Genomic DNA, 71039 nt, shown 5'->3' on the forward strand with positions numbered 1-71039 from the left:
GCGTGTGGAGTGTGCATGGTGTATCAGTGCTATATAAGAGGTTTATGTGTGTTCATGTGTGCTGTATGTATGGGATGTGAGTTGTGATGGTGGTGTATCTCTGGTGTGTTTATTCTCCATGTGCAGTGTGTGTTTATTTGGTGTTTGTGTGACATGCGTGCTGTGTGTGGTATTTGTGTGGTGTTTGTGTTGTGTATGTGTGCCATGCATATGTGGGGTGTGTGTGTGTGTTACGTATGGTGTATGGATATGTGTGGTGTTGATATTTGTTTTGCAGATTTGCTGGTTTGCATTTGTGTGTGTATTTGTTGTTTGTGAGTTATATATCATGTGAATGTTTGGCATATATGTGGTACATGTGTTATATATGTGCTATTTGCAATATTTGTGGTGTATATGTGTCATGATTGGTGAGGGTGTGCTAATGTATGTGGTATATATTGGTGTGTTTCTAGTATATGTATGGTATGCCTGTGTGTTCAGTATGTGTGGTGTGTATTAGCAAGAGTGTGTGTACTATATGTATGTGTATATGTGATGGAAGTTTGATATGCAGGGTATGTGTGCATGTGTGTGGTATATATGTGATGTATATGCGGTATGTGTCTGGTGTGGGTGTGGTGAACGTGTGTTTCTGTGTGACATGTATGAGCTGGGCAGTGCATGTGGTGTGTATGTATGTGTGTGTGTGTACGTGTGTGTGTGTGTGTGTGAGTGTGGTAAATAAGGAGTGTCTGTGGTGTGTGTGATGGGGGGGACTTGTGTGGTTATTTTGCTGTCTCTAAAGAATTTCTTCCGGTTTTCCTGAGGGCTCTGACTCTGAGTTTGATGGCCGGTGGATCCATGCCTAGATTCCAAATGGAGTAGCAAACTGTTGCAACTGGCAAAATCTTTTTCTTCCTCTTTTCAGTTTTCATTTGAGGAAAACCAGCATTCACCTGATTGGCTATTTCTAGTCTATTTACAGATATGTGAGTTGAGTCTGAACCTGCCCAGGGGGTGTTATGGGCTCCATGTTGAGGAGGGCCACAGTCACTTTCCCACACTGAAAAACTTGAAAATCATATCAATAATGGTCTATATCAGAGCCAAGTTACATTTGCTTTATACCAAACAAAACTGTGGAGAACTAAAAGTGCATTGTACAAAATGTATATGGTGTTCTTATATTTCACCTATTCTAGTATGCATGTGACTAGATCCATACTTTCTAGAAAATGCTTCTGTTAAATAATTTAGCGAGTCACTGTTAAATCTGCTATAGTAATAAATTGATGCCTCTTGGCTATTTTTGTCTAAATTAAGCCACCAAGGTAGCAACTACCTAGGACTCTTGTTCTGCAAAAGTACAATAAATATTAAACGTGTCAAAATAAAATAATAAAATTTAAAATAATAAAATGAAATAAAATAAAAAATAAAATAAAATAAAATAAAATAAAATAAAATAAAATAAAATAAATAAAATGGCTTCCCTTGTATATCAGGCCTTTAGAGAGTTTTTTTCTCAGCAGGGTCAACTAGCCTTTAAGTTTTTCTACCTGTTGCTGGCTCCAGCAGCGGCTTCTGAGCCTGGTATACTATGACTCTCTGTATTCACTCTTCTTTCCAGTTTTCAAAGCAGCAATTTGCCCTGTGAGTGATTTCAGTTTTCTCATGGATCTGAGAAGAGTTGTTAAATTTTAGTTTATTCAGCTTTTTTTCTTGTGAAGACAGGAGTGATGACTTCCAAACTCCATTGTATCTATTTTAACATGTAATATGTTAATATTAATACTATATTAATTATATATTTTTATTTATATATATTAATATTTAACATGTAATATTTTAAAGTAATATGATAATAGAAATAATTTCTCCCCCCAAAATGTGTGAATGAATAAACTAGTGTAGTGGTCTACTCCTGAAGGCAGGACCTGCACATAACCTCTGCAGGATTGACTAAGTGAACCAGAGAAAAGGAGGCGGAAAATTGAGGAAGGCATTTAGTGACTCATGTTTGTAGTTTTTGATGGGCATTGTGCACGTGTTGCGGGGGGGGGGGGGGGCGCTGAGTGAGGGGTTATTTTAAAGTTTTAAGTAACTTTCATAAAGGGTAGGGGGAACACCAACTTGCTCAGGTGAAAAAAAAACGGAACTCTAACCACTGGACCATTCGGCAAACAAAGCGGCCGCAAGACCAGAGAAAGTTAAATTGTCAGAGACTTTTTCCAACTGGCTCTCTCCAGTCCATTCATGCACTTCATCCTGTGCTCCTCCAGAGACTCAGCTCCAACCCTTGCAGCCCAGCTTCTGGACTGTCTCTGGAGCAGAGGCTGCAAGTGTCTTGATTCCACCCAGCCCCTCCTTCCTCCTGGAGGGTGTCCTTACCCAGAGGTGTGTGGGAGGGGCCAGACAGTAGTCACCCTCCACTGAGATTGACAATAAATTTTGAATATTTTAAATATTATTTAATATTTAAATATAATAGTATTCACTTCTATAATGTATATGGTATCTTCTATAATTAATAAGTTGCTGATAGAGAAAACAGTTACTGATATGGTGAAAATTGACACTTCGTTCAAAATACAGAAAGCTGGGGCCCAGAGCTCCCTGGGCCTCAATTTCTCCAGGTTTAAATAGAGAGAAATGCCCAATTCTATCTGAGGTGTTCCACTGGCAGAGGAAACAAAATTCCAGCCAATTGAAGAAACAAAACACCTCTGTTCCCATACCGGGAGTCGAACCCGGGCCGCCTGGGTGAAAACCAGGTATCCTAACCGCTAGACCATATGGGAGTCAGCACCAACCTGCCTCTCATCTTGTATACATCACTTCTATCAATTTGTCATGTGCACCCCCACACAATAGCGGCGCACTACCGGGCTCGCTCCGCCCATGAAGATTCGCTCTGACTGCAGCTCCACCAGCCCCAGTTTCAAGACCCCTTTCTCAAGACTCGGCCTGGGTGGGAACATCCGGGCCTCCTCAGGGGCGGGAACTCCTGGTCCCGGAAATCTAAAGGACTAGAGCCAGGGCAGATTGCCGGGCGTTTCGGTCTTCACAGTCCGCGTTTGCAGGCACACCTGAAGCCCAACTCCAAACAATAAACGGTCATTTACTGACATCTAAAATAAAGAACCCCTTCTAGGACCGGAGTTCCACGTTAATATCTTTTCCGTGAAAAGCAAAAACGGATTGTGGTATCTTATTTTAGCTTCTTCGTTGGTAGCAGCCGTATTTTGTTCTGAAATTTCTCTACTTTACTTTTGAGTGCTTCCAGTAGGCTTTTCACGGACAGCTTAAGCTCAAAGTGGCAAAAACAAAAACAAAACATTCTCCCCAATCCAATCACAAATCTGACCACTGCGATTAAAGTATATGTGAAAGGCTCAAGGATTATTAACTGACAGTAAGATCAATGAAACAATGGAAGTCCAAAATATGGTAGGGGTACACACTGGGATTAAGTGAAAGAATAAAAGGTGGCATCTCAAAGCGGTAGGGGTGGATTAATCAACATAATGTATATATGTATGTAGACCTATGGTAGAAAAGACAAATTGGTTGCAAGATTCACTCCGTGCCTCAACTGAAAGTTTTTGAGGAAAACACTGGAGAATTCCTTTATCACATCAATTACAACCCCAAGTCCAGAAATCATAAAACAGCTGATTGATCAATTCAACTCTATTAAGAAAACTGACTAAAAAGAAAAATACAAGAGCTGGGTGATGGTTACTACAGCTTTCACCTTAGTTATTCATTAAGCTAGTCAATTATTTTGTGCAGTTTAATTTGTTTTATTTTATAATAAAGGCTTTAAAAAAACACCATATGGAAAGTTAAAAGACAAATTGGGAAAAATATTTATATTTCGTATATGAACAAAGGATTAATTTTCCCCAAACATAAAGATTACCTCCTGGAAACTGCTAAAAATACCAACAACCCAGCAGGAAAATGAAGCATGGACACAGTTCCCATCACAGGAAATACAACTGGACCTTCAAAAATTAAAAGAGGGTTGGTCTCACTCCTGTAAAGATAGAGGAGGTTTTTAAAAATCTGAAAGGTCTTTTCCTGGAGTTCCCTTCCTAGAGTTCCCTTGAAAATCTAAGTCAAATCTTTTTTACTTTCTGGCTTAAAACCTGTCAAGGACTGCCTATCTACTCAGGTGTTTGTGTTTTTTATTGACATGGAATCATGCTGTCCTGATTTGTTATCCATGTTTGGTTTTTTTTCCTACATCAAAATCAGTTTTGAGAATCTAGTGAAACTGAAGCACCTATTTTTTGCCCTTCCTTGCCACTAGCTGGATAGTATTGCATCTTGTAAAGAAACTGCAGCTGATATATCCACGAGGATGTTCTGGTTATTTACTAATATGAACTAACCTAACAACTTTGCCCTCTGCCCCACATGACTGTGTCCTAGGAGAATACAAGCCTAGAAGTGGTTTCACAGTAGTGACTTTCAACATTACTCAGTTTGCCTCTTCAAACTTTCACATCTAACAAAGCTGAAAACATGCAAACCAGAGAAATTTTAAGTAGTAGGGATTAGCTGGGAATAGGGGCAGGGGCAATCTGTGAAGGAGGAAGGCCTGAGATAAGGTAGCCAGCCACATGAAGGAACCGCTGCGCTCACTCCTCTGTCTCTGGTCACAGGTCAAGCAGACTCAGGCTCCAGCTGCTTGAGTTTTTCCTGGAGCCCCCGGAGCTGGCTTCGACCCCAGTCAATGCGGATCTGAAGGGTGGCCATGTCTGCAGCCAGCTGCAGGCCTAAATGAAGAGATACGATTGTCACCATGGTATCTGTGATGTGACACATGACTCAGGGGACATCCCCAGGGACTGGAAAGGCTCCAGAACTCTGGCCTCCATGCTATTCCTAAAATATTCCAGGAAGAGCCTTGCATTGGCTACTTCAGAACTTCACTAGACACACAAAATTCTACCTCTTCAACAGACCTCCTTGACCCCCTTACTGTCACCCATCAAGAACTAAAAATCCACAGATCATAACACTGTTGCATGCCCTCATTTCCTTCCTTCTTTCCTTCATTATCACAGTACTTCACTGTTCTCTCCCTCTATCTGTATTCTCTGCCTCCAAGAGTGCTCCACGTCCTGGATCCACATCGAGGTGGCTTTTGCCTGACGCCTCTATTGAGTCATCTGGGTCCTCCATGCTGCCTAGTCCACTGGCCAGTTCAGTCTTCAGCCTACCTGCCTAACAGCAGAGCTGGCCATGCATCTGATCACCTCTCTCCAGGAAGCACTTTCTCTTCTTTTCTTCTGGGGTCCCTTACCCTCTGGGTGATGCTCCTGCCTCACCACTGCTTCTCAGTCTCCTCATCTGGTTTCTCCCCTATCTCTTCCCATCTCCTCTCCACACTCCAAGGCCCTCTGCTGATCTCAGCTTTAATGCCGTGTGTCAGCAGCTTGAGAATTTAAACACCAGTGTCATGCAGTGGGCTCCCAAATCGCTCTTTCAAGGCCAGGTCTCTTCCAGACTCCAGATTGCATGTGCCCAGACACCTGATCAAAGTCCCCACCACCCAGCACTGGGAACATACTCACACCCAACTCCTGACTCTACCCTTGGCTGCAACTCTGCAGCCCTCTCACAACAGGTGAGGGCAGCTTCAGTCCCCAGGTGGTCTGGCTCAGGTGGAATCCCCAGGTGGAATCTAGGGGCTCATTCTTCACTCCTTCCCTTACTCTCAAATTGATCTATCAGCAAATCCTATGGCTTTTACTCTCAAAACATACAGGTTCCCACCACTTACCCCCTCCTTCACAGCCTTCACCTGTATCTCAAGCATGGCTGCTCCCTGGCACCTGCTTCCTCCCTTTGCTCTTGTCTTTTCCCACCCAGTACCCACAACTTTCCTACCACTCTGTGGGTCCAGTGCACCTCCCTCTGTTCAGAGCCAAAGTCCTCATCAGGGTCTACACAGCCTCAAATCACCTGGCCCAGCCCCCCTCTGACCTCAGCTCCTGGCATTACCCCCTGCATTAATTCCACTCCAACCTATTGGCTTCCTCTCTGCCATCTCAAACACCATCTCATCTCAAAGCATTTGCCCTGGCTAATACTTCTGCCAATAACACCAATCCCCCAGATCACCCACAAAGTTCTCTCCATCTCTTCAGAGAAGCCTTTCCAGACCACCCTTCATAAAATAACTCCTCTAGCCCACTCCTGTCCAACTCCATCCACTGTACCCTATCTTATTTTTTCATAACAATCCCCTACCTGGTATTATGTATAGGGCTTACTTATTTACTTGCATGTTCTCTTTCTCCCCTCAACAGAATAAACATTCCATGAGGGGTGTTTATCCCTTTTGTTTCCTGCTGTATTCCCAGCACCTAGCATGGGCCTGGAACACTACCAACAGCCAGTAAATGCTTTCTGAAAAAACAGCAGGTGTACAACAAAAGTCTGCTGGAGAAAACCTGGAAAATCCTTTGCAGATTAAGCCCAGCTGTGGCATGGCATTAGTGCTCAAGTCCTTCCAGGAGACAGAGGATCCACTCACCCTCCCGGAAGCTGGCTTGGGCCTGCCGTAGACTGTGAGGAACCAGGATTCCAAACCAGTTCAGAGGGTCCCGGAGGGCTGGGAAGGACTCTGGCTCTGGGGTTCTGGTGAGACCCTTGCGTCTTCGCAAAGCTGGGTAAAGAAAGACTGGAGGTTGGGGGTTTCATTAAGTATTCCTTGTCTTCTCAGTGACAATGTTGAACTTGATCTGAGCTCATGATCCTGACAAACACCGATGGTTGGAAAATTCCCCCAACCATTTATGTTCCAGAAAGCAGCTTACCATAAAGAACAACCCTTCCCTTTGTGACTCAGATGAGAGGCCCTGACCACTCTTTCTCAAGACTCTCATAACATCAGCAAATGACTCCCTTGTTAACCTGTGACAGAACCACACACTGACTTTTCTCATTTGCCTGAACATGCTGAAAGGCCAGACAGAACCTCCAACTCCCCATTCCTCTCATAAGTGACTGCGATTAGAATTTTGTCCCTCTAAGGTAGTTAGACATATAAACATTTTCTGTCCAACTGACTGAAACCTACCCTGATTGCAAAACTATCACAACTGGACCTTATCTAAAACTTGTCTACCCTGCTGAGACATTCTGATCCTCCAATCTGGGGTGCTCTCTCCAACGCAACACCCTTAATAAAATCATCTCCTCAATTATCCTGTACATTTTGTTTTTGACATCGGGAGGGCGCCCAGGCGGGAAGAAGCGGGGGAGGGAGGGGGACCCACCTGCCTCTCGGGGCCCCACCTCCTCTGGAGTCTGGGCGCTGGCTCTCACCAGCCAGAACCTCTGGAGTCCGTCCTGGGCCTCGCTGAAGAACGAGAAGGTAGGATCGACATTTGGAGGCCCCAGCCTGGACCCCTGCCCGCCTACCCGCTCCAGCTCCTCACCTGGTGTAGACGCAGACCTGGGGCTCCATGAGGGAGGCATACTGCAGGGGACCTACCGATTTGGCACCCATAGAGTAGCGAGCTTTGGAAAGCGAGAGCCAGCCCTGAGATGAGAGGAGAGCGGTGAAACTCAGTTTACCTCCACATGCCCTCTCGCCCTCCCTCCCCAGCCTCCCACCTCCTCCACCCGAGCGTTCAGTGCCGCCCGCTTCGCCTCCAGTTCTTCCAGGTCCTGGAACAGCTGCAGAAGCAGCGAGTCCAATTCCGCTCGGAGGTCCGGCGCAGCCATGGGCCCAAGGAACTGAGGTCTGGAACCAGCCTCTTCCCAGGTCGTCCAATCGCCGTTCGCCATGCCGGCATGACAGCCAATAGGCCCCCGAGACCCACCTTCAAGGGGCGTTCCCAGACGTGGGCCTAGTCTCCGGATGTTTAGAGGTAGCCGGGTAGTCGCTTCTAAAGGCAAGCGCGCCTAGAGCAGCGGCACAGAACTGATTAGTCGGTTTCTCTGAAGTAGGCCAGCCTACCGAACAGTCGGCTAGAATTATGGGTAGTTCTGAGTTCCTTCTGGCGATGGCTGCATTTTAAAAGTAGGGCTATAGCTGTGGCGATGGACGAGGCAGCCATTTTAAGGGAGGAGGGCTTTCAATTCCCGGAACCCGGAGGCGAGCCTCTGGTCTACCGCTGTGCTGCTTTTACAGTTGCTGGGTCATTTAAGGCCGCCAGTTATGAATATTTTAGCAGTTCGTCATCTTAAAATTGGGCATCCTGCACAGCAGTGATAAGTAGCGAAGCCACACACTGACATCTTTATTAACTGCTATCCTATGGGACAACACCTTGACGCCAGCCTATTGGCTGCTCCAGTGAGCATGCGCTTCCAGACTGGCCAATCGCCTTGCGACTTCCACCCCACCCTTCACCATCTTAGCGTTGGGCGCTTCTAGCAGTAGCAGAGTCTAGTGAAGCTTCTGGCTACGTTCTTGGTTGAGGGCAGAATCGAGGGTGGAGCTGCGCGGGCTGAGCCGGCAGATTCTACGGGACCCACGTGGAAGCCGCGCTCAGAATGGTAGGAGGAATGTTTGAGCTCCTGCTTTTGATGTTGGGGGTTCGCGGAGGGCTGGGGATGGTTCCTGGACTTGGGGCGGGTGGCCCTCGGGGCCCGGGCGTGTGTGGCTAGAAAGAGGTCGACCGGACCCGCTGTTCCCTAGCTGCGTCGTGAGGCCCGCCTTCGCCGGGAGTACCTGTACCGCAAGGCACGCGAGGAGTCGCAGCGAGCCGCCCAGGAGAAGAAAGAGAAGGTTCGGCGCGCGCTCGAAGGTATGCCTGTCGCCGCCCCTAGGCAGCTCTAAATGTGTCATTATGAAGACCATTGGTTTGCATTTTAAAACCCAACGGAATAAAACCCTTTTATTAGCATTTCTTAGTGTGGCTAAGAACACTGGGCCGTTTTCCTTGCCTGTTGGGTCTCCTGTTGGTTTGCAGATGCCCCTTCCGTGATGGTATGAATTACTTACATTTGTGCTGCAGTATCCAGATTTTACAGTTTGCCTATTAATTTTGTTTACAGTGTGTTCTTACCAAATTTAAATTCTTTACGTTGTCCTATAGATATTTTACCTCCGCCCCCACCGCCCTTATTTTTCTTTTTGCTACCTTCAGTACAAGGTAGCAAGAATATCTCACTGTCTTAGCATTGTTATGATTCCCTTGCTTTTTAAAACTGTTAAATTGCAGAGAACTTAATTTTATTTGAGTTGTTAATTAGGATCTAACTTTGCAGTATTTTCTCCACTTTTTTAAAAAAAGTATTTTCTATGCTTTTTATTTGTCATACTAATGAAGAGTGTTACACATGCCTAATGGGAAGTCCCGTATCCATCCCTATTTTCTTGGTTCTTGTGTGGATGGAACTTTGTTTTCTATTCTGATAGTACTTTAGCTTAATACCTCTAATTACTTTAAATTCACTTTGATTTTCTTATGGTTTAGACAGAAAGTGCATATGTTTTGTATATATATGTTTGCATTAAGCATTGTGTTAAACACTTGTGACCTATCTGCCCACATTAGAAATTAAAAATGCTCAATATATTGAAATTCAAGAATATTTACCCCAACTCAGATAACCACAACATTGAATAGTGTTTGAAAATAAACCGTTTCCTTGTTCTTCTTTGTGCTTATGTCATGCTTGTTTGTATCCCTAAATCATATGGCTCGATTTTTAGTTTTAAATGTAATTTTTAGGTTGTATGTATTCTTTCACAGCTTTATATTTTCACTCAGCATTGTTTCTAAGATCAGTTGAGTGTAGTGGGAGCTCCCATTTCCCTGTGCTTGGTATTGAGCTTATTTTTAGTTTGGGGCAGTTAAGAACAGCACTGCTGCTATGAACCTTTTCTTCCATGTGCAAGTATTTCTCCAGGGCATATTGGAAAGAAATCTTGGGTCCAAGGGCATGTTCATATTCTGTACTTCAGCTCTGCCTACAGCCCAGCCCTTCTGCCAAATACAGCTTTAGTTCACAGAAGAAACCTCTGACCCAAAGCATCAAGATTAGCAGTTTGGGGGCACTTGGGTGGCTCAGTCGGATTTAAGCATCCGACTTCAGCTCAGTTCATGATCTCACAGTTTGTGAGTTCCAGTCCCACCTCAGGCTCTACACTGAGTATGCAGACCCTGCAAGATTAGCAGTTTTGTTATCAGAGGGTTTCAGGATTTCTGGTCCACCTTTGTACAGAGCACTCTGGATTTATTCTTTAAAAAAATTAGTTTGTTAATTTTTTTCTAATTACAAAAACAGTATATACTTGCGATTAAATATTTTTAGAAAGCCCTCAAACCATGAAACTCAGGAACAATAAACAACCTGTAACCATTGTTAACGGGTTGGCATGTAAGACAAATTGTTTTGTCTTTCCCTTCCTCCTGCCAAAAAATCATGAATCTTCTTTCTGCACAGAAAGGAGTAAAAAGGTACTTTTTCATCAAGTCTGTACAGTTTTTGTAAGCAACGGTGTTGTTCAAATGAAGAATCCATGCTTGTGTCTTACTCAGCCCCTCTGTCTTCCCCCTGCAGAGAACCGCCTGATTCCTACGGAGTTACGCAGGGAGGCTCTGGCCTTACAGGGATCCCTGGAGTTTGATGATGCCGGTGGTGAAGGTGAACTTTCCTGACACTGGGCCAGCTTTTCTCCCTGCACTTGAGCCTGCTGGCTTCCATGTCATTCCTCAGACACCTTGAAGGAAAGGCTCTGCAGCTCCTGCTCCCAAAACTCTCCCAAGTGCCCTCATGGCTCTGCACAGATGGCACCTCAGAACAGCTCTTCTTTACTGCTCCCCATTCCATTTATGTAACACATACAATATTATCCCACTTTCTGTTTTGTCTGTTGTTTCCCTTACTAGAATAGGAACTCTGCCAGGGCAAGACAGTGTCCATTTTGTTCACTGCCATGTCCCCAGCTCCTGGTACTTCCTTGGCATCCACATGTTTCATTCATTGCATTATTCAACAGATATTAAAGGTGCCAAAGACATTATAAATTTTTGTAATGAGGGAAAGGAGTCTGTTACCTTTGGCCTAACAATCTGGACTTGTGCGAGTAGGGTAGCAACTAACCCTGTGTGATAAATATAATTAAAATAAACTAAAATTAAATCATATTTAAAAACTTAGTGCCTCAGTCACACTTGTGTTTGTGATCAGTGTGGCTGGGGAGCCACCTTCCTGCCCAGTGCAGGTGTGGAGCATTTTCATTGTTGAAGGTGTTACCAGACAGTGTTGCTCTAGACAGATTCACGCTCCCTCAAGTTAGCGTTTTACTTCCCAAGACGATGTCCTGTTCTTGCCCCTCATGCTCCTGACAGGTGTGACCAACCACATGGATGATGAATATCGATGGGCAGGGGTTGAGGATCCTAAGGTCATGATCACTACCTCTCGAGATCCCAGTTCTCGCCTGAAGATGTTTGCAAAGGTACCAGTAGTGGGGAGCAAGTGGGAGATGCTAAGGCACTAGTGGCCCCAGTCCTAATTGGAGTGTGTTCGTGTGCAGGAGCTGAAGTTGGTGTTCCCGGGTGCCCAGCGCATGAACCGTGGCCGGCATGAGGTGGGGGCACTGGTGCGAGCCTGCAAAGCCAACGGGGTCACTGACCTGCTGGTTGTCCATGAGCATCGAGGCACACCTGGTAAGTCTGGTGGGCAGGCACCAAGGTGTCTGCTGGGGTTGCTGGGGTGACCGTCTGAGAGCAGAGCGGGTCTCTGACGGCCTGCCTGGCCCCGCCAGTGGGGTTCATTGTCAGCCACCTGCCCTTCGGCCCCACTGCTTACTTCACACTGTGCAATGTGGTCATGCGGCATGACATCCCTGACCTGGGAACCGTGTCAGAGGCCAAGCCTCACCTCATCATGCATGGCTTCTCCTCCCGCCTAGGCAAGCGGGTGAGTCTGGGTCCAAAGGGTGAGGGCTGGGGGCAGGGAGTTCCAGGCTGGGCATTTGCCGCTCTCCTTCCCTCTGACCCAGGTCTCTGACATACTCCGTTACCTGTTCCCTGTGCCCAAAGATGACAGCCACCGGGTCATCACCTTTGCGAACCAAGATGATTATATCTCCTTCCGGTGGGTCCATGGGCTGGCCTTAGAATGGTGTCCTGACTTTTGTGTCCCTCTGCTGTTTATTGTCGACCCACATCTGCTCCCTGTCTCCCCTCATCCCTGCCCTGCCTCCCCTCGCCCCAGGCACCACGTATATAGGAAGACCAACCACCGCAGTGTGGAGCTGACTGAGGTTGGGCCTCGCTTTGAACTGAAGTGTGAGTTTGGGGCTTTACTCTACTTCTGGTCAGGGATGGGGAGGGAGTCTGGCAGTATAGATGACAATGTGCCAATCTCCATCCCCCCAGTGTATATGATTCGCCTGGGCACGCTGGAGCAGGAGGCCACCGCAGATGTGGAGTGGCGCTGGCACCCGTATACCAACACCGCACGCAAGAGGGTCTTTCTGAGTGCTGAGTGAGCCCACTCACTGATCAGGACATAGACCTGGACCCAGGAAGAAGGGAGGGGTCAGAATAAAGTCTGTGTGCCACACTACCACATTTGTCTCTGTGTGGTCAGGACAAGCCCACTGTCAGGCTGAATGTGAGGGACAGTGTTCCTGGGGTCCCCTCGGGGGGAACCTGACAGCTCAAGGACATTTTGAGGCCTGATATTGATATTGTGTGTAGGACGAGGCAGGCCCAACCTGCTGGCTTGTAGCTTAGCCATAGGGAAGGTTTGGGAGATTTGATGCTGCTGTGACTGGAAAGTCAGAGGCCCTCTGAGAACTCATCTCAGACTGGGGATGGACAGTGGTACGGGTTTTACACAGAATGTTCGTGAAGACCCGACAGCATGCACCCAAGCAACAACCTTCGGAGAGAAATCCATCACACCACAATGGGGCAGCCTGAGAACAAGTCAGGCAGGGGCATGGAGAGTGGAGAGCTACAGGGTAGCGTGGCAGGGGCCATCTGGATGATCCATGTAAAGACCCTGAGCTGGACATACTCATGAGGGTCCCAGGAGCAGGAGTGGCCTAGTGGGGGGGGGGGCTTGAGGGGGACTGGCGATAGGACCTCACATGATGTCTGTGGCTTTTGGCTCCACTCGTGAATCCAGAGGCTTCTGGAGCCTCTCACCTTGCCATCGCCTCGGTTCATGAAGAATATGCCACTAAAATTTTCGTGTAAGTTACAGAAATCCCAAAATATATACAAAGCAGAGTAGTATAATATTTTATGTTAGTTTCCAGGGGCTGCTGTCACAAATTGCCATAAACTGGGTGGCTTAAAACAACAAATTCATTTAAATTCTGGAGACCAGAAGTCAGATTAAGGTGTTGGTTGTATTCTCAACCCCTCCTCCGTTACTTGCCTCTTCCAGCTTCTGGTGGCTGCCAACAATCCTAAGTGTTCTTTGGCATGTGATTGCAGCATTGTGGTTTCTGCCTTTGTCTTCACATGATCTCTACTGTCCGTGTCCTTTGTGTGTCTTTTATACGGACACTTGTCATTGGATTTATAGCCCATGAGAAAATCAAGGTTTTTTTTTAACATTTATTTTTGAGAGAGAAAGAGCGTGAGTTGGGGAAGGACAGAGAGAGAGAGACACATCCGGAGCAGCTCCAGGCTCAGCTGTCAGCACAGAGCCCGACGTGGGGCTCGAACCCACAAGCCATGAGATCATGACCTGAAGTCCAACGCTTAACCGACTGAGCCACCCAGGTGCTCCTTATTTTTTAATAGCACAGAAGTCTCACTTAGAACAGCTGCCTTTGTGCTGGGGGCCAATTTTCAGCCAGGGACAGGCAGAAAATAAGATGCGAAGTATTTAGTATTCCCTTCATTGTGAGTTCTTCTGTGCTAAAATTAGCCTTCAAGTGTAATTGTTTCAAGTTCCTGAGAAAATCCACACAGGCTCACTGGTAGTGGAGGGCTTTAGACCATTGGGTGTGTGTTTTGCTTATCAGCTGCATTCAGCCACTGGGATGAGTGGTATAAATGTTAACTTTTGTAATGTTAAGTATCCAAGTTAATGGAGGATACTCAGTAAGTAGGGAGGCATCCTCCTCCGGCCTGCCTTGTCTGCAAGAGGTACAGGGAGATACAGAAAACAGGAAGGGCAGGAGCCCCACACCTACTGAAGGTGAGGCATGAGGACACGCAGTTGTTTGAATGGCACCCCCTCCCTCTCCCCTCCCCGCCCCCCTCCCCCCCCCCTCCCCAGTATGGCCACAGCCTAATTCTTGGTGCCTGTGAATATGACCTTATTTGGGGAAAAAAAGGTCTTTGCAGATGGGGGGATAATCAAGTTAATGTTAAGTCCTGTTTTCCCTGGAAAAACATACTGTGCTGGTGGAAGAACCTGTGAGTAAAGTCTTTTCAGATGGCAGTTTGGTAGGTTTCTTAGCATTTAAAATGTGGTTCTACTTCTTGAGTCATCATGCTAGGGTCAAAAATGATCCCTGTGATGCTGCTGAGGACAGTTTAGGCCTGACTGTTAGGCCTGGACAGCTTTACCTGGATGTTTGACCAGGGGAGCTTGTAAAGTTTGTCAATAAAATAACAGTAGTTAAAATAAGGCAAGAGACAAGTTAGGGGAAACGTCCACTGTAGCACTTGTGTATTGCACAGATAATATCTGAGGACTCAGGGAGCCTTCAATTTGAGGCATGGTACAGCAATTAAAGGGATATTTGTGCATCTTTTGTTTGACTTTTCTAGAAAATCAGTTAATAAATTATACAGTTTTGAAATGTGAAGGACAAGAGAGGAGGCAGAAGTGGGTGTGGGCTTTTGGTGCCTACCATTTGGAGCATCTCTCCTGGCCAGGGAGCAGTGGCCCAGGGAGAACAGAGGGCTGTTGGGCTCAGGAAACGCCCTGTTTCATGTCTGCAACTGATCTTCATGTTCTAGTATTCTTCTCAATATTCAGAAATAGTAACGTGGGGAATCCAAGTCAAGGGCATGAGAGATCCGTGCTCTGTTTTTGTAACTTTTATATATAAACGTGACATTTCAAAAGTAGAAGTTTTAAAGGAATTATTGCTAATCTTATTGAATGACAATATTGGAGTTCCTTTAGAAAATGTTTCGTTAGTTTTTAGAGACATGGTGAAGTATTTGGAGGTGAAATATTAGCTCCATAACTTGCTTGAAAATGCTTCAGGAGGGGGGGGAAAGTAGCTAAAACAAAATACTAGTTGTCATATTTAGCAGAGGATTTGTTACATTCTTTCTAATTTGTTGTATGTTTCAAATTTTTCACGGTAAAGGCTTAAAAGGAAAATAATTAAAAATGCCTTCTGTTGTTATTTAAAGCATATTTTTAAGTTATTGAAAAGCTTCAAGCAAAAAAATTGAGGTGTGAAAATAAAAGGTAACTTCAGACACAATGAGGTTAATAGGCCAGCAGGGGGTGTTCTCACCCCCAACCATTCCTTGTTAACTGCAGACCCAACTGGAAGAAAAACCTTTGAAGTCCCTTGCTACTTTAGCTGCTGGTTTGCTATTCCCCACCATCCTCTTGCAGGAGAAAGGTTTTCTACTACCCCCTGGCAACAGCCCAGCCAATGAGAGACAGTCACAACTCAGCCAATGAAAAGCCACTATACTTTGAACTCCCAGTTTATTCGCATGGACTTTTTGTTTAGAACACCCCTCCCAACTTCCCATTTTCCTCTATAAAAGAGCATTCCATTCCTCTCCTTTGTTCTCTGGACTTTCCTATGGTTTTGCCCAATCGTGCTTGTCTTGGATTACAGTTCCCTACTATTCCCAGATAAACCCATTTTTTGTTGGTAAATAACTGGCAGTTTTAAAATTACCAAAAGAGACATGCTAAACAGTAATGGTGATTGAAAGCCATGGAGAGGGCCAAGGGGTGGGGAAGAAGAGGAGAGAGAATGTATTCATTTTTCACTTTTAGGCATTGGTCCACCAGACTGGCTGCAGTGAACATCATGCCCACTTTCCCTTATTCTCCCTTATTATTTCCTTAGGGCACATTCCTAGAGGTGGAATTTCTGATCCAAGGAGATGCATAAGTGTAGTAAGCCTTTTGATATTTGCTACCAGAAAGTTTGTAGCAGGAGACCATTTTTATCAGATTGGCAAAGATGAAAAAGTTTCAGTATGGTTCATACTGTGGGGAATTGAGTTTTGAATAGATGCAAAGCTTTAGGGGGAAATTTCATAATTTCGACTTTGATCCAGTGGCCAGACCTGGGAATGTGCCTGACCTGCACACCATGTGCACAGTGGTCACCATGCAACCATCTGCACCATTGTTTCTAGCACAGGGAAACGGCCTAAGTGTCCATCAGTAGCACTAAATTTACATAAATTAGGATGCATCCACAGAGTGAAACACTGCAGCCACAGAAGAACACCTCAAGATAGAGTGTTAAGTAAAAAGCATGGTGAAATGCCATATGTGATATGTTACGGGTTTGCAAAATAAAGGGCAAGGGCCCTGTGCTGGTGTATGAACTGCATTATCTCTAGGAGGGTAAACATTCAAATGGTGCCTTGCAGAAGGGAACCAGTGCACTGGGACCCAGGGAGGAGGGAGACTTTACTTCAGTGCTGTGAGTAGACATTTCATTTACTTCTTGACCACTTTTGTGAGCTCCCTTCTGGGTTCCCTGCCCACTTTTCTTTGGAGTGCAGGAGAGGCACTTTGATTTGTTCTGATTGGCTTCAGGAGTTTAAAGATGTTGGAAATACTTCTCTAAAACTGACACTTCTTTAAGTTGTAAAAGGAACACACCCTCATGTTTAAAAAAAATACAGAAGTGCACAGTGAAAAATAAGCCACCTTCCTACTCCCCATGACCCCAACAATCCAGCCGTATTCTCCAGAAACTATTGACTATTGCCTTAAAATATATATATATTATTAATATATATAACCTATATGTTATATAGGTATATGTTATGTATTATTAATATATAATATATGTTATATAGATATATGTTATATATTATATAGTAGATATAGATGTTATATATATATATAATCTATCTACCGTCTATATGCCTATATATCTATATATAGACATATATATCTAGGGATCATGCTGTGCACACCATTCTGAAACTTGGTGTCTTTCCCTTTAATAATCTCTTTAGGATACCTCTAGGTTATCAAAGATACCCAGTACACGTGAATCCACTTCCTATTTAATGGATGCACACTCAAGTGTTTCCTATTTTTACTCTCAGAAGTCTTGCTTCAAAACATCATTGAACGTACTTCTGTGTACACTTACGTGAGTATATCTGATGAATAAATTCCTGCGAGTGGAATTTTGTCTTTAAAATGATCATAGATGCTGCTGAATTGTCCCCCAAGAGGCTGTCCCAGCCACTGTCAGTAGGTCTGTTTCTGTGTCCTTGCCAGTACTGAGTACTATCAGACTTATCAACATAAGCCAAGCTCTAGATGCAGAATGATTTGTAGTTCTTTAATTATGACAGGTGTTGTGCATCTTGTCAAATACTATTGGGAATTTGTATGTGTGTGTTCTCTGTGAGCTGTTTGCTCTCCTTCTCTATAGAAATGACTGTTCACCTCTGTATTGATTGTTTTAAATATTTACTTGTGCAAAATTTCAAGCATAAGAGTAAGAGAGGACCATATGGTAGCCCCTCTCAATGGTGGCCAGTCTGGTTTCCTTTGTAGCCCCACCTACTCCCTATATCCACTCCACTCGTTTATTTGAAACAAATCCTAGACACCATGTTATTTTATCCATGAATATTTCTGCATATATTTCTAAAAGATAACAAGAATAACAATACCATATTATACCTAAAAAACAATTATTCCAAATATATATTTTATATATTCCAAATATGTTATTTTAAATATCCAGTTACTGTTCAGTTTTCCCTGATTACAGTATGTTAGTTTGAACTAGGATCCACATTAGGTCCATTCGTTGCAAATGATTGACAAGTCATTTGTCATTCTTTTTTTAAACAGCTCTATTGAGATATAATTCACACATCACACAGTTAACCCAAAGTATACAATTAAAAAATACAAACAATTAAGCTTCTTCTATTATCTTCACAGGGTTGTACAACCATCGCTCTAGTTTTAGAACATTTTGTCTCTCCGACAAGGAACCCCGTCCCCATAAGCTGTCACTCCCCATTCCCCTCCAACCATCCCTTCACCCTCAGCCCCTCGCAACCACTAATCTACTTTTGGTCCATAGACCTATTGTGGGTATTTCATATGAATGGAATCATCCAACATGTGGTGTTTTTGTGACTGCCTTCTTTTATTTAGCAGTACACTGTCAAAGTTTACCCCTGTTGTCAGTACTCCATTTCTTTTTGGTGCTGAATAATGTATGTGTATGCCACATTTATCACTTTATGAAATTTGGGTGGTTTCTGCTTTGGAGCTGTTATGAATAGTGCCGCCATAAATACTTGTGTATACATCCTAAGTCTCTAGTAACCTATAGGATTCCCTGTTTTTAATCTTTTCTTTGAAATATATTCAATTATTCAATTAGGACACTGGTTTATTTGTCTTGTAGAGTTTCCACAGTCTGATCTTGTTCCTGCTGTGTCACTTAATATTTTCCTATGCCTTTATATTTCCTTTGCATTAACATCTAGATCTAAAGGTTCGGTCAGATACAGGTTTAAATCTTGTTGGCAGGAATGCTTGTGTTCTTTTACCAGGAGGCTGATAACGTGTGTCTTTTTTTGATGTTAGCAGACATTAATATCATTGCCTAGCTTTATTAATTCACTAGAGATTTCAAACCTGGTGGCTATTTTTCAGTAAATATGAAATCTTTCTTGCATTATAATTTCAAGTTCATTTTTTGCTAGTATGTAGGGAAGTGATTTCTGTGTGCATAGGTGTGATATGTGTGCGTATTATATTTCAACCAGATACTTTATTACACTTTCTTATAAGCCCTTTTGGTTTTTCATAAGATTTTCTAGAACATTCTAGCTGATTATGCCATATGCCAGTTACAGCATTTTTGACAGACCCCTCCTTTTTTTCTACTTGCCAGAGTGCATCGGCTAGGAACGCAAAACACCCAGCAACAGCAGCAGCAGCATGAGATGCCCCTGCCCTTGCTCTTGGTCTCCTTACAGGAATCCTTCCAGAGATGTAATACTTACCCAGACATAGATGTACAATTAGCTTCTCTCTAGTTTTATAACTGAGTGGCAGAAGCCGGTGGAGACAGACCCATACCTCCCTTTGGTTGTGATGCCATGGGTTCTGCACTCAGCAACCAAAGAGCCCTTAGCTATGCAGGACCCCAGCCAGACTAAGATTAACAGAATGTGGCCAGTTGGTCTTTTCAAAATAAAGTGCCACATACAGAGGTGTGTGTGCACCGGGCTAAAATTGTGTATAGAAAGTGAACGCCAAGGATGCAGAGGCCCCAGGATGCTGCAGCATCATTGTTGGAGCACTTGTTTGCCTAGAGCTCACAGGAGCCAGAGCTGTCAGCACAGAGGGCGCGGAGCTGAGTTTATTTCCTCCACAGACATGCACTAGCATCTGGAGATCACTCTAGGTGATGGAGATAACCAGGCTCTGTCCTGGAAGAGTGGGGCTGGCCTGGGAAAGTTGGTATAAACATTTTAAGGATGTCGTTTTTAAAGATGAGGAAGAGGGCTTCCCCCCTCCCTCTCTAAAGCAGAACAGCAGGGCAGTTCCGAGGACAAAAACAAGCCCTCCACAGAGAGATCGTGTGGTTTGGCAGCAGGACTGAGAAAGGATAAGGTGGCTTTCTTTTCTGGGCTGTGTTTCCTCAGCTCTGAGCTGCTGCTCTTTGCCCCATAAAGGGACCAGGAGAGATCCTCAATTCAGAACAATGAAATCCAAAACCGCTGAGGAAAGTTCAAGGAGACTAACAAAAGCCCTTCCAAAGGTACTTAGCTACAGTCACTGGTGGGCACAAGCTGCCCCTCCCATTGGAGACAGTGTCATTTTTCCTGTTTGCTAAATGCCACACTGTGGCTAGACCAACAGGTCAGCCCACCCAGCCTGCAGGTTTTTGGTTTTTTGTTTTTTTTTATTTTTTTTTAAATGTTTATTTATTTTTGAGACAGAGAGAGACAAAGCATGAACGGAGGAGGGACAGAGAGAGGGAGACACAGAATCTGAAACAGGCTCCAGGCTCTGAGCTGTCAGCACAGAGCCCGACGCGGGGCTCGAACTCATGGACCACGAGATCATGACCTGAGCCAAAGTTGGCCGCTTAACCGACTGAGCCACCCAGGCGCCCCTGCAGGTTTTTAACAAGAGCAGTGGGAGAATTTTTTCAACGTTTTCTGCCCTTTTTTTTTTTTGCCTATCAAAAGGGAGCCAGAGAACTGTAAAGTAGTATTATCAATAGTCTCTGCATCTGCCACCAAACTGCCAGGGTTAAGGCGATATCCACTATGTTTCTCCATTGTAAAGTTACCATTTTCCCCTTTGCAACATCAGCTCAGCCTGGGTTCCTCACAGCCTTAGGAAAACTTCTGCAGGCACCCTCCAACAACCAGTCCACTTGGCTCTGCTGAGTGGCCAGTCAGCACTCTGAGCTGGCAAACAGGCAGACCCGCATGTGGCATGTGGGCGTCGCAACACTCGGGACCTTCAGAGGCATGCCATCTGCTCCCACTGCATGGGACTGTGACCAGTAGCGTGAACAAAAGGGCCACTAGCAGCAGTAAATCCCACTGTAAGAACAGCGTGTGCAATTCTCTGGGGGAAGAGAGAGGTGCGGCTGGGCTACCGGAGGAGCTCTCGGGGGTCTTCCCACCCTCCACACCCAGCCTGAGCTGAGCAGCTGGCAAGCCAGGAGCATTTGGATGTTTGGAGAGACAGGAAGAGACGGTCGGGAAGCCAGGCAAGTTCAACAGTGACAGGGGGGCATGGAGTGGGGGTGAAAGTGCAGCCAAAAAGACCGACAGCCAACCCAGCTGGAAGTCTCAGCCACTTCTATTCAGAAGCCATAAGATTTCAAGCCACATAGAAAGATCCCCAAACGGACAAACATACAGACCCCTGGATAGACAGACAGACTTCTAGATGGACAAAATCCCAGGGAGACAAACAGACTCCAGAGGGACAGACAGCCAGACAAATGGACATATTCTTGAACAAACGGGAAGACACCCAGCCAGACATCCAGAAAGACCTGTGGTCAGACACATGGACACCCCCAGCTCCAGCCATTTGGAAGATGACCACAGCCAACCGAAAGAAAATATCCCTCAAGGACAGACACCTTCCCCACAAACGGACAAACAGACACTACCCCAGCAGAGAGATACCCACCTACCCAATCAACTAGCCAGCCAAACCTCAGCTTTACCTTCTACAGTCTTAACTTCTGCCAGTAAAGACAGACTCCAGCCTATGAAAAAGTCAGGCCCTCAGCAGGATAAAAGATACATCCCCACCAAGCCAGCTGGATGGACAGACAACTGTCAAGTCAGGTAGACAGACAGATACACCCCCGCACACACGCTGGACAAACAGACCCTCAGTCACTAGTCAGACAGAAGATCTCCAGCTAGCCAGAACCCAGCTTCTGGGTCAGCCTCCCTGCCTCCCAGGCACCATCATAGATGATGGCCCAATGACCCCTCAGTGTTGCGCCTACTCCTCAGGTACCACCAGTTTCCAGTGACCTTTGACCTCCAATGATATCCACTAACACCACGGTCCACAAAAGACCCTTCATGATCCCACAGTGACTCTTCCTCGTTTACTCTGGTATACACTAGTCCCTAATAACTACCATTAGCATCCATGAGTACTCGGGGATTCAAGAGTGTCCATGAGTCCTCCATTGAACATCCATATATTCTCAAAGTTCCTGATACTTCTGTGTCCCACTTCCCTGAGTCTCCAAAAACCAATAACTGTCCAGGAAATCTCAGTGATTTCGTTGGCATTCACTGTTGTGCCCTGAGTAGGATCCCTCAGTGACCTTCCCTCTTTTGACCTCTCAGTTACTTAAACTACCACTCCCAATCCCAACAGCCCCTCAGCTACTTTCACTGTGTCTCACTGACCTCCAACGACTGCTAGTAACATCCACTGACAATGCCCCATGAACACCCAAGGAACTCTCAACTGACTTCCAATTAATTCACTATCAATGCCCATCCTCAGTGATCACTACTGACCATCTTTGAAGTCTTAGAGATGAAACTGATAAATACTGAGTCCACAGTAATCCCTCAATAAATGAAACATCCCCACTGATCATCCACTTTGACTTCTGTCACTTAAACCTGGGTTAGCAAACCACAGCCTGAGGCTACACACACACACACACACACACACACACACACACAAGAATGTTTTGTGACATATGAAAACTACATGAAATTAAAAGTTCAGTGTCCACAAATAGTTTTATTGACACATAGACACACTCATTCCTTTACATGTTGCCTATGGCTTTCACACCGCCATAGTGGAGTTGGTAGCTAGAACAAGACCAGAGCCAGCAAGACCAAAGACCAAAAAGACTTTTAAAAAAGTATGCCCATCCCTAACATAAACAACACTCTAATAATCCCCTAATGAATTAAATCCACAACTTGAACCAATGACCCTGTCAACCCCTCAATGACTTAAAGACCTCACCCTATCCGTTACCCTTTGAGTGCTTGATGACCTCAAACTGGACTCCTGAGATACCCCCTCGAGTGACACCCCCAGAAATTCCTTCCATGACCTCGGTGAAGGGTGGGCTAACCCATCTACCCAGGCGGGACCCCTAGGCCCCTCTCTGCTTTCTCCAGACTCCCCTTGGGGACCCGGGGAACTGGGTCACCAAGTTGTCCTTTGGCCTTTTCCTGCCTATTTTCTGAAGGTGAGGGTGTGGGGACAGCAAAACGGAGAAGGTCTTTGAAAGCGTTGAGAACATCTCCCCTCCCTCCCCCCCCCCCCCAAACCACTTCTATGTGGTCAGTTCTGTTTGCCGGCAGGTTTATGCGGGTTGAGATCCTTGAATTAAGACTGGTTGTTTGCTTCCCCAGCTCCTCTTAGCCTGACCCAGAAAACGGAATCTCAGGAAATACGGAGATACAGAAGCATCCACTTCCATTAGGTCTTTCTCACAGCACGGGTGCACAGGTGTCACCCCCCCCCCCCCGCAACCCCCTGCGACCTCTCTCGGGCCCCGCCAGAGCGCACGGGCGAAGAACACCCCCAACCCAGGGTCCTCGAGGCAAAAGTGGCAGCTCGATCTCGGCGACCGTGTCCACTCACAACTGCAGCACCACTTCGGCTCGGAGCCCAGTCTATGTCTCAGGGAGACCCGACGGGGGAGGCCAGGCGAGAACGAATGGCCATCTACCGAACGCGGGCACTTGGAAGGTTGGCCCCGGGCTTCCAAGCAAGAGGAAGCGTCCGCGGGATTGTGCGGTGTCACCCGACGTGCCCCGCGCGCAGACCAAGCGAGGCGCGGGGGCCGGACTCAGTCCCGCCGCACAGCCGCAGGCGACCCGCCGCGCTGGCTGCTACGGGTCCCGGAGCCTGCGGGCGCTACCAGGGCTAGCTCCGGACGCCTTGGCCGAGGGGCGCGCCCTGCTGGCTGTCGCGCGATTCCATTGGGTCGCAAGGTCGGAGGCGGGGCCTCCGCTGCCAGCCGCGCCTCCAGCATGCTGGATACTGGCTACTGGCTCGGGGCTCAGTCCTCCGACACGACGTAGCTAGCCCGCGGCGTCTGAGCCGCAGCTGGGACGTGGCGCGGAGCGGAGCGTCCGGGAGCAGCTGGAGGCGGGCTGCCGGGAGGAGGTGGCCCTTGCCGGCGAGTTCAGCGTGAGCGGGCGAGAGCGGACCGCCAGACGGTGCGCTTCGGCTCCTAGTCCTGGACTGTCTGGAGGTCTGCTCTCCTTCCGTCTCTCCCTCTGTCGGCGTCCGGGGCTGTCCCCCGGCCTCGAGGTAAGTTGTTCTCTCCCCAGCACGGCTCTGTCACTCTCTCCCCTGTCTCTGTCTTCGCCCTCCGCCTGCAGGGCCCCAGAAAGCGAATCCACTAACTGCCTGGCTGGACCGCGCCCATCCCAGCCCTGGCTCCCCTGACCGCGTCTCGCTCCGGAACCGCGCACAGCCGTGGCTTCCGTGACCTCGTCCCGCTCCAGAACCGCGTACGGCCCTGGCTCTCATGACCAGGTCCCGCTCCGGAGCCGCGCACACCCCTGATTCTCGTGACCTCGTCCTGCTCCGGAACCGCGCACACCCCTTCCTCCCGTGACGGCGTCCGACTCTGGAACCGCGCACACCCCTGGCTCGTGACCTCGTCCGGCTCCGGAACCGCGCACACCGCTGCCTCCCGAGACCTCGTCCCACTCCAGAACCGCGCACACCCCTGCCTCCCATGACCGCATCCCGCTCCGGAACCGCCCACACTCCTGGCTCTCGTGACAGCGTCCCGCTCCGGAACCGCGCACACTCCGGGCTCCCGTGACCTCGTCCCACTGCCGGTCTGGGCAGCAGCAGAAGACGGCGCCGCAAGGGAAGGCAGGCGCAGGATCAAGCTGGAAGCCGATCACCAGGGCCTCTCTGGGAAGGAAACGGCTGCGGGAAGAGGAGCGCAGAGGCCCCGCTGAGGCGGGTGTGGTCGCCGCGCTCTGATAGACGCTGTGGCCTCGGGTGCTTCACGTGGCCCCTCTGGCGTTGGTTTCTCGGGTGAAATGCGGCCCTTGCCGACTAAAGTGGCGTGAGGAACTGGTGTAGGTTAAAAGAGCGCCTAGCACATCTTGAGCGCTCACTTTGTAGGCGTCTTTGTCACTAGTTATAAACACTCTCAACATTACAGGGGGGAGGTGCAAGCCGTGCGTAGGGAACGCTAATGCAGCATCGTAGGCATTTGGTAGGTGTTACTTATCACCGTCTGATTATGAGTAGCTGAGGAGGATAGTAATACAGTCGCCACTAATAACAATCTAACAGGAACAAGGTATCTGTAATATTTTGTTACATAAGTAATGTTATACGTTATAATTCATATACAGTGTATATTGTTATATGTATCATATATCATGCTTGTTAAATACATACTACGTTATAGTTATTGTTTGCAATACAATACAATTGAGTGTATAGGGTAGATGCAGAGAGGTCTGAATGCCACCCTCACTGTGCCGCTTCCTGGGGCGGGGGGGGGGGGGGACTTTTGCCAAGTCACTCAACCATGTGGTGGTGCCTCAGCTTTCTTACCTACGCGGTGGGGACATCAATAATAGTACCCACTTGGGGAAGACCTGGCGATGACTCAATGCCATTGGCACAGAGAAGGCGCGTGGTCACTACCATTAGCAGGGCACCATGCTTCCTGGAAAAGTCTGCATTCGCCTCTCACAGGCCACGTGCTTTGTGTCCCTACAAGCCACTCTGTGCCCCAGGACTTTGATCTGGTTCCTCTTTTCCTTCTCCCTCCCCTGGTCTGCTTGGTGTGCCTCCCAACCAGGACATCCGGGCCTGCTTAGCCACATGGAAGACTGAGCCTGTGCACTCCACCCAGGCTGGCAGTCGGCCAGGGAATGTGAGGAAAAACCACCACAAAGATGTGCTTCCAAGTAAGTCAGGGGCTTTCAGGAGTAGATGGGGCTCTGCACCCACCCCTCACCGCAGCACAGTCCAGTCCACCCCAGTTTGCTCCCAGAGCACTCCCTCCCAGGTCCTTGCCAATCCTTGCAGTGGCTGCCTTTCTTTCTTTCGTTCTTTTAAGTTTATTTATTTATTTATTTATTTATTTTGAGAGAGACAGTGTGAGCAGGGGAGGGGCAGAGAGAGAGAGAGAGGGAGAGAGAGAAAATCCCGAGCAGGCTCCATGCTGCCACCTGTGGGAGCCCCACTCCAGGCTCCACTGGAATTCACCAACTCTGAGACCATGACCTGAGCTGAAACCAAGAGCGGGAGGCATAATGAACTGAATCACCCAGGCACCCCCGTGGCTGCCTTTCTCCTGAGCAGCTCATGAGTGTACCTAGGTGGACCCCTGCTGCGTGTGCAGCATCCCTGCTGGCTTTCATCCAGGAGGCTGTCAGGGGCTTGGTGCCTTTTCTCATCTGTCCCGCTGGCAGATGATCAGGCACCAGTGGTCCTGTCCCTGCTCCAGGAGGAGGGACACGGCCACTACATCAATGGCAACTTCATCCAAGTCAGGCTGGGAGTCAGGGACAGGGTGGACATGGTGGGGGTGACAACAGGATCTGGGTGGTGAACTTAGCCTTTATCAGGGAGCAGACGGAAGCCGGGCCTATATTACCACACAGGGACCCCTGCCTCACACCTTGCTAGACTTCTGGCGCCTGGTCTGGGAGTTTGGGTTCAAGGTTAGCTTTGGGGGGGGCGGAGGGAGCTAACATTCTGGGTCCTCCCTTGGCCTTGTTTTTCCTGTCCCCAAATCATTCCTCTCTCCCCTTATCTTTCGTGTCTCCGTGATCCTGAAGGCATGTCGAGAAATGGAGAATGGGCAGGTAGGTGTTCTCAGCTCTCTAGAATGCATTTCCTTGTGCAGGGAGAAGGCAAGAGAAATCTTGCTAGCACCTCCCGAATGCTACTACTGAAAGGCCCAGTTCTTGGAGTGACTCCACTATTGCTCTTTAATTTTTTTGTTGCTGTCTTTCGTCTTATTCATGGTGCTTATCCCTGCAGTGTTCACAACCCCTCTACTGCTGGGCTTCCCACCCCAAATCTGCACCATAGACCATCAGGTCCTATACTCTGGCTTCCCTGGTACAGCTCTGATGTCTTTTTGCCTCTCCTTCCTTCACTCTGCTCTAGCCAGTTTGGCCTTTGCTGTTCCTCAGATGTGTCAGGGATGGCTCTGCCTCAGAGCCTGTGCCTTGGCTGTTCCCTCTGCCTGGAACATTCAAGGCTACTTCCTCCATGAGGCCTTCCTGGATCTTACATCATTTAAAACTCCCAGAACTCCCACTCTCCTTCCCTGTCCTATTTTCCTTTTTGCCTCACAGTTCTTCCCACTTCTAGCATACAAGGTAATCTACACATTGTTTATTCTCCATCTTCCTGATAAGAAGGAAAGTCCAGGAGGGCAGGGATCTCTATTTTGCCTGTTAGCATAAATTAGTTCCTCAGTAAACATATATCAGCATCGAAGGCACATGATTCTGCATTCTGGCCTGCATGGACAGGGTTGTGGGGTGGGTAAGTACTGCCCCGGGCGAATGGCTGATCATGGAGTATGTACAATCTGTAGTGATGTCCATTTTTCACTCCTGACTTTGTAATTTGTGGTCGGCGTCTGTCACTCCTTAAGTCAGTCTGGCTAGAGTAAAGATGGGCAAACTTTAGCTGTTGTAGTAGGTCTGTCTTGCAGCCTTTTTCTTTTTTTTCTTGTAAATAAAATGTGTTAGAATATAGCCACACTCATATGTTTATATATCATGTATACCTGCTTTCATACTACAATGGCAGATTTCAGTAGTTTCAAGATGGGTAGATTGAATGGCTCACAAAGTGTAAAGTAGTTATTTATTATCTGGGCCTTTATAGGAAATGTTAGCCATCTCTGGGCTAGAGGTTTATCAGCTGTATTAATTTTTTTTCAAAGAAGCAGCTTTGGGCTTTACTCATTTTCTTTCTTTTTTTTTTTTTTCATTTCCTATTTCATGAATATCTTCTCTTCTTCATTTTTCCTTCCTAAAGGTTATTTAGGTTTAACTTGCTCTTATTTTCCTAATTTCTTAAACTTACATCATTGATTTGAAATTTTTCTTTTTTTTATGTATAAGCATTTAGTGTTATTCACTTTTCTTTAAGCTTTAGCTACATCTCACAAACATGATAAGTTGTGTCTTCTCCAATTAGTTCAAAATATTTTCTAATTTCCCTTGTGGTTTCTTCTTTGACTCGTGGTATTTTACCACAGTGGTTCTTAGTTTCCAAATATTTGAGGATTTTCCCATATATCTTCCTGTTATTTTTAGTTAATTCCACTATGGTCAAGGAACAACTTTATATGATTTCAATCTTTCTAAATGTACTGAAACTTGTTTTATGGCTATGAATATGGTCTATATTGGTAAATACTCTGGTATTTATTGGTTAATTATTGGTAAATATTCTGGTAAATACTCAGAAAGAATGTGTGTTCTGCTTTTGTTGGGCGGAATGATCTATAAATATCAAGTCAGTCAAATTTACTGTGTCTTTGTTGACATTTTAATATTTTTGTATCTTTATTGTATTTTATAAATCTTAACTGATTACTTTTCTCCAAATGTTCTATCAATCGCTGAGAGAGGAGTGAAGTCCCCAGCTGTTCTATAATTGACAATTAGTATAATGTTATTTAAGTCTTATGTTTTGTATGGCCTTTTCGGAGGGGGTCTACTTGCCTTATTATTTGCTGAAATAATATTGAAATTTTCTAATTTTATTTATTTATTTTTTTTTTTTATGAAGTTTATTGACAAATTGGTTTCCATACAACACCCAGTGCTCATCCCAAAAGGTGCCCTCAATACCCATCACCCACCCTCCCCTCCCTCCCACCCCCCATCAACCCTCAGTTTGTTCTCAGTTTTTAACAGTCTCTTATGCTTTGGCTCTCTCCCACTCTAACGTCCTTTTTTTTTTTTTTTTTTTTTCCTTCCCCTCCCCCATGGGTTCCTGTTAAGTTTCTCAGGATCCACATAAGAGTGAAACCATATGGTATCTGTCTTTCTCTGTATGGCTTATTTCACTTAGCATCACACTCTCCAGTTCCATCCACGTTGCTACAAAAGGCCATATTTCATTTTTTCTCATTGCCACGTAGTATTCCATTGTGTATATAAACCACAATTTCTTTATCCATTCATCAGTTGATGGACATTTAGGCTCTTTCCATAATTTGGCTATTGTTGAGAGTGCTGCTATGAACATTGGGGTACAAGTGCCCCTATGCATCAGTACTCCTGTATCCCTTGGGTAGATTCCTAGCAGTGCTATTGCTGGGTCATAGGGTAGGTCTATTTTTAATTTTCTGAGGAACCTCCACACTGCTTTCCAGAGCGGCTGCACCAATTTGCATTCCCACCAACAGTGCAAGAGGGTTCCCGTTTCTCCACATCCTCTCCAGCATCTATAGTCTCCTGATTTGTTCATTTTGGCCACTCTGACTGGCGTGAGGTGATACCTGAGTGTGGTTTTGATTTGTATTTCCCTGATAAGGAGCGACGCTGAACATCTTTTCATGTGCCTGTTGGGAAATTTTCTAATTTTAAAATTATCTGGTTTGTCTTTTCAGTTCTGTCAGTTTCTGCTTCAGTTATTTTAAAAATCTGTAATTGAGTACATATACAGTTAGGATTATGTCTTCCTGATGAATCAATCCCTTTTCCAATATGTAAGGTCTCTTTTTATCTCTGGTAATATTCCTTTTTCTGAAGTGTACTTTGATATTAATACAGCCATTTAAATTACTCAGGTGTGCATATCTTTTTCCATTCTTTTACTTTTTTAAAAAATCTACGTTCATCCTTATTTTTATTTTTTTTGAGTTTATTCATTTATTTTGAGAGAGAGAGAGAGAGAGAGAGAGTGTGTGTGTGTGTGTGTGTGTGTGTGTGTGCATGGGGAGGGGCAGAAAGAGAGAGAAAGAGAATCCCAAGCAGGCCCTGAGTTCTCAGCGCAGAGCCCCACTGTGGACTTGATCTCACTGAACGTGAGATCATGACCTGAGCCAATATCAAGAGTCAGATGCTTAATAGACTGAGCCACCCAGGCACCCCCATCATTATTTTTAAAGTGTCATGTAGGTGGCATATTGTAGGGACTTACTTTAGTATTCAGTCTGACAATTTCTGCCTTTAATTGGAGTATTTAGTTGTTAATATAATTATCAGTAATGTCGAATTTAAACCTACCATCTTTCTGTTTTCTATTTGTTCCATCTGTTCTTTGTCCCTTCATTCTTCTTCTCTGTCTTCTTTCAGACTGAGAATTTTTATGAATTCATTTCATAGTCATTATTGACTTATTAGCTATACCTCTTTGTATTATGTACTTAGTGGTGGCTTTGGAGTTTACAAGTTAGGTCTAATTTATCACAGCAAATAATATTATACCATTTCATTTAAAATATAAGAACTTTAGCATATTTCAATTTTCCCATTCCATGCTTCACGTTATTGTTGCCATAGATTTTAATTCTAAATATGAAATACTCTACCATACACTGCTATTATTTTTGCTTTAGATTATCTTTTACTTAATTTTTTAATTTTTTTATTTTAACTCCAGTGTAGTTAGCATACAGTGTTAGTTACAGTGTACAACATAGTGATTCAAAAATTCTATACATTACTCAGTGGTCATCAAGATAAGCATACTCTTAATCCCTTTTACCCGTTTTACCCATTCCCCCTTCCCCACCTCCCCTCTGGTAATCATCAGTTTGTTCTCTATATTTGAGTCTGTTTTATGGTTTCTCTTTTTTTTTTCTTCGTTCATTTGTTTTGTTTCTTAAGTTCCACATGTGACTGAAATCATATGGTATTTGTCTTTCTCTGACTTACTTCGCTTAGCACTGTACCCTCTAGATCCATCCATGTTGTTGCAAATAGCAAAATTTCATTCTTTTCTATAGCTGAATATCTTCTTTATCTATTCATCTATTGATGGACACTTGGGCTGCTTCCATAACTTGGCTATTGTAAATAATTCTGTAATAAACACAGGGGTGCATATATCATTTTGAATTAATGTTTTCATATTCTTTCATATTCTCAAATACCAAGTACTGCGATTACTGGATCATAGGGTATCATGTCATCTGCTAATAGTGAAAGTTTTACTTCTTTCTTACCAATTTGGGTGCCTTTTATTTCCTTTTCTTTCTGATTGCTGTGGCAAAATTAAAACCTTCTGTACAGCAAAGGAAACAACAACAAAACTAAAGGGCAACCTACACTGAATGGGAGAAGATATTTGCAAATGGCATATCCAATAAAGAGTTAGTATCCAAAATATATAGAGAACTGATGCAAGTCAACAGCCAAAAAACAAATAATCCAATTAAAAAATGGACAGAAGGCATAAACAGACATTTCTTTTTCTTTTCTTTAAATTTTAATTTAAATTCTAGTTAGTTAACATATAGTGTAATATTGGTTTCAGGAGTTAATTTAGTGATTCATCACTTACATATAACACACAGTGCTCATCATAACAAGTACCCTCCTTAATACCCATCACCCGTTTAGCCCATCCCCCCACCCACCTCCCTCCATCAATCCTGAGTTTGTTTTCTATAGTTAAGAATCTCTTATGGTTTGCTTCCCTCTCTCTTTTTCCCCCCTTCCCCTATGTTCATCTGTTTTGTTTCTTAAATTCCACACATGAGTGAAATCATAAGATATTTGTCTTTGTCTGACTTATTTCACTTAGCATAATACACTGTAGCTCCATCCATATCATTGCAAATGGCAATATTTCATTCTTTTTGATGGCCAAATAATATTCCATCGTATGCATATACCCCATCTTCTTTATCCATTCATCAGTCGATGGACATTTGGGCTCTCTCCATAGTTTGGTTACTGTTGATAATGCTGCTATAAATATCGGGGTGCATGTACCCCCTTGAATATGTATTTTTGTATCCTTTGGGTAAATACCTACTGGCGCAATTGCTGGGTCATAGGGTAGTTCTATTTTTAACTTTTTGAGGAACCTCCATCCTGTTCTCCAGAGTGGCTGCACCAGTTTGTGTCCCTACCAACAGTACAAGAGGGTTCCTCTTTCTCCACATCCTCGCCAACATCTGTTGTTTCCCATGTTGTTAGTTTTAGCCATTCTGACAGGTGTGAGGTGGCATCTCATCGTGGTTTTGATTTGTATTTCCCTGATGATGAGTGATGTTGAGCATCTTTTCATGTGTCTGTTAGCCATCTGGATGTCTTCTTTGGAAAAATGTCTATTCATTCCCTCTGCCCATTTTTTAGCTGGATTATTTGTTTTTTGGGTGCTGAGTTTGATAAGTTCTTTGTAGATTTTGGATACTAACCCTTTATCAGATATGTCATTTGCAAATAACTTCTCCCATTCCATAGGCTGCCTTTTAGTTTTGTTGAGTGTTTCCTTTGCTGTGCAGAAGCTTTTTATCTTGATGAAACACTAATACTCCATTTTTGCTTTAGTTTCCCTTACTTCCAGTGATTTGTCTGGTAAGAGTTGCTCCCGCTGAGGTCAAAGAAATTGCTGCCTGTATTCTCCTCTATGGTTTTGATGGTTTCATGTCTCACATTTAGGTCTTTCGTCCACTTTGAATTTATTTTTGTGGGTCCAGTTTCATTCTTCTGCATGTTGCCATCCCATTTTCCCAACACCATTTGTTGAAGAGACTGTCATTTTTCCATTGGATATTCTTTCCTGCTTTGTTGAAGATTAGTTGACCATATAGTTATGGGCCCATTTTTGGGTTTTCTATTCTGTTCCATTGATCTCTGTGTCTGTTTTGTGCCAGTACCATATTGCCTTGATTACTATAGTTTTGTAATATAGCTTGAAGTCCAGAATCATGGTGCCTCCAGCTTTGCATTTCTGTTTCAGTATTGCTTTGGCTATTTGGGATCTTGTGTGGCTCCATACAAATTTTAGGATTGTTTGTCCTAGCTCTGTGAAAAAACGCTGTTGGTATTTTGATAGGGATTGCATTAAATATGTAGATTTCCTTGGGTATAGACATTTTAACAATGTTTGTTGTTCCAATCTGTGAGCATGGAGTGTTTTTTCAGTTCTTTGTGTCCTCTTTCATTTCTTTCATAAGACTTGTATAGTTTTCAGAGTACAGATCTTTTACCTCTTTGGTTAGGCTTATTTCTAGGTATCTTGTGGGTCTTGGCACAATTATAAATGGAATCAATTCTTCGATTTCTTTTTCTGCTGCTTCATTATTGGTGTATAGAAATGCAATAGTTTTCTGTACATTGATTTTATATCCTGTGATTTTGCTGAAATAAGTTCTGGCAATATTTTTGGTGGAGGCTTTCAGGCTTTCTACATGGAGTATCATGTCATCTGCAAATAGTGAAGGCTTGACTTCTTCCTTGCCAGTTTGGCTGACTTTTGTTTCTTTTTGTTATCTGATGTTCATTTTATCCCCAGTCATTTTTTTTCTTTTTTCCACTTTAAATAGTTTCTATTGCTATGTCGTCATGGTCTTTTTTAAATTGTTTCTTCTATGTCTAATCTACTATTAGACAGTGAATTTTTTATTTTATGTATTTTATTTTTCCTCTCTAGAAGTTCCATTTAGGTCTTCTTTATACCTTTTGTTTCACTTTCATCATGTTCATGTTTGCCTTTTCATCTTCAAGTATAATTAAAATGTTTTTAAAAATTGTTTAAAGGTCTATTCTTTCCTCATCCCTACCGGATCTTGTCTTCACTGATTTTTCTCCTGGTTAGGGATTTTGTTGTTTGCTAGTGTGTCTAGTAAATTTTTATTGGATGCTTGACATTTTTAATTTTACACAGGTCACTGTTGGATTTTATTGTCTTCCTTTAAAGAGTGTTGGACTTTTTCTGGAGGGTAGTTAAGTTACTTTTTGATGTTTGATCATTTTAAGGTTTGTTTTTAAGCTTTTGTAGGGCAGGTCTAGAGTGGCCTTTATTCTGGAACTAATTTCACTCTACTCCTAAAGTGTGGTCTTTTTTGATTCCCTGCTGAATGCCCTTATAGTCAGTCAGGTCTCTCCACTCAGGCTGGAAGGAATGTAAATTATTTCGGTCCCATTATGAACATGTTCATCTTATAGGTCCCTAGTTATTCTCCTTTCTTGGGAAGTTATTCTTGCCTAGTTTCATGACATATTTGCTCAGATTATTACTCAGCTAAAAATAGTCAAGGGGACCATATGCAGACTTCTGGAGGTTTGTTTGTTTACTTTTGTTTGCATATCTCTGTTCTTTCCAGGACTCTGCCCTTCAAATTCGAGCTGCCTTCTCCTCCCTTAGCCGTAATCTCTGGCTCCTCAACTCGGTGGGATCTCTGGACTCCCCATGTCCTGCAGCCTGGTGACTGCCTCTAGGGAGTAAGCTGGAGTAGTCATAAGATTTAACCCATGTGTTTCCCTTTGTTCAGTGATCACAATCCTGCAATGCCTGTGGTCCAATGTCTGAAAATAGCGGCTCATAAAAAACATATCCAGTTTTTTTAGTTGCTTACAGTATGAGAATATTCTGGCCTCTCTTCCTCCTGCATAGTCAGAAGCTCAAGTCACCACTATGCCTGTGTGTGTTTAATCTGACAAGGCTCTGCCAGCTGGCCTGCACTGTAGCTGCAGCTGTCTGTGCTTCCAGCAGCAATGCCCGAGGTGTCCTGTGAGAGTGTGGACGTATTGAGCTAGAACTCTAAAGCAGACTGCCCCTCTTTATTCCTTGCCCTTTCTCCCTTACCTTTTTGAAGAAAAAGCGTGAGCATTACTGGGACCAAGAACAGGAACCACTACAGATTGGACTATTCTGCATCGTGCTGGTAAGCTGGAGCGGAGGTGGGAACAGTGTTTTATGGAGTCTTGAATGTTAGGGAGGTTTCACAGAAGATTCTCAGGATGGAAGGCTTTTGGGCTGAGCCTGAAAGGATGAACAGTTTTCCCACAGCCCCCTCACACTTGTTAGTAGGCAAATAGTCATAACTCAATACATGCATTCATTTTGCATTTTAACTATGATCATGATTATCTCTGTTATACAAATGTGCCTTGTTAAGTTCTTAAAATCCTTATTTCCCTTAACATTTCAAAAGTCAGGAAAATCTGTCACCTCAAGTCATACATACAGTTGGTACATGAGAAGTGCAATAAAACTCTTGTAGAACAAAAGAAATCTCTTTTTTTCACTATAAATGAGCTTGCTGGGGTGTTTAATCATATTTCTTCTTTCCCTCCTCCATCAAATGTTTCCTTCAGGAAAGCCATGGGGGCTGTTTGAGCTGAATGCGTTTTAAAAACAATGTTGTTTGACTTTGATTTTTAATCAGAAATGCTTTGTTTTCTGTAAATGTCTTTTGGCACCTGTAGTCTTTGTTCTCCCTTCTCTTCCCACCTGCCCCACATCCTCAGACAAGGGAGACACGGCTGAACACAGACATCATACTCAGGGCACTTTAGGTCACCTTTCAGAAGGTACTGAAAAGGGAGGAGGAGGCTCCCATATGGGGAGAGCTGTTTTCTGTCTCCATTTTCTCATCTGTAAAATGGGCATTAGCAATAGTACTTATCTTCTCAGTTATTATCTGTTGGATTTAAATGAAAGATGTTTAGAATTGAGCCTGACATGTAGTAGGTACTCATAAATGTTTTTTTTTTAATTATTTGTCCCTCTTTTCCTGTGTTTCAGGAATGCCGATCCGTGTACCAGCTGCAATATATGTCCTGGCCAGACAGAGGAGTCACTAGCAATCCTGAACATGTGCTCACCATGGCGGAGGAAGCCCATCACCTCCAGGGATATGGCCCCAGGCCCGTCTGTGTCCACTGCAGGTTTAAGAAATGGGTTTTATGGGAGTGTGGTGAGACAGAGGTGACTGGGAGTGGGGGAGGGAGGCAGGGAGGCCAGTGCAGAACTTGGAGCCAGTCTTGCAGATTGAGTGCCTCTTTTTTTTTTTTTTAATACATTTATTGTCAAATTGGTTTCCATACAACACCCAGTGCTCATCCCAACAGATGCCCCCCCAATGCCCATCACCCACTTTCCCCTCCCTCCCACCCGCCATCAACCCTCAGTTTATTCTCAGTTTTTAAGAGTCTCTTATGGTTTGGCTCCCTCCCTCTCTAACTTCCCCCCCCTTCCCCTCCCCCATGGTCTTCTGTTAAGTTTCTCAGGATCCACATAAGAGTGAAAACATATGGTATCTGTCTTTCTCTGTATGACTTATTTCACAGAGAGCATAATACTCTCCAGTTCCATCCATGTTGCTACAAAAGGCCATATTTCATTCTTTCTCATTACCAAGTAGGATTTCATTGTATATATAAACCACAACTTCTTTATCCATTCGTCAGGTGATGGACATTTAGGTTCTTTCCATAATTTGGTTATTGTTGAAAGTGCTGCTATAAACATTGAGGTACAAGTGCCCCTATGCATCAGCACTGAGAGCCTCTTGAGAAACCCGAGGCTACACTGCTCACACCACATCAACTGAAATTTACCATTTATTGGGCACCGACTGCCTGCTGGGGAGTAAGCACACAGTTGATGCTCAACAAATGTAAACAATTAAAAAGCGTTTTCTTTTAACTCGTAATTGGGGGATTCTGAGAATCAAAATGTGCTGCAGGGGATCCCCAGTTAGGGCCCTCACTGAAAACCCCAAATGCCTCATACAAGAGGGGTTGTGGGCAGGTCCTGACCCAGCTTACTCTTATTCTTGCTTGTCAGTGCAGGTTGTGGGTGAACAGGTGTCCCGTGCACTGTGGATTAAACAGGTGCTCTTGACCCAGGTATGAATAGGGCATGTGTGCTTGGGTGCAGTGCAGGCCCCATGGCCACCAGGTCCTGCTCATGTGTCCTCTTTCTCTGCACATGATCCCACCTAACTGCAGCCTCTTCAGCGTGGTCCTGGAGATGAGAAAGCAGCGGCCTGTAGCTGTGCAGACAAAGGTGAGAGCCTTAGTCTCCTCAATTCAAGGACACATGCCTCTTCCTCTTGTCTTCCCTTTTTGATGATTCCTCTTCCCCCACGAGGAGGAGTACAGGAATAGGAACCTGGTGGTTCAGATGTTCTTCTCAGCACTCCACACCTCCAGCCCCCTTTACCAGAACTTCAAGGAGGTACCAAGGCCTCCTGCCTACTGTCTTCCTGTCCACCATCAAACACCCTCAGAGACTAGGACCAGAGCAGAGGTCTGTGGACACCATCACTGCAGCATCTAGCCCCTGGACTCCCTCTGGGAGCAGGGACTGACTATGATATCTACCTTTGTTCTCCTCCTTGTGACCTTATCAGACTCCGCCTCAGCTTACCCCCCAGAGTCCATGGTGACTTCCATCAGGGGTCTGGCAACTTTCCTCCACGCCTCGCAGCCTTCCCCTCCTGTCCTTCCCCAGAATTGTACCCCACTCTATGATGACGCCTTTTCCTTCCGGATCCTTCCCACCACACGCCATTAGCCTGGTGAGGTCCTGAGGCACCCAGCCCTATCTCCTCATTCTTCCCTTTCCAATTTCTCATGCCCAAGGTAACCCTCTCCTCGCCCTTTCAACACCGGCCCCTTCCTTGCTGTTCAATTTACCAAACATTCACTGGCTCGCTCTTTGCCTGCACTCTGGGAACCTGCCCCAAGACGACACTTTGATCCCAGAGATCTCATTGCCTCTGCTTCTAAGGCTCGCCTCGGTGTTAGCCGTTTCCTTGCTTCCCCGGTCATTAACTTAGCAAATATTTCTTGATGCAGCCCACTTGTCAGGCGTCGTGTCAGGTGCTGGGGGCACAGACCCAACCTTCCTTTGCAGCAGAGATGTCACCCCTCCTCTTTAAGACTAGCTCTCCATCTTGAGGCCGTCCCTCCCTCCCCTTTACATGCCACTTCCTCATTCCTTTATTCAAACATCTGCACGACAGGACCACCCCGCAATACCAATACGCTGCGCCCTCCACCCGCCAGGCTGGCCCCTTCCCTCCACCCACCAAACTAGCGGGGCCCTCCGGACGCACAGCGAGACGCCCCGCACCCAGAGGCCCCTCCCTCTCGCCTCGGAAACCCGCCCGCTCCCCCTCTCCCGACCCGCCAGCAGCCTCGGGCGGGAAGGAAGCGGGCGGTTTGCGCGCCGCGAGCGCTCCCCACCCCCTCCTTCCTCGGGCTCGGCGTCTTCACTTCCTCCCCGTCCGCCCCGCCCGCAGGAGCATCTCGGCGCCCGGGTCCCCGGCTCCCGCTATGGCCGACACGGACACGTACGCGGTGGTGCAGAAGCGCAGGGCGCCCCCGGGGCCCGAGGCGGGGGCGCCGGGGCGCGGCGCGGAGGAGGCGCCGCTCTACAGCCAGGTGCTGCCGCGCGCCCGGCGGCCGCAGGCGCGCGCAGAGGAGGCGCAGGGGGCGCCGCCCGGGCGCGGTGAGTCCGGGCCGCCGGGGTGTGGGCTGGGAGGGCCGGCGCCCGCCAGCTCCTGCGCCAGACGGCGTGTGGCCGGTGTGGAGGGCCCCGCGGCCTCGAGGACCCCCGCCCCTAAGGCCGGCCTGGTCACGGCCAAGGCTGACGTCGGTGCCTCTCCGGCCGCGCCTCTGGGACTGTTGCCCGCCCCGGCTCGGCCGGAAGTGCCCCAGGCCTAGCCGTGGCCCTAAGTCTGGGTCCGTTTCTCTGGCGACACCAGCTCGTCCGGACGGAGGTGGCCTTTGGCCCCGCCCCTACCGCGCCGGCCCCCAGGCCCCCACCCCCAACCCCTGGGAGCTTGGAGGATGAGGCTCTGCCCCGGGTGGGTTCCAGAGCTCCACGGGGCTGCCTGAACCGATCCGTGGGGGTGGGGGGTGGTTTTCTGCCCACAGTTCTGGCTGACCAAAGCCCCGCTGGGCCTGACGCCTACGAGGACGTGGTGGATGGAGCTCAGACCAGTGGGCTAGGTAAGTGAAAGCCTGGGTTGCTGGGATACCGCAGCTTGGACTGAAAACCAGGTGTTGGGGGTTTAGCGATAGTGGCATGGGGCTCCCACTCTCCGAGTCCTGTGGATGTGGCTGCAGTAAATCACAAGGGCCTGAAGGCTTGAGGATGACCTTCCACACATGTCCACACCTCAGCTTCTCCACGAAACCCACGGTGCCCTTCTTCCAGGCTTCAACCTGCGCATTGGAAGGCCTAAAGGGCCCCGGGACCCCCCTGCTGAGTGGACCCAGGTGTGAGTGCTGCACCCCTGCCTGCCTGTTGCCCCACATGGGCACCTGGACTGCTGACGGCCATTCTCTGCTGTGTGAAGTGTTGGGAATGGGAATGATGGTCCTGGATCAAAATAAAAGTTTCTCAGGGTGGAAATATGGGGCTTTGCCCCAGTGATTATAGCATTCAGGGCCTGAGGCTGGGGGAGGTAGCTGGGAGATAATGGCTAGTGAGACCACACTGAACAGATTCAATAATAAACATCAGGATGGGCCCAACCCCAGGGTACTAGGCAAGTTCCCCCAGGTGTGAAAGAGAAGATGGACAGATGGGCTTCTGGAAACTGCCCCCATCACCACATAATGGACTAGTTCATCTCAGTATCTGAGTCTCCCTCGCTCAGACATTCAGCTGGACACAGAGAAATGGGTGGGCCCTAAAAAGGACTGCTGGCTGCTCCTCCCTGCCCCCCACCATTTGGACGGATCCACGCCAGGCATAATAACCAAGCAGACTGATTTCAGACAGGTAAAAAATCCCCAGATGGGTTACACAGTCAGATGGGCCCCCAATCAGGACAAATACATAACCATACACCTAGACAGCTAGATTTCAGAGGACAGTCCACAGCCGGATGGATGGACCTCCAGTCAGATTAATAAACTAACACCTTGACAGATCACACCCAGCAAGAGAAACCATCAAAAAGACCCCTCTCCCAGATAGGCAGCTAGCCAGATACCAGTCAGATGGACCTCTAGGTGGACAGACTCCCAGACAGACATAAGCAAATCCTTAGCTGAACAGACACACAGACATCCTCTCAGCTAGACAGACCCACCACCAAGTGGGCAGACTGACAGACCTAGTCAAGCAGACTCCCAAGTAGCCAGATGGACTCCTAGCCAGCCGGATAGACCCTTGATTGCACAGACACCCCAACCAGCCAGACAGCCTTCCAACCAGGCAGATAGGTGGACTTCTAGACAGGTGGTTAGTCCCCACCAACTCATCAATTCCACAAAGCCCACAATTTAGCAGACGGATTGATGCACCACCATCTGGGAAGACTGCCAGGTAGATCCCCAAGCAGTCAACAGGCCAGAAAAGTAGACGGACCCTCAGGTAGATAAGCGTCCTAAGCTAGACAGATGGCCCACTGTCCAGACCATCTACCAGCTGGGTGTACGTTGCAAATCAGCGGGTCCTTTGAATAGGCTAGATCCCTGCTAGCCGATAGGGCCCCATTGGATGGATGAACTTCTAATTAGACACATGACAGATGACCCCAGCCAGACAGTGAGACACTATGCCCAGTCAGAGATAAACGGACCCCCAAGCCAAGCTGGACAGATAGAACCCAAACCAGAGGAACAGATGGACCCCCATCTGGAGAGATGAATGGACCCCCAACAAGTCAGACCCTATTTAGACAGATCCTAGTCAGACAGAAAGACCCCAAACCAGGCTGATTCTGAGCTGTTCACATAGACCCCTAGCCAGACAGACCCCCAGCCATTGAACTGGATGCCAGATGCACCAGTTTGGCACAAATCTATGGCTAGTGAGACAGACATCTAGCCTCACAGACAGATGGACTGACCCCAGACTGACAGATCAGTGTGTAGCCAGATCGGCTGATAAACCTCCAAGTAGATAGCTGGATAAATGAACTCGAGACAGACTGAATCTCAACTTCACAGGATCCTCAGGAAGACCCCTGGCTAGACACAACCACAGACCCTCAGCCAGAAGGATTGCAGCCAGACAGATCTCCAACTAGGCAGGTAGACACTCTGTGAGCCAGAGAGATCTCCAGCTGGACAGACAAAAATGAGCCACCCAGACAAAACAAACAGTCCTTCATCAAGATAGATTTTAAACCAGACAACCCCAGGTGGACAGAAAGACAAGAGTAAATTTCTACTTGATGCTCCTAAACCCTGATCTTGCTCTGTGAACCTCTCTCCCCATGTTCTCTTCCTAACAATGTCTAGTTCATCCAGGTGGATTCCCAGCCACTCTTCCCCAGCACAGTGCCCTCCCAAGGCTATTGGAAAGTATCCTGTGTCTGTGATGAGCATGGGCCACTGAGGCCTTCACCTGCCGCCTGCCACCTGCCCAGCCACACCCACACCCCTCACACAGTTACTGTGAGAATTCAGTAAAAGAGGGAATATAAAGATTTAGTTCAGGAGCTTATGCTTGATAAATGTTAGACCATAATCATGTCTGGGCCCCTGTATTCAATATTGGTTCTGAGACAAGTCATTTGCCCTTTGAGTGTTGGTAAAAGGAAGTGAAACTTGCCTTGGTGCTTGTTGGCATTGGACTTAATTTGTCAAGTGCTGTAAGGTCTCTGTACAAGATGCAGTGAACCAGCAGAAACCAGGAATTTGCAGAGAAACCTAGGGATTCTCCAGTTTAATGGGGAACGGGAGGCCAGCATCACCTGGAGTCCAAACTGTCAGGCAGAAATTGGAGCTAACCTTTATGGAAAGAGGCAGGAAGGGAGACCCAAGGCTGCTGGTAAAAGAGGAAAGTTGAGGTGTCATTGAGAGTATAAACTGGCCTCACCAGCCAGTTCATTTGGCTCCAGAGACCAGAAGGGGAAAAGCAGTAGTATCTTGGAAGAGAAGCAGCCCATGGCAGAAGGAAGAGGCATATTTCCCTCCTCAGGGGAGGGAAATCCATGCCAATTAGAGTATTGGTCTCTGGGGTCTGTTTTGAGGCCAGTACCCACTCAGCCCAGTTTCCTGCCAGACACTATGACTATGGGGTACAGTAGACAGATGTAGGTAAGATTTTCTTATTGTCTAAGTCTAAGGTTGAACTGTTTGCAATTCTTAGCTGCCCATTCAAGACTGAATGAAGGGTTTTCCTGCTTTGATTATCTGAGGAAGGTGATCAGCAACATAGAAAGTCTGTAGGCTTGCAAGGCAGAACATGCAGGAGAGTGTTGGGTGGGGCCATTTCCATATTTTATCTCATTTAATCTTTAAAATAATATTTATGAGTAAGTATGGCCACCGAGCCCATTTTGCAGATGCAGAGGAGACTCAGAGAAGATGGCTGTTAGTTTGAGATTCACACCTAGATTTAGGTCTCACTGTTTGGTGGTATAGAAATATAGGGCTCTGAGCTACAGAAGCCCTAAATCATTAAATGAATATAAATAGCTAGCACTGAGTGCTTGGTATGAACATGGCCTGAATGATTAATCTCCAGAGCAATCCATGCACACAGGTAAGTTTGTTATCCCCACTTTACAGAAGCCATGAATAACTGCAATGAACACAGTATCGTTTGATATGTCTTTAAGTTGGCCTGTATCATAGTGATTAATAGCTTGGATTCAGTCACTTACTAGTGCTATGATTTTGAGCAAGTTTTCAGTTTCTCTCTGGTTCAGTGAGTTTCCTACTCTGTAAATGGAGGAAAATGTTACTTTTATCATAGGGCTACCACACGAATGCTTAATCAGAGCAAGAGTGAATCTAGATTTTTTGTAACACACATAGAAAAGGAGATTTCTTATTTTTTCATGGATTATTCCCAAAATAAAACAATTCTAGATAGTCCTAGTCTTGGTTAGGAGTTGGGCAGAAAAATGGTTTACTCATCATAGGTTATTGAGCTAAGTAGTCGTTTAGGAAAAAAGTTTGAGCCATACATCATACCTTAGAGCAGTACAGATCCTAAATGTATCAGATTTAATATAAAATATTAGGGACGCCTGGGTGACTCAGCCAGTTAAGTGTCCAACTCTTGATTTCAGCTCACAGTTCATGAGATCGAGCCCCAGATTGATTAGCGCAGAACCTACTTGGGAGTCTCTCTCTTCCTCTCTCTCTGCCCCTCCCCGAATCATGCTTTCTCTCTCTCAAAATAAATAAACATTAAAGTATATATATAATATATTTATATATATAAAATATTAAACCATAAGTATTAGAAGAAATTATGGGAAATTTTCCTTATAATCTTGGACTGCAGCAGTCCTCGCTAAGTATGGAAAGACAAATCAGAAGTCCAAAAGAAATGTAAATAAATTTTAATACTTAAAAATATTTCAACCTCATAAAAATTACCGTAAGCACAGTCAGAAAATTAATGACAAATGTGAAAAAAATTTACAACTGAGATCAAACAAAAGGCTAATTTTCTGACATATAAAAAGCTCCTAAGAACTAAGGCCCAAAGCTCAAAACAAACATAAGGTCAATATATGAATTATCTAGTAAGTGATAATTGTTTTATTTATTTTATGGCACATTTCTCTTATAATATACAACTTGGTCCAGGGGACATAAATCCTTAGGAAAATATGAGAAAGATAAGTGTTAAGCCATACCAGCATTCAAATCAATTTCAGATGTTTTAATAATTGCAGACTGTCCAAACATAAACACAAAGTGCATTTGAAAAGTGATTTCAGTGGGATGCCATAGATTTCAAACATACCTACAGCTGTGTAACCTTGCTTTAAGGAAGACTTCTCCAAGAGATCTGTCCTGGGGCGCCTGGGTGGCTCAGTTGGTTAAGTGTCTGACTTTGGATCAGGTCATGATTTCATGGCTGATGAGTTCAAGCCCTGTGTCGGGCTCTGTGCTGACAGCCTGGATCCTGCTTCAGATTCTGTGTCTTCCTCTCTCTCAGCCCCTCCCCTGCTTCTGCATGTGCTCTCTCTCTCTCGCTCTCTCTCTCTCTCTCTCTCTCTCAAAAATAAACAAACATTAAAAAGAAAAAAGAGAGGTCTGTCTGTCTTTCTGTTTTGGGATTGACAACTGACAAGGTTAACAGGCTGACTGCCATGACCTCTCCAGCCCCAAGCGCTACTTCAAATACCAGAAATAAGAATTTGCATATTATTTCACTTAACTTACACTAGAGAACAAGACCCCAGTTTTAAAAACTTCTGTGTTCCCCCATGGGTTTAGCAGAGTTTTGGGTCAGTGAATATTTATTGAAATTAATAAGAAAGGAAGACTGTTGGTGAGAAAGAGCTCTAAAGTATAACTGTGCCTGCATTTGAACAGAGCCTCAATTGGGGTTAGACAGGGCAAATGCTCTTATATTGAATACTTAAACAGAAAGAACTCAAAAATGCTTTCCGTGGGGCTTTGGCAAAGACCAAGGCTCTTGCTGTATATTTTCCATTATTCTGAATTGGAATGCATTACAATGTAAGTATTTTCTCCTCTGAGTTCATAAATACAGTTAGTAACTCCTGCAAAAGGGAGCAGCCACTTTTAAAGATGTCACTGAATGTAATGAAATTTAGTCAGAAGCAAGTTAACTGGATGCCTTCCAAAAGTACATAAAAAGATATCAAGACTTTTACCTGCAAAAAGTAACCGGGGGGGGGGGGGGGGGGCGGGAGCCTGGGTGGCGCCTGGGTGGCTCAGTCGGTTGAGGATCTGACTTCGGCTCAGGCCATGATCTCCTGGTCAGTGAGTTGAAGCCCCACCTCAGGCTCTGTGCTGACAGCTCAGAGCCTGGAACCTGCTTCAGACTGTGTGTGTGTCTCTCTCTCTGCCCCTCCCCCGCTCACACTCTGTTCTGTCTCTCAAAAATGAGTAAACATTTAAAAAAATGTAAAGAGTAGGGTTCATTATCCTAGTAGTATGTTAAATGTATTAATTCATTTAATACTCCCAAAGAGGTTAAGTACTATTTTTATCCCTATTTCATAGATTTAAAAAACTTAGGTGGAGAAGTTAAGCAATCCAAGGACACACAGCTAGAAAATAGCAGAGATGTGTTTCAAATCTAGGCATTCTGGTTAAAAAAAAAAAAAAAAAAAAAAAGTTAGCCATACCTAAAAGCCCAGTGTTGAACTTTCTCCACCCTGACCTTCCTTACATAGGTCAGGGGCCCCATGAGAATGTGGGATCAGCTGTTCTACAGCTATCAGGAAATGTTTCAGATTTGCATTGTCATTTGTATAGTGGATGCTTTTATAGCAACATAAAAAATATCAACAGTGTGATATTGTGATTTACAGTAAATATATATTTTGGGCTTCATCTACCAGCCCCTGGCTTCCAGCTCCTAAAACCTTTGGAATTTCCTAACCAATAAAAGCAACAGGAGCATCTTTTGTAATAATATTTGACCTTTGGTCCTCAATTCCAGAAATTTCCTCAGAGCCAAAAAGTGAAATGGGTGTCATGTTATTCATAATAAGGCCTTCTACCATACTTGAGTTTATGTTAATTAAATGACTTTTGGAAAGCCTCTAAGTAACTAGGTTTGGGAGCTGGTTGCCAGGGAAACCAACCATATGATTAGAGGGTTGGAACACTCAGCCCCACCCCTGACCTGCAGTGAGGTGAGGTGAGGTGGTACCTGGAGATTATTAAATCCAGTCACCAATGGCCAGTAATTTAATCAGCCATGCCTACGCAATGAACCTCCAAAAACATCCTGAACTGCCAGTTTGGACAGCTTCCAGGCTCGTAGACCAGCATGCATCCACATTCTGGGATGGTGACACACCCTAAACGCCATAGGGACAGAAAGTCCTACATTTGGGACTATTCTGGACCTCACTGTATGTATCTCTTCATTTGGTTGCTCATTCATATACTTTGTAATAAATCCTTAAACTAGTAAGTAAATTGTTATTCCTGAGTTATGTGAGCTACTCTACCAAATTAATGAAACCTAAGGAGGGGGTTGTGGGCACCTCCAATTTATAGCCAGTCAGCACAGGTAACAATGTGGACTTGAAATTGGCATCTCAAGGGGGCTCTCGAGAAGATGGTGGCATAGGAGGATGCTGGGTTCACCCTGTCCTGCTGATCACTTAGATGCCACCCACCTCTGCCTAAATAACCCAGAAAACCGCCAGAAGACTAGCAGAACGGACTCTCTGGAGCCAAGCGTAGAGGCCCACGGAAGAGGGTAGGAAGGGTGGAGAGGCAGTGTGAGCTACATGGACTGGCGGGAGGGAGCTGGGGTGGTGGAGGGGCAGCCCCTCTGGCAAGGCAGAGCCCCTGAGTCTGACTTGCAAAAGCGGAGGGGCCGGACTGCGTGAGTTCTGACAGCCAGCAGGACTTAACATCTGGAATGTTAAAAGTCAACAGCTCTGCTCGGAGAGCGGGAGGGCAAGAGGACACTGGGAGGGAGAGAGGTGTTGAGCCCTGGAGGACAGAACTCAGCTCGGTGGGGGAACAAAGGCTCTGGCCAGCGCCATCTCCCTCTCCCATCCCCCAGCCGAAGTCCCAAAGGGAACCAGTTCCCCTCACGAACTTGCTTGCACCACGCAAACACCCAACACTGTGCTTCTGTGGATCCATCCTTCCAACAGGTCTACCTGCCTCCCTCCCAGTGCTGCAGGGCCCCTCCTGCTGGGGACCACCAAAGGCAAAGCGAGCTAAGCCTGCCCCTCCCACCCCTGTGCACTTTGCGGGTCCACCCCAGCTAATATGCCAGATCCCATCAAAGCAGCACCACAAGCCTGGCAGTGTGCAAGTAGCCCAGACAGGGGCCACACCACTCCACAGTGAGTCCTGCCCCTGGGACAGGGGAAGATAAGGTACACACCAGTCTGACTGTGGCCCCAGCGGTGGGCTGGAGACAGACCCCGCCCGCAAACACAAGTTACTCCAGACAGCACAGGGGAAGAGCCCTGCAGTTCCGCACCATTCCAGGGACTATCCAAAATGACGAAATGGAAGAATTCTCCTCAAAAGAAACTCCAGGAAGTAGCGACAGCTAACGAATTGATCAAAAAACGATTTAAGCAATATAACGGAACAAGAATTTAGAATAATAGTCGTAAAATTAATCGCTGGGCTTCAAAAAAGTATAGAGGACTTTCGGAATTCACTAAGAACATGTATGAATCATATAAGAAAGCCCAAATGAGCTCATCCTAGCCTGGGATGCTTCAGGCCATGACATTACAGAGGACTCTATGCTGATCCATGAGTACTACACGGGGAAGCCCCCAACCCCATTCACCTCATTGTGGACATGAGCCTCGAGATTGGCCGTGTGAGCATCAAGGCCTATTTCAGCACTTTAATGGTGTCCCTGGGAAGACCAAGGGGGTGATGTTCATACCTCTATTAGTGAAATATGCACATTATGACTAAACACATTGAGTTGAGCTGATCATGGAGTCCTGTTTTAGCCCCAACCAGGTGATCAGACTCTCAAGCGACTTTCAGCAAGTAGGAGGGACATCGGCTTGCATATAGGATGCCCTGAGCACAGTGTTGCAGTATGCAGAGGATGTGCTGTCTGGAAAGGTATCAGCTGACAATACTGTGGGCCACTTCTTGATGAGTCTGGTTAACTAAGTACCCAGGATAATTCCCGATAACTTTGAGACCATGCTCAATAGCAACATCAATGACCTGTTGATGGTGACCTACCTGACCACTCTCACACGGTCACAGATTGTCCTCAGTGAGAAACTTGTAAACCTTCAAATGGGCCCTAAGTAGTACTCCTGCCAGGCTTGGCCACCCTAGGACCAGAATGGAGTGAAACAGCATGGTTTCCTCGTGGTTTGAGTCAGACTGAGTCAGTCAACTACTTGTGACTCTAAATAAACATAGCCTACCTTTGGACAGAGAGAGAGAGAGAGAGAGAGAGAGAGAGAGAGAGAGAGAAACTAGAATATAAAGGATTCAGCCCTAGAACTCTGCCAAATGGCAGGGGAGCAGCTGAAACTCACTCTGGATCAGAGGGACTAAGGAGTTCCATGATTACCATTTTCCCTCCACCATGACAGCATGGACAGGAGCAGGGTTTGGGCATCCTAGCTGGTCTACTGCCTCAGTGGGCCCCAGGCTCCTAGCCCATACCAACCACAGCCATCCTACCAAGGCAGTCCCAGCATGGCACATACTAGAAAAATCCCCGGCATGGTGCATACTGGAACACCTACTGAAACAGCTCCAGCCATCTTGCCTAGGTAACACAGGTACAAACCTCAGTATACCTTCAGCACAGAGAGCTTAGGACTGTCCCAGCCATGTCCACATCAGCTTCAGCTGTTCTACCAAGATGCCCTCTGAATGAAGAGGGCAAGGGTTTTAAAAAACAAGGATAGGTTAAGGGATCTCTTGGATAATATCACACAAACAAATATTCACATTATAGGGGTCCCAGAAAAAAGAAGAGAGAAAGGAGCAAAAAAATACTTGAAGAAATAATACTTGAAAGCTTCCTTAGCCCGGGGAAGTAAACAGACATCAAGGTTCAGGAAGCACAGAGAGTTTCAAGTAAGATGAACCCAAGGATTTCCACACCATGACACATAACAATGAAAATGTGAAAGATTAAAGATAAGGAGAGAATTTTAGAAGAAACAAGAGAGAAGCAACTACTTATTTATGAGGGAAACCTTATAAGACTAAAGCTGATTTTTCAGCTGAAATTTTGCAGGCATTATATATTCAAAATGCTGAAAGAAAAAAACCTACAACCAAGAAGACTCTACCTTGCAAGGTAGAATTAAGAATCAAAAGAGAGAAGAAGAGTTTCCCAGACAAACAAAAGTTAAAGGAATTACCACTAAACCAACCTTACAAGAAATGTTAAATGGAATTCTCTAAGTGGAAAGAACAGGCCATAATTAGAAGAAAATTATGAAAGGAAATAATATCATGAGTAAAAGCTAACATACAGAAAAGGTAGTAAAGCAATCACTTATGAAGCTAGTATTAAGGTTACAAGATGAAAGTAGTAAAATCATTTATATCTAAAAAATTAGTTAAGGGGACCCGCAAAATAAAATGATGTAAAATATGATAACATATACATAAGATGTGGAGGAGAGCAAAAAAGACTTCTTTTAGAATGAGTTTGGGGGTGTGTCTGGGTGGCTCATTCGATTGGATGTTTGGCTCTTGATCTCAGTTCAGGTCTTGATCTCAGGTTTGTGAGTTCAAGCCCCTCATAGGGCTCCATGGTGTGAAGCCCATTTTTATTTATTTATTTATTTATTTATTTATTTATTTATTTATTTATTTAATTTTTTAAATTTTATCTTTGAAGCCTACTTAAAAAAAAAGTTAGAATGAGTTTGAACTTAAGTGACCATCAACTTAATATAGACTGCTATATACTAAGGACATTACATATAGACCATATGGTCACCACAAAACAAAATCATATAATAGATAGCAAAAAATAAATAGAAAGAAAGCCAAGCATTACATTTAAAAAGTCATCAATCACAAGGAAAGAGAGCAAGAGAAGAAGGAAAAAACAAATAAGAACTACAAAAACAACCAGAAAACAATTCAATAAATAGCAATAAGTACATACTATCAATAATTAATTTAAATTTACATGGTCTAAATGCTCTAATCAAAAGACGTAAGGTAATAGACTAGATTAAAATAAAAACATAAGACCCATCCATATGCTGCCTACAAGGGACTCATTTCAGACATAAAGACAAGTATAGACAGAAAATGAAAGGATGGAAAAAGATATTCCTTGCAAATGGAAGTGAAAAAAAAAGAAAATATTGGTAGCAATATTTGATCAGACAAAATTGACTTTAAAACAAAGACTGTAACAAGAGAAAGGGCACTACATAATGACAAAGAGGTGAATCTAGCAAAAGGATATAACAATTGTAAATATCTATGCACCCAAAATGGGAGCACCCCTAAATAATATAAATCAAATATTAACAGATATAAAAAGAGAAATTGACAGTTATACAATAATACCAGGGGACTTTAACACCCCACTTAAATCAATGGATAGATCATCCAGACAGAAAATGAATAAGGAAACAGTTCCTCTCAACAAAACATTAGACCAGATGGACCTAGCAGGTAATACAGAACATTCCATCCCAAACCAGCAAAATATAATTTTTTCAAGTGCACATGGAACATTTTGCAGAATAGATTACATGTTAGGCCACAAAACAAGTCTCAATAAATTTAAGAAAGTTGAAATTATATTAAGCATTTTTTCCAACCACAATGCTTTTTTTGTGTGACTCTATATCCTTGTTTATTATTTTAATTTTTAAATATAATTTATTGTCAAATTAGCTAACATAAGTGTATATAGTGTGCTCTTGGCTTCAGGAGTAGATTCATGTGATACATCACTTACATGAGCCACACCCAGTGGTCATCCCAACCAACCACAATGCTTTGAAACTAGAAATCAATTACAAGATAAACACTGGAAAAAACACAAACGTGGAGGCTAAACAGCATGCTATGAAACAACCAATGAGTAAACAAAGAAATTAAAGAAGAAATTTAAAAAAATACATGGAGACAAATGAAAATGAAAACATAACAGTCCAAAATCTTTGGGACACAGTGAAAGTAGTGCTAAGAGTGAAATATATAATGACAAAATCCTACCTCAAGAAACAAGAAAATCTCAAGTAAATAATCTAACCATATACCTAAAGAAACTAGAAAAGGAGAACAAAACAAAGCTCAAAGTTAGTAAAGGAAAGAAATAATTAAATAACGAAGACCAGAGCAGAAATAAATGAAAAAAAAAAAAACAAACTAAAAGAAAAAAAAAAGGAAAGAAAGGGAAAGTAAAAAAAAAAAAACAATGAAACAAAGAGCTGGCTCTGTGAAAAGATAAACAAAATGATGAACCTTTAGCCGTACTCATAAAGAAAAAAGAAAAGACCCAAATAAATGAAATCAGAAATGAAAGAGGAGAGGGAGAGGAGTTAAGGTGGTGGAGAAGTATGAAGACCCTGGGCTTTTCTTGTCCCTCAAGCAAAGTAGTATTGAGGTCAGATCACCTAGAATACCCAGGAAATCCATCTACAGACTGGCAGAAGGATCTCCACAGTTGGAGGGAGACAGCATGGCAGGTAGAGGTACACGGATGTGAATTGGGAGAGAGAAAAACAGCTGTACTGTGGAGGGGAGAGAACCCATTCCATAGAGAGGCAAAAGGAAGAGAAAGAGGGGTTGAGAGAGTGCAGCGTTCGGTTCACCCAAGAGGAAAACCTCTCCAGACCACGGACTGGGGAGCAAGAGGTACTGAGTGTCACGTTGCAAACAACGTTTGGAGTTCAAATTCTGAGCTTTTGGAAGTGTGAGACTTTGGAGTGAAGCTGTGGCATGCACTCCAGGGGAGAAGGAGGACACTGGCCCCAGAGTGCATAGCACTCCCTTCCTGGAGTACCTTTGGAAGTGGGGATACTGCCTCTCCAAGGCCGAAAGACCCTGGAGGCACCAGCCAAAGGCCTTTCATCAGCAGGGGACAGAGGGGCATGCAGAGGGCAGATAACCTGGTTGCTGCTTTTTGCTGTGCTACACCATAGATTCCGTGCACTGCACAGGCATGGGATCATTTTTCTTGGACAAAGGACATCAGATGCATTGTGGGGAGGCTCTACTCTGGAGGAGGGGGGTGGGTCCAAATGGTGCTAGGTAAAGATTTCAAGTTTTGAATCCCAGCTCCATGCTGAATATGTGGACCAGGACACACTGACTGCCCTTGCTATTCTGTGAGGGCTTACTGAACAGAATGGGTGTGAGATCCTCTGTCCAAGAACAAGAGAGTAGGTGGAGCCATTTCCCCCCCTTACTACCAACATCATGGGACTTTAGAGAGCAACAGAGCAGCCCTCAGTGGAGGTGGGAACTGCTGACACCAAATCCCAAACCCCTGTGCCTGGCAACTGCGTATTTACTGGGGCAGGTCTGACTCTTAGCCAGTGCAGCAGACTTCTCCAGAAGATCAGCACAGGCAGCACCCTGCATGCACCAAGTCTACTACCATAGAGTGCTTCAAAGCATCACCTGCGGTTCTTGTGGAAATAGGACAAGGCTTAATTTTTTTCTTTTCTTCTACTTCTTTTTTTTCCCCTTTGAAACCAGGCTTACAGTTTTTTGTTTGTTCATTTCCTTTTCTCTTTTTTTTCCTTTTTTCTCTTTTTTTCCCTTTTCTCTTTTTTCTTTCTGTTCTGTTTTCTTTTTCTTTCCCTTACTTTTTCTTTGGAATCAGGTTTATACTTGTTTTTTTTTTTTTTAATTGTCTGTTTAGGGTTTTTTTTCATTCCTTTCCTTATTTTTTTTCTTTTTTTTTTAGTGGGGAAATCAGGCCTTTTTTTCTAGGCTTATTTTAACAAACAAATTAAAACATACCTAATTAAAGTTCCAAATACTCCCCACTGCAAGCTAGGAGGAGCTCTGCAGAGGACTGACCAGTGGGAAAGAGCAGCCAAAACACAACAGCAAAGTGCACACAACATACACCAGAAACACTTTCCTGAAGTCCCGGCCCTGGGCAGTGTATGGCCCCTTTTAATATAGCAGTACTCTCAGATTCAGGAAACATAACAAGCTTTTAAAACACACAAAAGACAGAAACAGCCAAAATGATAAGACAGAGGAATTCTCCCCAAAAGGTCAAGAAGAAATCACAGCCAAGGATTTGCTCAAGACATATATAAGCAATATATCTGAACAAAAATTTACAACAGCAGTCATAAGAATACTAGCTGGGCTTGAGAAAGGCATAGAAGACACTAGAGAAACCTTTGCTGTAGAGATAAAAGACCTAAAAACTAGTCAGGCCGAAATAAAAAAAAAAAAAAAGCTATCACTGAAATGCAAAGCTTACTGGATATATAGTCACAACAAGGATTGAAGAAGCAGAGAAGAGAATGGGTGATAGAACATAAAATTATGGAAAATAATGAAGCTGAAAAGAAGGCGGAACAAAAACTATTAGATCATGAAGGTAGAACCCACCTATTACATAAAGCACAATAATATCTACAGCATAAGAGTCCCAGAGGAAGAGCTGGGAAAAGAAGCAGGTTTATTTGAACCTCCTTAATCTGTGGAAGGAAAAAAGCATTGAAGTCCAAGAATTACAGGGAAATCCCCTCAAAAGCAACAAAAGCAGGTCTACACCAAAACATATCACAGGAAACCTTACAAAACACAAAGATAAAGAGAATTCTGAAAGCAGCTAGGGACAAAATGTCCTTAACCAACAAGAGTAGAGTAGACATATGGTCAGCAGTAGACCTGTCCACTGAAACTTGGCAGGCCAGAAGGGATTGCCAGGAAATATTCAATGTTCTGAAAAGGAAAAATATGCAGACAACAATTCTTTATCCAACAAGGCTGCCATTCAGAATAGAAGGAGAGGTAAAGAGTTTCCCAGACAAAAACTAAGGGAATTTGTGAACACTAAACCAGGCCTGAAAGAAATTTTCAGGGGAACTCTTTGAGTGAAGAAAAAATTAAAAAAAGACCAAAGCAACAAAGACTATAAAGGGCCAGAGAGCATCACCAGAAACACCAACTCTATAGGTTAACACAATGGCACCATATTCATATCTTTCACTAATAACTCTAATGTAAATGGAATAAAAGCTCTAATCAAAAGACATAGCGTATCACAATGGATAAAAAAAAGCAATACCCATCTATATTATACCTAAAAAAGACTCACTTTAGACCTAAAGAGACCTGCAGATATAAAGTGAAGGGATGGAGAACCATCTATCATGCTGATAGACATAAAAAGAAAGCCAGAGTAACCATACTTACATTAGAAAACTAGATTTTGAAACAAAGATTGTAACAAGAAGGGCATTACATCATAATTGAGGGGTCTATCCATCAAGAAGATCTGACAATTGTAAATATTTATGCCCCCAACTTGGCAGAACTAAATATATAAATCAATTAGTAACAAACATAAAGAACCTCATTCATCATAATACCAGAGTATTAGGGGACTTATAACACCCACTTACAACAAGGAATGGATCATCTGAGCAGAAAATCAAGGAAACAATGACTTTGAATCACACACTGGAATAGATGGACTTAGTAGATATATTCAAAACATTTCATCCTAAAGCAGCAGAATACACATTATTCTCAAGAGCACATGGAACATTCTCCAGAATAGATCACATATTGGGTTACAAATCAGCCCTTATCAAATACAAAAAGACCAAGATCATACCATTCATATTTTCAGATCATAACACTATGAAACTTGAAGTCCACAAGAAAACATTTGGGAAGTCCACAAATACATGGAGGTTAAAGAACATCCTACTAAATAATGAATTGGTTAACCAGGAAATTAAAGAAATTTTTAAAAATACATGGAAGCAAATGAAAATGAAAACACGACAGTCTAAACCCTTTGGGATGCAGCAAAGGCAATCCTAAGACAGAAATATATTGTATAAATTTTTTTAATGTTTGTTTATTTTTCAGAAAGAGAGAGAGAGCCAGAGCATGAGTGGGGTAGGGGCAGAAAGAGAGGCAGACACAAAATCTGAAGCAGACTATCAGCACAGAATCCAGCACAGGGCTCGAATTCGTGAACAACGAGATCATGACCTGAGCTGAAGTCAGATGCTTAACAGACTGAGCCACCTAGGCATCCCAAGGGAATATATTGTAATTCAGGCCTATCTCAAGAAGCAAGAAAGATCCCAAATACACAACCTAACCTTACGCATAAAGGAGCTAGATAAGGAACAGCAAACAAAGCATAAGGCCAGCAGAAGAAGGGAAATAATAAAGATTAGAGCAGGAAAAAAATGATATATAAACAAAAAAAGTAGAAGATATCAGTTAAACTAAGAGCTGGTTCTTTGAAAGAATTAACAAAATTGATAACCCCCTAGCCAGACTTACCAAAAAGTGAAGAGAAAGGACCCAAAGAGATAAAATCATGAATGAAAGAGGAGAGATCATAATCAACACAACAGATATACAAACAATTATAAGAGAATACTATGAAATATTATATGCCAAAAAACTAGGCAATATGGAAGAAATGGACAAATTCCTAGAAACTCACAATCTACCAAAATTGAAACTGAGAGAAATAGAAAATTTGAACAAACTCCATAACTGGCAAAGAAATTGAATCAGTAGTCAAAAATCGCCCAAGAAACCAGAGTCCTGGGCCAGATGACTTCCCAGGGGAATTCTACCAGACATTTAAAGAAGAGTTAATACCTATTCTCAAACTGTTCCAAAAAACAGAAATAGAAGGAAAACTTCCAAACTCATTCTACAAAGCCAGATTTGCCTTGGTTCCAAAACCAGGCAAAGACCCCACTTTAAAAAGAATTACAGGCCAATATCCCTGATGAACATGGGTGCAGAATTTCTCAACAAGATCTCAAGATCTCAAGATCTCAAGCAAATCAAATTCAACAGTACATTAAAAGAATTATTTTAATGTACTATTTGCCTCCCTCTCTGTTTTTATATTATTGTTCCTTCACTTACTCTATGTTCACCTATTGAATTTCTCAAATTCCACATACGAGTTAAATCATATGATATTTGTCTTTCTCTGACTGACTTATTTCACTTAGCATACCTCCAGTTCCACCCACGTTGTTGCAAATGGCAAGATTTCATTTTTTTCATCACTGAGTAGTATTCCACTTTGTATGTGTGTGTGTGTGTGTGCATGTGCACGTGCGCGTGTGTGTATACCACATCTTTTTTATACATTCATCAGACAATTAACATTTTGGGTCTTTCCATAATTTGGCTATTGTTGACAGCACTGCTATAAACATTGGGGTGCATGTGCCCCTTTGAACCAGCATTTTTGTATCCTTTGGATAAATTCCTAGTAGTGCAATTGATGGGTCATAAGGTAGTTCTATTTTTAATTTTTTGAGGAACTTCCATACTGTTTTCCATAATGGCTGCACCAGTTTGCATTCCTACCAACAGTGCAATAGGGTTCCCCTTTCTCCACATCCTTGTCAATATCTGTTGTTTGCCAAGTGGTTAATTTCAGCCTTTGTGACCAGTGAGAGGTGGTATTTCATTGTGGTTTTGATTTCTATTTCTCTGATGATGAGTGATGTTGAGCATCTTCTCCTATGTCTCTTAGCCATCTGGATGCTTCTTTGTAAAAATGTCTGTTCATGTCTTCTGCCCATTTCTTAACTGGGTTTTTTTTGGGGGGTGTTGAGTTTTATAAGTTCTTTATAAATTTTGGATACTAACCCTTAATCATATATGTCATTTGCAAAAATCTTCTCCCATTCCATAGGCTGCCTTTTAGTTTTGCTGATTGTTTCTTCCACTGTGTAGAAGCTTTTTATCTTGATGAAGTCCCAATAGTTCATGTTTGCTTTTGTTTCCCTTGCCTTTGGTGACATGCCTAGTAAGAAGTTGCCCCTGCTGAGGTCAAGGAATTTGCTGCCTGTGTTTGACCTATTAGCTTTTTGAACTTCGATGTTTCACTCTTTCCCCAGGGAAGTTTTCAGCTATTATTTCTTTACATAAATGTTCTGCTCTCTTCTCCCTCTCTTCTCCTTCTGGAATCCCAATTATTCAAATGTTTGCCTTTTTGATTGAGTCTCATTGATCACACAGGTTTTGTGGGGGAAGGCATTTGCTCATTCTTATCCTTTTTTTAAATTTACTTACTTACTTATAGAAAGAGAGGGAAAGAGAGTATGATCAGGGGAGGAGCAGAGAAGGAGGGGGAGAGAGAGAATCCCAATCAGTTCCTGCACTGTCACGGTAGAGCCTGATGAGGGGCTCAATCTCATCAACCATGAGAATATGACCTGAGTCAAAATCAAGAATCAGACACTTAACCGACTGAGTCACCCAGGCACCCCTCATCCTTATTCTTTTCTCTTCTTTTTCTTGTGTGTTATTTCAAAATTTCTTCTTCCAAGTCACTTATTCTATCTTCCATCTGCTCTACTCTACCTCAGAGGCTCTCTACTGCATTCTTCATCTCATTCATTGAATTCTTCAGCCTCAGGATTTCTGTTTGGTTTTTTAATGGTTATTTAATCTCTTTTGTAAAGAGTTCATTTTGTTCATGTATCTTTTTCCTAATCTCATTGCGCTGTATTTCTTTTTTTTAGGTTAATCATTTAATGTATTAACATTTTCACTTCTAAACATACAATTTGCATATACAGGAAAAAACAGGTTCTGTGGGCACTAGAGAACATGAGAGGAAAGCAATCAGAAAATCAATTCTGGGGGAGGTGGGAAATAGAACTGCATTCTGTGGCTGTGTCTACATAAACTTGGGAAGGAGAAAGAAAAATGAAACAGGATCGTAACTGATGTAGAAAATAAACTTGGGCCGTTCATTTCAACTGTAGGAACTTCTTCTTATGATCCATTTCTTGGGTCCAGGTCTGGCCTGTTTCAGGATGATCATCTGAAACACAGCCACTGGTCTTTCCCTTCTCTTTACAATCTAGGATCCTGAAGTTCACTCCAGTAACTAAAAAAACCAATCAGCTTGGCATGTGTGCAATGTCAGTGGCCAACTTCTTCCAGGCACATTATATTGAAGTACACATGAAAGTGAAACGCTTACTCACACCTGAACAAGTTTTTTCCACCTCAACTAACTTCTTGATTTAGGATTACCTAAATTGAGGTGATTACAAAGCTGGCATCTACAGAAATTGGACCAAGGAAATGAAATCTCTCAGCCCATCTTTATACCTACTATGTATTTCCTATCAGCATCAAGTCACCGGCAACACTGAATTTCCAGGTTCAACTATGTCTGCCCAATAGGGCTGGCCAACAGAGTGCACACACGTGTGCCCAAGACTCAGTTCATACCTCTCCCTTCCGTCAGAGGGGGACTCTGCTTCCCAGGCATTTCAGTGACATAACTAAGTACTCTGTGGTTCCAATAACTCCAAGTTCAAAATTAATACCCTAATGCCACATTAAACACTGTTTAATATTTTGTTAGTAAAGTATACAGCTCTAATAATGACTATCATATAAACAAAGCCATTCTTACTCTACAGGATGTAAAATCATTAAAGCAACATTTTTTACCATCAAAACCAATATTGTCACACAGCACATCTGGCAATTTTCCAACATCTCAAATATCCCAAAGGATGATAGTCAAGTGCACATCATTTCAACTAGAAACAGACTCTACAGTGTCAGTAAGTTCAGCAGAACTGCCCAGGAAAACAGACCTGACTGTGGTCACCATCAGGGTCATTTGGCATATGGCCTCATATGGAGATCTCTTTAAGTCTGCTCAGAGATGGAGTCAGTTGACCTATAAAATTGGCCACAGAAAATAAAAACAGAACTTGTGCTAGTAGGGAATGTATTTTGGGATGTTGGGTCAGGAACTATTACTGTGCTAAACTGCCTTGGTAGAAGTACATCGTTTAAAGCCTGCGGGACAGAAGACCGAACTAATTATGGGCTTTACAAATTCGCATAAGGAAATAACAGAAGTGCAGGATTATTGGTTTTCTAGAGTTTCACACATAGCTGGGGCTCAAAATTACATGGTTTAAGCTTCTGTATCAGGAATAAAAACAAAGCCCGTGTCCTGGTCAAGTTTAGTAATATCTTGACAGAAGGCCATTCATGTCCTTAGGCATCATTTCCCATCTATAACCTGAGTCTCCCCCACAGCCATGGTTCCAAGGGCCCCCACTATGCCACCACCAGGGCTCCATGAACCCCAGTGCTTGGGGGAGAGTGACAGTGCCCCAGTCCTGCACAAAGAAGGACACCTGCTCTTCAGAAGGACAGAAGAGAGGAAAAGAGCACCCTCTGCACAGTGCAATCTCTAGAGGCCTGACACAGTAACACTATAGCTATGGCTCTCATTCCATTTCCTCACCACTCTTTTAATATCACTTTCTCAACAAGTAGAAAAAAAAGCTATAAGTAGGCTGATGTGGCAACAAAAATACTCAAAGCAGACACTAAAAACATAGGGTCATCTCTGAATAAAGCACATCTACCTCCACATACTTGAAACTGTTTTGCGTTCTTCAAGTTTTAAAGGATAAAACTTTGAGGCTCAAGCCAATTCCTAATGTGGGATATTTTCCAAGGATCGCTACCAAAAAAACAAAGAGTAAAATGAAGAAGCATCATTCTAAGAGGAGGCAGGGCAGGGGGTGCGGGGAGGGGGCCTGACCCTCCCCCATTATCCTGAGTAGTCAGCCTTGCTGGCCCCAGAGGTCCTGGGGATACCACCCCACTGCCTCAGGGAAGTTCCTGGTTGCTTACCAGCCCACAACTCCTGAAGTTACATGCAGCCAGCTCTGATCCGAGATTTCAAAGTTCAATGTTCAACAGAAAGAAGCTGTAGTCCTCCTTGCCATACCACTCACACATGTGTCACCATATATTAACAGAACACTAAATTATCCCTTAAGCACTATACCTAACTCTGAAAAGAAAATGCCATTCTAAACAGGTGTAGCCAAAATAAGGTATTCCAAGAGTTCTAGAAAGAAACTCCTGGAACGAGCCAGTGCCCCAGAGAGTCCATGTTTTAGCTAAACACAAGTCAGAAGCCTTCTCTACAGTACGTGTATGGATTAGTTAGAACTATGATGTCATCACTTTCAAAAGAACAATTAAACTATTATTAAAAACATTTATCACCAACAGAAATGCCCTGCAAATTATATTATTGCACACAGGGTATCAGAAGCTATGCACATCCAGATCTGAAGGACTCTAGAACATCCAGACCAGAGAGCCTAAGGCCATGCCAGTGGCAGCTCTGGCCACCATGTCCAGTGCCAGATCACTGTCACTGTCTCGATACCACTCCCGAATGATGACTTGGTTGGCAGGCTGTTGTCCATAAAGTCCTTCATGTGGGTACTGGCAGGATACAGAACAATAGATAGCTTGAGTTCCTGGAGGCTATGCACCACTGTATGGACCATAGCCATATGCCTCAGGTTGGTGTCCCATAGGCTGTGTGAGGAGGAGAGGAAGAAGTCACGGCTGTCTTATCATACAGGATTTCTGAGCCAACATAAGCTGTGTTTGTCCTGGAATCCTGGAGTGTAAATTTCCAGGCCAAACAATCCTCTGTGCTTTCTGCACAAAGACGCATGGTTTTCCCATCTCAGCAAACAATCTTCAGCGTACAGTCTTTTGGTTTCCCATCTGGAGGCTGAGTATCCTGACACTCATGCCCCATGCAGATGTTGACAAAGTCCACTGGCATGTGGACCTTGTCTTCAACACTTTGCCAAGTTTAGTTATCATAATAGATCAGGTAACCATCTGACCACAGGTCAAACCAATTCTCCCAATGCTTCAAAATAGTACTCTGTCGCAGCAACCATCCGCTCTTTACAAACACCATCTTTCTACCTGCAAACTATCCGGCTGCAGCTGCGGAGCATTGAAGCAGGGCTGGGCCATTGAGCTGTATTTCTAAGTTTTCTTATAGCCTGTTGAGTTTCTTCAATACACTATTTTGAATTCTTTATTAGCTAGATCTTTATTAAAGTGTCTTTGGGCTCGATTGTTAGAGAATTATTGGTCTCTTTTGGCAATGGCTTGCTTTCTAGATTTTTAAAGTTCCTTGTATTTCTGCATTGCTGCTTTCACATTTGAAGTATCTTTACTGGTTATATTCAGATGGGGTACTGTTCCTTGGTGTTGCTTTTCTGGGGTTTCCTAGGCTTATTATGGATAAACGTGTTCCACTTCTTTTGATCTCTTTTGTGGCCAAATCCTTAAACTTTGTGTTTTTTTTTCTTCTTCCTATAATTCATCAGGCTGGCTGCAGGAAACCTCTCTCTTGTTTTCCAAGAGGTGGCACTATAACTCTAGTTTGTGGTTTTTACTTTGCCCACAGGTAGTGGTCCATTTTTCCCAAGAAAATCCAATTACCCAACGTGTTTTCACTGCCACACTCAAGAGTGCATACAGACAGCTGGCCAAACAATGGGGGGGAGACGTGGATTTAGCACTCAGGGCATTGGGTGTGCCTGTGGACTTGATGGAGAGATCCTCAAGTGCAGTTTTCCTGTGGAGGACTTCCTGCTGAAGTTCTGAAGCGGACAGCAGGAACCAAGTTCCTTTAATACCTTTTGGTATTTAAGATATTTCCTTCCTTTTCTCCTTCTCCCAAGTCATAAGGGTCCTACCTCAGAAATCAGGGTACTTCTGAAGATAAAAATGGGTTTTCTCCAGCTGCAACCCCCACAACTGGGATACCCAGGCATTCATTCCCTGCTTTCCACCTCCTCCACAGAAGGACAGCTTAGCCCTGTGCAGTGTCATCCTGGGGAGGAGAGTGGCTCTGGAGTTCTTGCCTCTCCTCTGCATCCAAACTCATCTCTATCTTGCTTGAATCTCCCCCTCAGACAGGCTGTACCTCCACAAATTCTGTCTCACCAGTGAGTATCTGCCCAGGTCAGCACTTTCCAGGTTTCCCCACGCCCCACCCCTGCCCCACTTTGGTGAGTGAGGGTGGGGAAGTTTCCCTGACTCCCTTGGATCTGCAACCCTTGCTGAGGTCTTCTTTGTTTATTTTTCAATGCATAGGTGGGCAGGAGTCCTCCCAGGTCCTTTGGCATAGATGTTGAGGGTTTTGAGTTCATAGTGATTATCTACTTAGTTGCTTAAAAGGGGGAAAGAAAAGAAAAATGACTTACACTGCCATAATGCTGACATCATTCCAGATGTCCCTCTTTCTATAGATGACTTTCATGACCAGGGTTCAAAGCAGCAAGGTCAGAACTTACTCTTACACAGCACTCTGTCTGGGTGAGATTGCTGTGCGTTGTCCTTCTTGATTCCAGCCCTATGCCCCTATTCTGCCCTGGAGTTTCAGCACCTCCTCACATGCCTACAGTTGTGCGTATTAGGTAGTGTGCAACCGTAGGACATGTATTGACATTGGGTGTATGAGTGGCACCCCCTAGGTTGGGCACCAAAAACCTGCACTCAAGAGTACACGAACCCTGGAGCTCTACCATCATCTCACAGGCTTGGTTTGGGAATGCCACACAATGTCAGCTTTCAAGAATGTGAGCATATGTGTGTTACACAAACTCTCAGGAAAATGTTTCCTTTTTATATAGGAAAAAATTCTCCTTAAAAAGTAATTTCAAGTCTTACCTAGTTATTATGTGGAAAGTGGTATACAAAACCTGAGGAACAATAAAAAATTTTCTTACAATCTTGAACTGTTACCAGTGAGTCCTTTTTGCATGGTAGAAAAAGTATGCATTCACCTGCAATGTTGTCTTGGGCATGCAAACCTCCTGGGAGTCCATATAGAACCCCAGAGAAGAGTAAGGTGAAGCTCCTGACAGCTTGGTATGAGGAGCCTTAATTACAACTTCCCCAAGACCTTTTTGAAGAGACTTTTAACTTAAAGCTTGTCAGAGATGAAACTCCAGCATCTTTTTCTGTTCTTCCCATTAGACTTCTCAGCTTTCTTCATTCCTTTCATCTCCTTTGGCTGCCATCTACATAAGTGGAAACTGGCTTCTACCCAGTGAATTTCAAGCCAAAAGACACAGATATCTTCACCACCCAGCCCTAACCCCCACATGTGCCCCAGGCTGGAACACAGAGGGAGTGAAATGACTTCTTCATAACAGTCCTTTACAGTCAGAAGGGTTTTCTTCCTCCAAATACAAGATCTTCCCTTATCCATCAGTTATATAGAATCACCATGAAATTAGATGGGTTTTTTGATAAAATTAAAAAAAAATTTAACGTTTATTCATTTTTGAGAGGCAGAGAGAGACAGAGCATGAGTGGGGAAGGGGCAGAGAGAGGGAGACACAGAATCCAAAACAGGCTCCAGAGTCTGAGCTGTCTGCACAGAGCCCGGCGTGGGGCTTGAACTCACGAGCTGTGAGATCATGATCTGAGCCAAAGTCAGACACACAACCGACTGAGCCACCCAGGCACCCCTGATAAAATTTATAGAATCAAGTTTAGAATCAAGTCTTGCTTTGAAAGAGTGCATGCCTTTCCCCCCAAAACAGTATTTAAAGTCAGTTCAAAAATGCAGTACACAATTCTAAAACAACTGAGTTCAAGGGTTACAATGTTGGCATTGCAGAATGAAGGATTTGAAGGGCATTGTGGTCCTCAACTTGAGCCATGTTTCAGGGTGACCTGTGGAGCTTTAGGAATATATTGATACTTGAGTCCAGATTCTAGAAGATTCTGACTCAAGAGGTCTGGGGATGCCATGCAAATATCTGTTTATCCACCTATTGATCTATTGTCTATCTATCTATCTATCTATCATCTATTTGCTTAAGTGATTCTGTTGCATCACCAAGACTGAAAATCACTGGACTAGAACTTTGGAATAATTTATTGACCTAAAGATGTGGATCAATGAAACTGGGTGACCATAAGTTACCTTTGAAAAGAAAGCAAAGTAAATTTGAATACAATGAGTTAAAATAAGCCTTGCAAACAACTAAATCATTTGTTTCTCATTAAGCATCTTCCTCTGCTTCAGGAATCCTTGGCTGAAATGTGGACAGTGGGTAGTCATTTATCTTTTTCTACTTCCAAGGAAATTGCTTTCTCCCTTTTACAGACACACAAGAAAAGCTCCACAAGCTCCTGGATCAGCTCTCTTATGTTCACACCTTTATTGACAATGCTGTATTATAATTGTTTATCCCACATACTCCCTCCTGTAATTTTAATCTGTTTCCTCCAGTTCTATCCTCAGTGGAGTCTAAAAGCAGGCATTGAGCATCTTCCTACATACAAGACCCCATGTGTCAACTGAAATGTGCTGAAACTTGCCCAGCCAATGTCAGCCTCTTCCTGCCAGATTCAGTATGCCAGTTTCAGGAAAGTTTTCTTTTGTTCAGGCAGTCCAAAAGAGGCTTTAAAATGTTGGGTTTCAGGAGCCTGGGACTTTAAAAGTAGTGACAATATTTTAGAATATTTTAGCCCTTTAAAGTATCTAAGCACATATACATTAATTCTATTTGATCCTCTCAAGAAACCTGTTGAAGAAGGCTGGTATTACTATTTTAATTTTATTGTTGGGAAATCTAGGACTCAGAGAGGCTAAGCAATTTGCCTGGTGTTACACAGCCGGTGCCCAATAATGCCAAGGCATCAACCCAGGCATTCTAACTCTAAAGTCAGTCTGCTTTCTCCACCCTTTAAAATCTGTTCCAGGCCATGGATTTATGACTCTGAGCTTGTCATCAGCTGCCACAACTCTGGAACTCTGAAGACCTCGGCCATTTATTCACGCCCTTTAGTCTCACACACTGTGGAACCCAAAGGGGATGCCTGTTCTCTGCTTCCAGAACTGAAGCCCTAGACGGCAGGCATGAAGGAAGTCAAAAAGAAATTCCCTTGTAATTCTATGGCCAAATAAGCTAATCTCAGGTCTCAACTTCAAGTGACTGCAAGGCTGTATACCGTCTGGCCTGGGTTGCCCCTCTGACTTCAGTCTATTTCTGCTCCTCCTTCCCTCTCTCTATGCTGGGTAAATTTAAATGAAATGTATTTATTTTGGAGAGCTTTATTTATTTATTTATTTATTTATTTATTTCTTAAGCAGACCTAGGATGGAGGATATGGCCCCATGAACTCTTCTGTTAAGAATGTTGGGGCATTCTGCTGTCCTAAACCTGAATGTCCTTCCATTGCTCAATGTGCACCATGCTCAGAGTACAGGGCGCTCCCCCAAGGCAGTGAGGTGTAGTGTGTATCAAACCCCATCCTCTACCTGTTCTGGGACAGGCAGCTCCATAGTGAAGAGGACAGCTCCAACCTCTAACAGCCATTGCTGATCCTGAGGGAGATATCTCAGTGATGCAAATTCAGAATGAGTCTGGGTGGCTTAGTTGGTTAAGCAACCAACTTCGGCCCAGGTCACGATCTCGCAGTTTGTGAGTTCAAGCCCCGCGTCGGACTCTGTGCTGACACACAGAGCCTGGAGCCTACTTTGGATTCTATGTTTCCCCCTCTCTCTACCCCTCCCCTGCTCACAATCTGTGTCTCTCTATCAATAATAAATAAACGTTAAAAATTTTTTTTTTACAAAGAATGCACATAAGACATAAATGACAGTAGCCTGCAAGAGATCCAAGATGATGTCAATAGTTGAAACATCAGCAATCTCTTCTCATCTGTCACCAAGCCTGTTAAGTTCTTGCATGAAGAACTTGGAGGTCAAGGATCGCCTTCATCTTGTCACCAGGTCCCAACATTCATCCCACCTGGCTGATGTTCCGGGGATAGAGCAGTGGAGGGCTGCCACTTCACACCCCACAACTCCTCCTCTGACTCTAGACAGAGTGGGTGGCTGATTGGTGTTCATCTTATAGGAAATAGCCTTGCCAACTGTAACATAAGCTCCTTTCCCAGGCAGGTGGGCTGTGAATCTGGATCACTGAGGAGTAAGGTTTTTCCGTGAGAAGCCTGCTTTTACTAGACAAGTTTTCACATGATAAGTGGCAGTTCTGAGAAGCTCTGGTGGCTCTAGACTCTAGAGCAATTCATAAATTTTAATAACCTTGCCTTACTTCAGCTGAAAATTAGATATAAAGAAAGTGGTCTGGGATCAAGCTGTAAGCCCCAGCATGGACACAGAACTCATATATAGGTCAGGCATCCTCTTCTCTTTCCCTAGAGCTGCCCTAGCCAGGAAGCCCTTTGGCAGTCTCTGTGGGAACACCAAGGCTTAAAGGACTATACCACAGAAAAGAGCTTCATGTATTCACAGTTGTTGGATAGTGCTGTGTTTCTTTCATTATGCAAAGTGCTGAAATGCAAAATGCTGGTCCTCCAGGTGCTCAGCATCCAGCACAGGATGTGTCTCATCCCATACATCTCCTCTCTCCCCAATTCCTGAAGTACCCACATCAGGTTTTGAAGCCTCTATCCCTCTTAATCCCCCCAGAGTCCAAGGTAAGGATGAACTTTAAGCCATGGGGTCGCCTGTGTTCTCCTGAGAAATGCAAGAAATGTGGCTTCCGACATCAAACTGATGCTGGGTCAACTTGGCAGGCCCAGCAACTCTGGCAGCCGTTGTGTTTAATATAAAACAAGACCCTGTTTCCAGAAGCCTTCTCTGTCTCAGAAGCAAAACAACAGGAAACCTGCTCCTATAAGCTGAAATGAAATAAATATGCTTATAGGAGGGCAGAGTATTTTAATAAAATCATGTCTACCTGGTAACATTCTATAACCCAGATGTTAGAAGCACTGCAAGGCAGCTTTAAGCCAACAGTATACAGACGTCCTAGTGTCCTCACTCACTTCCAGGAAGGCAGGATGTAAGGAGGGGAGGCAGACCACAGGGATGTGGCCTGTGACTGCCTGCCCCAAATCCTCTGCCAATGGCCTTCCCTTCCTGGATCCTACCTAGCATTGTCAGGATAGGGAAAACCCCTGAGGGATATGGCCCATCCTCAACAGGGCACTTCAAAGTGGTGCTCCAATCAGAGCATGGTGCCCCTCTGCATGAGAAGCATTCTCCAAATTGTGTCCAATCAATACACCTATCTGCATGAGCCCCACCCCCAGCTGTCTGGTTGTGGCTTTTGTAGGCAGATTTGCCTCTTGGCACATTCAAGACAAGTTTGTGTTTATGGGGTGGGTGAACACATTTGATTTTGCCTCTTTGATGCTGGAAGTAACAAGATGGATGGGAACTGTGAGCATGCCTATGATCAGGAATGTAAACTGGAGATGTGATTGCTGCCTGCATTGTTCCCCGAATTGGATATACAGTGTTGGCTTCATGTGTATGTTTTTTTTTTATTATTGTTGCTGCTGTTTTCAGGAAAAATGGGTCCACGTTTCATTAAGGCTTAAATATAGCAAGTAGCTCCAAAATGATTTCAAGCCACTGCATGAAAACAATGGAAAGAGACCCTGGACACACACTCTTGCACAGTCCACCTCCTAGGTGGTTTCTGAGACAAAGACAAGGCAGAGATGTGGGATAGATCAAATTACATAGAAAGAAGTGGAAGAAGCACAGAGAAATGGAAAAACATTCCATGCTTATGGATCAGAAGAACAAATATTGTTAAAATGTCGATACTACCTAAAGCAATCTACACATTCAATGCAATCCCTAAAATATAACACCAGCATTCTTCACCAAGCAATAACAAACAATTTTAAAATGTGTATGGAACTGCAAAACATCTGAATAGCCAAAGCAATCCTGAAAAAGAAAACCAAAGCTGGACGCATCACAGTTCCAGACTCCAATCTGTATTATAAAGCCATAATCAGGGGTGTCTGGGTGGCTCAGTAGGTTAAATGTCTGACTTCAGCTCGGGTCATGATCTCATGGTTCGTGAGTTTGAACCCCGCATTGGGGTCTGTGCTGACAGCTTGGAGCATGGAGCCTGCTTTGGATTCTGTGGTCTGCCCTTCCCCCCCCAAAAAAAAACAAATAAACATTAAACAAATTTTAAGCTGTAATCATCAAGACACTATGGTACTGGCACAAAAACATACACATAGATCAATGGAACAGATATAGAACCCAGAAATGGACCCACAAACGTACGGCCAACTAATCTTCAACAAAGCAGGAAAGAATATCCAATGGAAAAAAGACAGTCTCTTTAGCAAATGGTGTTGAAAAAACTGGACAGCAACATGCAGAAGAATGAACCTACACCACTTTCTTACACCACACACAAAAATAAACTCAAAATTAATGAAAGACCTAAATGTAAGACAGGAAGCCATCAAAACCCTACGGGAGAGAACAGGCATCAATCTTTTTGACCTTGGCTGCAGCACCTTCTTACCAGACATGTCTCTGGAGAAAGGGGAAACAAAAGCAAAAATGAACTGTTGGGACCTCATCAAGACAAAAAGCATCTGCACAGCAAATGAAACAATCAACAAAACTAAAAGGAAACCAATGGAATGGGAGAAGATATTTGCTAATTACATATCTGATAAAGGTTTAGTATTCAAAATCTATTAAGAATTTATCAAACTCAACACCCTAAAAAACAAATAATCCTGTGAAGAAATGGGCAAAAGACATGGACACTTTTATTATATATATATATATATATATATATATATATATATATATATATATAATTTATTGTCGAATTGGTTTCCATACAACACCCAGTGTTTATCCCAACAGGTGTCCTCCCTCCATGCCCATCAACCACTTTCCCCTCTCCCCCACCCCCCATCAACCCTCAGTTTGTTCTCAGTATTTAAGAGTCTCTTATGTTTTGCCTCCTTCCCTCTCTGTAACTTTTCCCCCCTTCCTCCCCCACCCCACCCCAGTCTTCTGTTAAGTTTCTAAGGATCCACATAAGAGTGAAAACATATGATATCTGTCTTTCTCTGTATGGCTTATTTCACTTAGCATAATACTCTCCAGTTCTATCCACATTGCTGCAAATGGCAAGATTTCATTCTTTCTCATTGCCAAGTAGTATTCCATAGTATATATAAACCACACCTTCTTTATCCATTCGTCAGTTGATGGACATTTAGGTTCTTTCCATAATTTGGCTATTGTTGAAAGTGCTGCTATAAACATTGGGGTATAAGTGCCCCTATGCATCAGCACTCCTGTATTCCTTGGGTAAATTCCTAGCAGAGCTATTGCTGGGTCATAGGGTAGATCTATTTTTAATTTTTTGAGGAACCTCCACACTGTTTTCCAGAGCGGCTGCACCAGTTTGCATTCCCACCCACAGTGCAAGAGGGTTTCCATTTCTCCACATCCTCTCCAGCATCTATAGTCTCCTGATTTGTTCATTTTAGCCTCTCTGACTGGCATGATGTGGTATCTCAATGTGGTTTTGATTTGTATTTCCCTGATGAGGAGTGACATTGAGTATCCTTTCATGTGCCTGTTGGCCATCTGGATGTCTTCTTTAGAAAAGTGTCTATTCATGTTTTCTGCCCATTTCTTCACTGGATTATTTGTTTTTCGGGTGTGGAGTTTGGTGAGTTCTTTATAGATTTTGGATACTAGCCCTTTATCCAATATGTCATTTGCAAATATCTTTTCCCATCCCATCAGCTGCCTTTTAGTTTTGTTGATTGTTTCCTTTGAAGTGCAGAAGTTTTTTATCTTCATGAGGTCCCAATAGTTCATTTTTGCTTTTAATTCCCTTGCTTTTGGAGATGTGTCAAGTAAGAAATTGCTGCAGCTGAGGTCAGAGAGGTTTTTTTCCTGCTTTCTCCTCTAGGGTTTTGATTGTTTCCTGTCTCCCATTCTGGTTCTTCATCCATTTTGAGTTTATTTTTGTGTGTGGTGTCAGAAAGTGGTGTAGGTTCATCCTTCTGCATGTTGCTGTCCAGTTCTCCCAGCACCATTTGTTAAAGAGACTGTCTTTTTTCCATTGGATATTCCATCCTGCTTTGTCAAAGATTAGTTTGCCATACTTTTGTGGGTCCAATTCTGGAGTCTCTATTCTATTGCATTGGTCTATGTGTCTGTTTTTGTGCTAATACCATACTGTCTTGATGATTACAGCTTTGTAGTAGAGACTAAAGACTGGAATTGTGATGCCTCCAGCTTTGGTCTTCTTCTTCAATATTCCTTTGGTTATTCAGGGTCTTTTGTGGCTCCGTACAAATTTTAGGATTGCTTGTTCTAGCCTGAAGAAGAATGCTGTGCAATTTTGATTGGGATTGCATTGAATGTGTATATAGCTTTGGATAGTATTGACATTTTAACAATATTTATTCTTCCAATCAATGAGCACAGAATGTTTTTCCATTTCTTTAAATCTTCTTCAATTTCCTTCATAAGCTTTCTATAGTTTTCAGCATACAGATCCTTTACATCTTTGGTTAGGTTTATTCCTAGGTATTTTATGCTTCTTGGTGCAATTGTGAATGGGATCAGTTTCTTTATTTGCCTTTCTGTTGCTTCATTATTGGTGTATAAAAATTCAACTGATTTCTGTACATTAATTTTGTATCCTGTGAAGACATGGACACTTTTAAAAAGAAGACATCCAGATGACTAACAGACACATGAAAAGATGCTCAACATCACTTATCATCAGGGAAATACAGATCAAAACCATAATGAGGTACCACTTCACACCTTTCAGAATGGCTTAAAGGAACAACTCAGGAAACAACAGATATTGGCAAGGAGGCAGAGGAAGGGAAATACTTTTGCACTGTTGGTGGGAATGCAAATTGGTACAGCCACTATGGAAAACAGTATGGAGGTTCTTCTAAAAATTAAAAATAGAGCTACTCTATGACCTAGCACTTGCACTACTAGGAATTTATCCAAAGGATACAAAAATGCTGATTCAAAGGGGCACATGCACCCCAGTTTATAGCAGACTATCAATAATAGCCAAATTATGGAAAGAGCCCAAATGTCCATTGACTGCTGAATGGATAAAGAAGATGTGGCATATATATTCAATGGAATATTACTTGGTGATCAAAAAGAATGAATTTTTGCCATTTGCAACAAAGTGGATGGAACTAGAATCTATTATGCTAAGCAAAATAAGTCAGTCAAAGACAAATATCATATGATTTCACTCAAATGTGGAATTTTAGAAACAAAACATATGAACATAAGGGAAGAGAAGGAAAAATAAGATAAAAACAGAGAGAGAGGTATATCATTAGAGACTTCTAAATACAGGGAACACAATGAGGGTTGCTGGAGGGGTCTTGGTTGGGGGGATGGGCTAAATGGGGGATGGGCATTAAGGAGGGTGCTTGTTGGGATGAGTGCTGAGTGTTATATGTAAATGATGAATTACTACATTCTATTCCTGAAACCATTATTACACTATATGTTAACTAACTTGGATTTAAAGAAAATTTAAGAGAAAGAAAGAAAGAAAGAAAGAAAGAAAGAAAGAAAGAAAGAGGAAGGAAGGAAGGAAGGAAGGAAGGAAGGAAGGAAGGAAGGAAAGAAAGAAGTCACAGCCTTTAGATGGACCTGAATTTAAATCACATCTCGGTGTCTTAATAGAAGAATAACTTTGGGAAATTAGGTCTGTTATAGCTTCAATCTCCCTATCTATTGAGTTAATAATAACAGATACTTCACAGAATTATTGATGGGTCAGATGAAATAATGTTCATACAATGTCTAGAAAAAATCAAGTCCCCAAGAAATGGTCAGCAGCAGCATCACCACTATCATCATCACTATCATAATCACCATTACCGTTACCACCATCATTATCATCATTACCATCATGATCACCATGACCATCACTACCATCACCACCATGATAATCACTTTCATTATCATCACCATCACCATCATTACTATCATATAATTATCACCATCATCATCATGGCACTGTGACTTGAAATGATCAAGGTCCTTCTCTTATTTTCACTGTCACTCTCTGGCATCAGGGCCCAACCATCAGGAACACCGAAAGAAGCTGGACTGACACTTACTAGGTCCACCAAGTTCAGAGGCTCATGATTCAATAGATCAGTTATCATAACAAAAAGTCATCCATCCTA

General features: G+C 43.9%; 3 protein-coding genes, 1 non-coding gene and 2 pseudogenes across 5 annotated transcripts; 3 read left to right on the forward strand and 3 right to left on the reverse strand.

The window, feature by feature from the left end:
• Positions 1-2711: 2711 nt before the first annotated feature.
• TRNAE-UUC (transfer RNA glutamic acid (anticodon UUC)) lies at positions 2712-2783 on the reverse strand. The gene has a single exon. It is a non-coding gene; the product is annotated as a tRNA-Glu (tRNA).
• A 769-nt stretch (positions 2784-3552) lies between these two features.
• On the reverse strand, positions 3553-7807 carry CCDC115 (coiled-coil domain containing 115). 2 transcript variants are annotated; one of them, XM_047077376.1, is made up of 5 exons: positions 7621-7807; positions 7443-7546; positions 7281-7363; positions 6536-6682; positions 3553-4769 (listed from the first exon to the last, which is right to left on the reverse strand). In XM_047077376.1, exons 1-5 carry the CDS (start codon positions 7792-7794, stop codon positions 4657-4659), a joined length of 621 nt encoding a protein of 206 aa, XP_046933332.1. In that variant the 5' UTR covers positions 7795-7807; the 3' UTR covers positions 3553-4656. The 2 variants fall into 2 exon arrangements, with proteins under 2 accessions (XP_046933332.1, XP_046933333.1); XM_047077377.1 differs by having other exon boundaries at positions 6536-6667; positions 7621-7802.
• Positions 7808-7843: 36 nt separating this feature from the next.
• Positions 7844-12537, forward strand: IMP4 (IMP U3 small nucleolar ribonucleoprotein 4). Its single transcript, XM_047077375.1, has 9 exons — positions 7844-8508; positions 8651-8759; positions 10522-10605; positions 11313-11422; positions 11501-11633; positions 11732-11886; positions 11969-12063; positions 12184-12257; positions 12348-12537. The coding sequence occupies exons 1-9, from the start codon at positions 8506-8508 to the stop codon at positions 12458-12460; spliced, it is 876 nt and encodes a 291-aa protein (XP_046933331.1). The 5' UTR covers positions 7844-8505; the 3' UTR covers positions 12461-12537.
• A 12859-nt stretch (positions 12538-25396) lies between these two features.
• PTPN18 (protein tyrosine phosphatase non-receptor type 18) lies at positions 25397-38961 on the forward strand (the record flags this gene model as incomplete). Its single annotated transcript, XM_047065000.1, is given in 14 exon segments — positions 25397-25562; positions 26070-26146; positions 26226-26313; positions 26419-26465; positions 34406-34474; positions 35061-35123; positions 35338-35480; positions 36382-36422; positions 36485-36603; positions 36688-36774; positions 37114-37117; positions 37501-38052; positions 38481-38555; positions 38764-38961. Coding segments are annotated over 14 exon segments (1599 nt in total), but the record flags the coding sequence as incomplete, so codon positions are not given.
• A 66-nt stretch (positions 38962-39027) lies between these two features.
• Positions 39028-48668, forward strand: LOC124501524 (eukaryotic translation initiation factor 3 subunit F-like; annotated as a pseudogene).
• Positions 48669-59279: 10611 nt separating this feature from the next.
• LOC124507358 (pleckstrin homology domain-containing family B member 2-like) lies at positions 59280-59822 on the reverse strand (annotated as a pseudogene).
• Positions 59823-71039: the final 11217 nt, after the last annotated feature.

The sequence above is a fragment of the Lynx rufus genome, unplaced genomic scaffold (assembly GCF_022079265.1).
Source record: "Lynx rufus isolate CCGP_SWC_20201006 ecotype Redwood Valley unplaced genomic scaffold, mLynRuf1.p SCAF_1, whole genome shotgun sequence".
NCBI lineage: Eukaryota > Metazoa > Chordata > Mammalia > Carnivora > Felidae > Lynx > Lynx rufus.

What these genes read in the sequence shown, in the direction of transcription:
- CCDC115 (XM_047077376.1), bottom strand. Translation starts at nt 7,794, where the DNA reads ATGGCGAACGGCGATTGGACGACCTGGGAAGAGGCTGGTTCCAGACCT. An exon ending in CAGGTCTGCGTCTACACCAG is followed by an intron (nt 7,364 to 7,442) that starts GTGAGGAGCTGG and finishes CTCGTTCTTCAG; the next exon opens with CGAGGCCCAGGACGGACTCC. An exon ending in CCAAGCCAGCTTCCGGGAGG is followed by an intron (nt 4,770 to 6,535) that starts GTGAGTGGATCC and finishes CTCTTCATTTAG; the next exon opens with GCCTGCAGCTGGCTGCAGAC.
- IMP4 (XM_047077375.1), top strand. An exon ending in TGAGCATCGAGGCACACCTG is followed by an intron (nt 11,634 to 11,731) that starts GTAAGTCTGGTG and finishes TGGCCCCGCCAG; the next exon opens with TGGGGTTCATTGTCAGCCAC. An exon ending in GCCTCGCTTTGAACTGAAGT is followed by an intron (nt 12,258 to 12,347) that starts GTGAGTTTGGGG and finishes CCATCCCCCCAG; the next exon opens with TGTATATGATTCGCCTGGGC.